At 42.0% G+C, this 72,089-nt stretch overlaps 1 protein-coding gene across 1 annotated transcript; it reads right to left on the reverse strand.

Moving 5' to 3' along the window:
- Positions 1 to 11,336: 11,336 nt before the first annotated feature.
- Positions 11,337 to 36,255, reverse strand: LOC115192094 (patched domain-containing protein 1-like). Its single transcript, XM_029750223.1, has 3 exons — positions 35,646 to 36,255; positions 32,723 to 33,203; positions 11,337 to 16,359 (listed from the first exon to the last, which is right to left on the reverse strand). Exons 1-3 carry the CDS (start codon positions 36,243 to 36,245, stop codon positions 14,678 to 14,680), a joined length of 2,763 nt encoding a protein of 920 aa, XP_029606083.1. The 5' UTR covers positions 36,246 to 36,255; the 3' UTR covers positions 11,337 to 14,677.
- Positions 36,256 to 72,089: the final 35,834 nt, after the last annotated feature.

The following is a 72,089-nucleotide window of genomic DNA, read 5'->3' on the forward strand; positions in this document are numbered from 1 at the left end:
GGACCAACGTGGACTTTGAAGACACACACACAGGCACACACACGCACTCTACACACATGTACAATGTAATGTTGTAATATTGTGGTATTATAAATGTTGTATTGTAGTAATGTAGTGGTAGAGTGGTGTAATAATGTGTGATGCAATTGCCTTAATCTTGTTTGAACCTCAGGAACTAATAGGGATCCTTAATAAACACAAATCGATACAAATACAAATCACATGACATCACATTCCCAGGATGGACAGACAAACGTAATGGTTTGGACCACATATTGAAGAAACAAGGACACAGAGACTCTGGGGTTTTGTTTGAGTGTGTGTGTGTGCATGCCTGCTTGTGTATGTATGTGCCTGCATGTGTGTGTGTGCATGAATACGTGCGTGCTTAGGTGCATGCGTGAGTTGTTCAGAAGAGCAGAGTTATTTTCTGATACAGCTCCAGTCTGAAACAGACACCGATCTCCTAGTAAAGTGGAAATGTGTTCAGCTGAAATAGTTAAAAAAAATGTTTTGGGTGGCCTGTAATGTTATAAAAAGGCAAACGGGTGAGTCAAATTGTAATTGTGCTGAGAATCAGGGTCAATTTGTCACGTCCTGACCATAGTAAGAGGTTATTTTATATGGTAGAGTAGGTCAGGTCGTGACAGGGGGTGTTTTGTGGTTTTCTATGTTTAGTATTTCTATGTTTAAGTTCTAGTTTTTCTATTTCTATGTTGTTGTTTTTTGGGTTGATCTCCAATTGGAGGCAGCTGGTCCTCGTTGTCTGTAATTGGAGATCATATTTAAGTAGGGGTTTTTCTTCCTGGGTTTTGTGGGTGATTATATATTTTGAGTAGTGTTAGTTTCTCGCTACGTCATGTTTTGTTGTTTTGTTAATTCAGTTATTTATGTATTTGCAAAGTTTCACGGATGAAATAAAATGTGGAATTACAACCACGCTGCACTTTGGTCTGCTCCTTTCGACAGCTGTGACACAATTACTTAATCCCTGTTTATACCTGGTACTAACATGGGTCCTTTGTCCTGATCTTTTCTACATTCTGATTGTACCCATATTTCCCAAAACGTGTCTATGCATTGTATTAAAATGTGTCTGTTATCCATCTACTGTGTCTGCATTGTGACCAGATTTCCTGGTCCCTTCCTTTATGCAAATTATTTCACAGATTCATTCAAAATATGATTTATTTATTTAACGTAAGACACATATGGATGTAATTAGTCAGCGGTGCCACCTGTCAATGATTTTAGAGTGCAGAAAATTATCATTTAAATGGTTTCTCTGTCCAGATCTGTCTACACCTGTAAGATATACAGACGCAATGCATGTCTGACTACCTCCGGAGGTGGGCGGGTTGATCTGATCACAATCAGACCACATTGTGTCTTTTGATTGTCTACACCTGTCTAAAAATGTGGGCACAATCAGAATGTGGACAAGATCAGGACAAAGGACACAAGTTAGAACCAGTTATAAATAGGGCTTAATGAGAGCAAGCGGGACCTTGTTGCCTGCTGTATAATATATGAAAACATTGCTGGCTAATACTAAATGAAGATTCATCAAATAATAAATGAAGATGAAACATTTTCACTTTAGATAGGTTGAGAGTAAAGAATCACAGTCAGTTAAATAGACAAAGGTTTTAATGAAAATGTTTTGGTCATATAAAAATGTCACATATGCATACTATTTATAGCTTCAACATAGCAGGCAGTAGAAAATAGTTTACAATGAAAATATGAATAGCATTCAAAAGCATACTTCTAATAAATTCACACTGAAACATTCCTTTACATAATCAGTTCACTATGGTTTTATTTTTGGCTGGTCAGGTTGTTATACGTTACAATTCAAATGTAAAGATGTTCCTGGAGATGGATGACTTCAATTCAGCTAGACACCTGCATAGCTAAACTTTTGTCTAGAGTACGTCAGCTGAGATGTACGATACTGTCCTAGAGACCATCTATTACGGCGATTTCTGCATTTATGGAAGACTGTAGTTCATTTGGTGCTATGACCATTTGTAGTATTTGCTTAAGTAGATATATCATTGAAGATACAACCATACCGAATGTGGTCTTCGAGAGCAGGTGAATGAGCACGCTTGCAACAAAAGTTCAAAATCAACTCACTCTAAACATTGTCATCATCCAGCCATAGTACCAGTACCAGTGAAACATAAATCAGAATATTGTCTGACCACAACAAGGCTCACTCATACTAAACAGTCAATTCTCTGCCCAAAAACACAGTGTTCAGCTGGGTTGACATCCCCCGAAGAAAGAAAGCAGCAGAAGTAAGGGGGAAGAAATAACTGTAACTTGGTTGAAGAATTTGACCACCACTAGCGTGTGATGGGAACAGTTAATTGAATTAGCCACCAGCGGGCAGCAGTAGCCACACCGGGCCGAAGCAGCCCAACAGACAGGCCGGTGTCGAGGGAAGGAGAGCCAGAGACGCAGCACACATAAGCCTCAGCAGAATCTAAAACAGGAGCCAAGAATATCCCTCTCAGCATACAGAACAGTAAAGACACAAACCAAATACATGACACAAACCACCCTTCATTCTGCCAACTTTTCCTCTCAGGTAGTCTATGGAGATTTAAAAAATGAGTGTGGAAACTCTGGGTGTTTGGATCCAACTCTCCAACATGAGGAGTAAACGTTGCGGGTTGAGAGTCCTTCTGCTGTTGCAGCAATCAGACAGCTTGCAGTCATCTTCTGTAATGACTATCACAGTTTCCTTCCTGCGCTAGCTGCTAAAATCGTTTGAGATTAAAATGAGGGCTTACCTCTCCAGTTCTCTGAATCTTTTAAATATTCTCCTGCTGCCACAAGATAAGGAAAATGAGAGAGAGAGAGGATTGCTGTCAGCCCTGCCAGCTTGCTACCACAGCACTGAAGCCTAGAAAAGCCTATTCAGTCAGCCACTGAGGAGCTGGGTAGAGCATCAGAAATGATAGTTCTACATTTCAACACTAATGGCCTGGTCTGAGGGCTCCCTTGTCTATGCTACTGAGTGTGAAAGAACATTGCGGTAGTCACAGGGTCACTGGCCAGTGTTCCTGTGCTATTGTTCACTTCACACCCCTTTGCCTCCCTCCTCCCTCCATCATTCTCTCTACGCCGGGCCGAGTGTCTCTGAGCCATGGGAAGACCTAATGGGTGACTGACCACATTTGCATTTACATTACAGTACATGGATTACATTTGGGGTGATAACACATGGAGAAACGTTGTCCCTATATACAATGGTTTAGACAAAATATGCTAAGTGATTTAGCTTAAACATGTGCACCAGTGGCGGTCAGTGGCGTTTAAAATGAGGGAGGACAATCTTTTTTAATGAGGATGGCCTTATTTCTATTACAGCATATTGGATGACTGTCATTCATATTCCATTCACCCAGCTCAATGTAACATCAATAGGTTTAGGCTACTACATGATACTCAAATTTTCCATATACCCATCATGAGGTTGCTACTGTACAACCTAGCCTACATATTAAAGTTTACAACGTAGGTGCACAGGTTGAGAGAAATATTTGAGTAATCAAGGTGACAGACAGTGACACATTCAATGCTGCCTTGCACACACTTGCTTGCATCTAGCTGATCTAGGGTGTAATCATTAGTCCAACAGTTGCAAACAAGAGTTTCTATTGGACAAATTCAGGTATGTTTATCCCCGTTTCCATCTGTGTGCTTCCATTTAAGAAACGTTTTTCAACAGAATCGGTGGAATGAATACACCCCTGATAACCTCAAACAGTTCACTTTCATAGCAGCCACATACAAACACCATGACAATTTGCTCTTTGTACAATTCCTTCTCGCATCTACGTGCTCTCCTCATCTCACTTTTTCCCTTGGCTTGTGGAATGCTAGCAGCTACACACAGCATACATCGTTGCCGCCATTTTAGCTAATGTCATAGTCAACATAGCTAGCTACTATAACTAACGAGTTAATAAACCCACTACAATAATGCAATACAATGTACTGCAAGCAGTTTAGCAGTTACACCGGCAGGCCCCAGTGGCAATAAATGTGTAAAACCAAAATCTTACCTTGATAATATATTCAATTTTATTTGGAACAGCAAGCCACACAAAATTAAAATGGCCTATTTATATAATGCATATGAATTAAGAGGACAGAAATTATGAAATATTAAAGCATTAGAACTTTTACTAAAGGCTTCAGTCATAGAAAAGTTATACTTAAATCCAAACTGGTTCTCTAGCAGATGAGTAAGAATGTCTCGCCCCATGTTCAAGAATGGCCTTTTTCCTTTTATTCAGATTACAATTTCCAAAATATCGCTATTTTTAAAGTTGGTTGCAATAAAAAGTTGGTTGCAATTTCAAATAATACAACAAATATTATGGTTAAACTCAAATATACTAATTGATATATATTTTTTAATAAAGTAGAATCTTTGTAAATGATATCATAGGACCGGTGCAGTTATGTCACACATGCAGCTAACAAAAATATATGGAAATGTCTGCTCTACCCAAAATTACAACCAACTAATTGCAGCATTACCGCAAAAATGGAAGAGGGAAGTGGATAAAGTAAGGAACTTGTCTGTCGGCCCTGCATTAAAGACCAAAATTGGTTAAAGAAAATTGTGATACATAAAAAAGTATACCAGTTTAATTTAAGAAGCAAAACTGACAGTTGTGCCATATAGTTGGGAAGAGATTTGCGATGTACCAATTCCACGGTACATGGTTTATGAACTGATATGCAAAACACCGGATTCCAAACTTAGAATTTTTCTATTTAAATTATACAAAATTCTTGCAACCAATAGAATGTTATATACTGTATATGGGGGATACAACCATCCCAGCTCTGCAGATTTTGCTGTGAAGAGACAGAATCATTATATAATTTGTTTCGGTACTGCCCATATGTAACTTGTTTTTGGTGGCAGGTCCAGGAATGGCTAAAGATTTGCAACATTTACCTGGAGCTAACTCTGTAAATAGTACTGCTGGGTGATTTGAAAAGTCATAGTCAATCGATCAATAATATAATAATAATTTTAGCAAAAAAATGTATCTTTAATTTACAATCTGTAGAAACTATGAGAATAGAAAGGTTCAGAACTTTTGTGAAACATCACAGCACAGTTGAAAAATATATGGCAAATCAAAAATGGATTTGTAAAATATACTGTGCCTGTAAAATGTAAATAGGTTCAGAACTTTTGTGAAACAGCAATTAAAAAATATGTCAAATAGGGTTGAGGGAATCTGAAGGATGGGATTCAAAACAAAACAAACATAACTATTGTAAAATACATCGTGTCCGTAAAATGGAAATAGTATGTATAAGTTGGAAGTAGAAGCCTAAGTGGTGATGTTCCTTAGTTTACTCCAATTAGGCTAGGGTTGGAAGGGTTAGGGGAAAATAATAAAAGAAAAAATATATATACAGTACCAGTCATATGTTTGGACACTCATTCAAGGGTTTTTATTTGTACTATTTTCTACATTGTACAAGAATAGTGAAGACATCAAAACGATGAAATAACACATATGGAATCATGTAATAACCAGAAAAGTGTTAAACAAATCAAAATATATTTTAGATTTGAGATTCCTCAAAGTAGCCACCATTTGCCTTGATGACAGATTTGCACACTCTTGGCATTCTCTCAAACAGCTTCCCCTGGAATGCTTTTCCAAAAGTCTTGAAGGAGTTCACACATATACTGAGAACTTGTTGGCTGCTTTTCCATCCCTCTGTGGTCCAACTCATCCCAAACCATCTCAATTGGGTTGAGATCAGGTGATTGTGGAGGCCAGGTCATCTGATGCAGCACTCCATCACTCTTCTTCTTGGTCAAATAGCCCTTACACAGCCTGGAGATGTGTTGGGTCATTGTCCTGTTGAAAAACAAATGATAATCCTACTAAGCGCAACCCAGATGGGAAGGCGTATCACTGCAGAATGCTGTGATAGCCATGCTGGTTAAGTGTGCCTTGAAATCTAAATAAATCACTGACAGTGTCACGAGCAAAGCACCCCCACACGATCACACCTCCTCCATGCTTCACAGTGGGAACCACACATGCGGAGATCATCAGTTCACCTACTCTGCGTCTCACAAAGACATGGCGGTTGGAACAAAAAATCTCAAATGTGTACTCATCAGACCAAAGGACAGATTTCCACCGGTCTAATGTCCGTTGCTCGAGATTCTTAGCCCAAGCAAGTCTCTTCTTCTTATTGCTGTCCTTTAGTAGTGGTTTCTTTGCAGCAATTCGACCATGAAGGCCTGATTCACCCAGTCTCCTCCGAACAGTTGATGTTGAGATGTGTCTGTGACTTGAACTCTGTGAATGTAACGGCTCGGGCGTCGTAGGGAGGAATCAAACGCAGGAAGCAGCGAGCACAGGGTAGTGGCTTTTAATAGTTGCAACAGGCGAGCACACACAAGCCACCCCAAACAGCGAAATAATGCGCACACAAAATAATGAGTCCCAAACACAGGGGAAATAACATGCGGCGCAAAAACAAACGCACAAGCGTAACCCCAAGCACAACAGGAAAATAATCCCGCACAATGAACAAGCGGACCAGCTAACACTAATAGCCCCGCTAATCACCCCCACTAAGAACATGTGCACACAATCAGACACAGGGGGGGAAACAAAAAAGGGAAACAGTGGCAGCTAATAGGCCGGTGACGACGACAGCCGAGCGCCACCCGAGCAGGAGGGGGCGCCACCGTCGGTGGGAATCGTGACAGTGAAGCATTTATTTGGGCTTCAATTTCTGAGGCTGGAAACTCTAATGAACTTATCCTCCATGGCAGAGGTAACTTTGGGTCTTCATTTCCTGTCGCGGTCCCCATGAGAGACAGTTTCATCATAGCGCTTGATGGTTTTTTGCGACTGCACTTGAAGAAACTTTCAAAGTTCTAGAGATTTTCCGTATTGACTGACCTTCATGTCAGTCAATGATGGACTGTAATGATGGACTGTCATCTCTCATTGCTTATTTAAGCTGTTCTTGCCATAATATGGACTCGGTCTTTTACCAAATGAAATGCATTCCAGGTGACTACCTCATGAAGCTGGTTGAAGGAATGCCAAGAGCGTGCAAAGCTGTCATCAAGGCAAATGGTGGCTATTTTGAAGAATCTCAAATCTCAAATATATTTTGACTTGTTACTACATGATTCCATATGTGTTACATTGATGTAAGCTACATTTTATCTGAAATATTAAAGCTGATCTACCTTCCATTACTCTTGACTTGGAAGAGTTCCAGTGTTGGATAGCCATATCCAACTCTGTTTGAGTAGGCTAAACTAGCTAGCTGCATTCGCTAGCTAGGTAATTCAAAGTGAAAGAAAAATACTATGAAATGTAGCTACAGTGAGGGAAAAAAGTATTTGATCCCCTGCTGATTTTGTACGTTTGCCTACTGACAAAGAAATGATCCGTCTATAATTTTAATGGTAGGTTTATTTGAACAGTGAGAGACAGAATAACAACAAAAAAATCCTGAAAAACACATGTCAAAAACGTTATAAAATGATTTGCATTTTAATGAGGGAAATAAGTATTTGACCCCTCTGCAAAACATGACTTAGTACAAGGGCAAAACCCTTGTTGGCAATCACAGAGGTCAGACGTTTCTTGTCACCAGGTTTGCACACATCTCAGGAGGGATTTTGTCCCACTCCTCATTGCAGATCTTCTCCAAGTCATTAAGGTGTCGAGGCTGACGTTTGGAAACTCGAACCTTCAGCTCCCTCCACAGATTTTCTATGGGATAAAGGTCTGGAAACTGGCTAGGTCACTCCAGGACCTTAATGTGCTTCTTCTTGAGCCACTCTTTTGTTGACTTGGCCGTGTGTTTTGGGTCATTGTCATGCTGGAACACCCATCCACGACCCATTTTCAATGCCCTGGCTGAGGGGAGGAGGTTCTCAGCCAAGATTTGATGGTACATGGCCCCGTCCATTATCCCTTTGATGCGGTGAAGTTGTCCTGTCCCCTTAGCAGAAAACACCCCCAAAGCATAATGTTTCCACCTCCATGTTTGATGGTGGGGATGGTGTTCTTGGGGTCATAGGCAGCATTCCTCTCTCCTCGTTAACACGGCGAGTTGAGTTGATGCCAAAGAGCTCCATTTTGGTCTCATCTGACCACAACACTTTCACCCAGTTGTCCTCTGAATCATTCAGATGTTCATTGGCAAACTTCAGATGGGCATGTATATGTGCTTTCTTGAGCAGGGGGACCTTGCGGGCGCTGCAGGATTTCAGTCCTTCACGGCGTAGTGTGTTACCAATTGTTTCCTTGGTGACTATGGTCCCAGCTGCCTTGAGATCATTGACAAGATCCTCCCGTGTAGTTCTGGGCTGATTCCTCACCATTCTCATGATCATTGCAACTCCACGAGGTGAGATCTTGCATGGAGCCCCAGGCTGAGGGAGATTGACAGTTATTTTGTGTTTCTTCCATTTGCGAATAATCGCACCAACTGTTGTCACCTTCTCACCAAGCTGCTTGGCGATGGTCTTGTAGCCCATTCCAGCCTTGTGTAGGTCTACAATCTTGTCCCTGACATCCTTAGAGAGCTCTTTGGTCTTGGCCATGGTGAAGAGTTTGGAATCTGATTGATTGATTGCTTCTGTGGACAGGTGTCTTTTATACAGGTAACAAACTGAGATTAGGAGCACTCCCTTTAAGAGTGTGCTCCTAATCTCAGCTCGTTACCTGTATAAAAGACACCTGGGAGCCAGAAATCTTTCTGATTGAGAGGGGGTCAAATACTTATTTCCCTCATTAAAATGCAAATCAATTTATAACATTTTTGACATGCGTTTTTCAGGATTTTTTTGTTGTTATTCTGTCTCTCACTGTTCAAATAAACCTACCATTAAAATTATAGACTGATCATTTCTTTGTCAGTGGGCAAACGTACAAAATCAGCAGGGGATCAAATACTTTTTTCCCTCACTGTAGCTAGCCATCTCTCTCTCTCGCTTCTCCTTTATTTTTTAAGAAATTAATTTGTTCAAAACTGTTCAACTATGGTCTTTCTCTCTCTTTGAGCCAAACACACCACATTGTATGCACTGCAGTGCTAGCTAGCTGTAGATTATGCTTTCACAAACATATTAATTCTCCGATCCTTTGATTGGGTCGACAACATGTCAGTTATTACTGCAAGATCTCCGATAGGTTGGAGGACATCCTCTGGAAGTTGTCATAATTAGTGTACGTCTATGGAAGGGGATGAGAACCATTAACCTCCTAAGTTTTGTATTAAAGTCATTGTATTCAGAGGAGTAAGGAAGCTAGCTGTCCTCCAGCTACACCATGGTGCTACCCTACAGAGTGCTGTTGAGGCTACTGTAGACCTCCACTGCAAAACAGTTTGTTTTAATCAATTATTTGGTGACGTGATATACTAAATAATAGTTTTATCTAAAAAGTATTACTTTTTTAATGTTTCGCAATTTATATTTTCATGAAATTCACTGAGGATGGTCCTCCCCTTCCTCCTCTGAGGAGCCTACACTGATGTACACTTAAACAAAGCTGTGATTACTCCTCATGCAATGTCATCTGTTTTCACCATAAGCCTCATAGCAGCATAGTGGTTACAGTTGGTGTATGCAAAGTAAATAAAGTGTAATTTTAGGGATTAGGTGGTGTGTTAACTACAGTACACAAACACGCATTGTTGTCATAACCACATCCTTACACTAGCTGCTTGATTCAGGGCCTACATTCTATGTATCCGATCTATGTACAGCATATCCAACATAACACTCAACCTTGGTCACAATCAAACTCCAAATACTATGTATTGATTGATATACAGTCAGCTCAACCCACCACCAGTTTTCAACTGTCTGGCAGGATCACAACAGCACCGACAAACCATTCACCAGAATCCAACTGTTCTTTTGCATAAAAGACACATAAAGCATTGAAAAATAAAGCAATGCAACCAAACCATTCTGACAAATCAAAAGTCATTCCATTGTAGATGAATGGTGTGCATCTATCCTGGACCCCACAGCCTTATGTAGAGCTTTTGACGTGCACATAGACATTAGCATTTTCAAGCCTAATCCAGACTCCAAATAAATCATCAAGTCATTCACCCAAGACTTTCTATCTTTAACACTGAGTACTTTGTATTGTCTGAAAGATGGCTGGCATGGATGTTCACTATGTTAGTAGCATTGTATTTAAACTGGCCTAGCACACACAAGTTGTTATGAGACAGTTCCCTTTTCAGTCTGTTGCTTATTCTAAGGGGGGAAATCCTACTGCAGAACTCAATTGTTGACATTAACATGTGGTGTAGAAATTCTATATGAAATTGCAAATGTAAAAAAGGGGATGACTACAGTATTGATGAATGAGCAGAAAATACATTGGCTGGGTTCACAGGAGGTTGGTGGCACCTTAATTGGGGAGGAGGGGCTCGTGGTAATGGCTGGAGCGGAATCAGTGGAATGGTATCAAATACATCAAACACATAGTTTGTTGCCATTCCATTTGCTCCATTCCAGCCATTATTATAATCAGTCCTCCCCTCAGCAGCCTCCACTGTCAGGGTTACAACCAATGAGGAAATGGATACCTAACAATACAGAATAAATGTGTTCTTGCTGTTATAACAGTAATGCAGCGTAGTCAACCACAGTTTATAATTGTATAATCTTATTGCACTGTGTTGTTGTATACCTGAACATGCAAACTTAACTATGCTTGTGTATGATTGAGGGGCAGACATTAGCTAACCTGCTGCTTGGGTTATTCTGACTTTCCTATGCATCTTTCAATATTCTAATTCAGTCATCATGCTCAATGGTTGTTTCACACATCTTATTGCAGTGTTTTCCTGGCAAGTAGTATAAGCTAGTATCATGAGCCCAACTGCAGCAGGTTTGATGCCTATACTTAGTATAACAAAGTGTGGTGAAATGTTAAAGTAGCCTGCTATCATCTGCTACTCAATAACAGTGTTTGGGTTTTTATATTCACACACAGAGCATCAGACACCACAGTGATCAATACCAAACCTCTGATAATGACGTCTTCACGGATGTCCTCAATCAGTGACCACGTTCTGTCCAAACTCCAAACTCAAAATTACACCCTGCCACACATACTTTAAGCACCAACAAATGACTGCATCAGACAGCCTGATTTAAGGGATAAATAAAACCATAAGCAAGGGAGTTTGGAGATCGAGAGGATCTGGACACTGGACAGCCACGTAGTGTATTTTGGATATTGAATACTTAATGATGACAAATTAAACATTGGTGGAGGTACTGACTTCTCAGCGGAGCACAGTGAAGTTGTTAAACAAGTGATGATTGGCCGCACGTTTGAACACACAGTAGACTCAGACAGACAGCATTAAACATAGCTTCATCAGAGATGACTTGTACACAGTAACCACAGCAAGCAGAGTATTTGAAAATATGAATCGACTATCCTGTATCATGAGAGTCTTGCAAAAAAGCAATGAAAGTTATTGGAGGGTTAAGCATGTTCATGGATCATGTATAATCATAATGTAATCTGGATATTCAACAGAAGTTATGTACATATGGGTCATAACAGCACGGCAAGCCTTTAAGCTCAGTCTTAGACATTTTCAGCGTATAAAATGTAAATACTTTGTCGTTAATGTTTGTTATTTTGCAAACTATTCTGGTAGACTAACCAAGCCAGATAAAATTGTGGTGTAGTGAAAAGAGGCTGTAATATTTCCCTGTAATATAATGGCCAGGTAGTGAGCAATAGACAAACAAACAAATAAACAAACAAAGAAGTCTCCCCATAGAAAACATGTTACATTTGTTGAAGCACAACAAACATGTAGGTCCACTGCAGTGTGCGATGGGTCGACCTATTCTGTATACTGTTGGCATTCCACAGTTTATTACTGGCCTACTGTGTTCAACCTTTTTTTTCTTTATTGCTTTTTTATAATAAAATTTCAGCTTAAAAAAATCTTATATTATAGAGTTCTTTCCTATTTTTCTTATAAAATCTTACAAAAAAATCATATACAATTATATTACATGTCATAATGTGATTCTCTGGCTTTTGTCTTGTTGAACATAAAGGACATTTTCTTCTTTTTTTGCACAAGATGTTATAGAATATGCATTGAAATAGGTTACTACAGAGTAGCAAAATGAGGATACAAAGACTAAATGTACAAAAATTAAATACATGCGTACATACATTACAGTGCCATGCGTACAGTCATTTTGGGAAGTCAATGATTTCAATTGACATTTTGTTCCCATTATATTAAATGTTCATGCTTTCTTGCTATACATACATGACATGGCTTTTACAAAATGCAGAGAAACCAACAGCTGCAGGTGTTGTAGCTAGCCTATACCCCTCACTAAACTATGTCTGGTTAAAAGGTACCAGATTCTCTCTTGCTATTTACGTTTAAATGCTTATTATTAATCATCACCACAGACAAGAGATTTGAGAATGAAATTAGGGATTTACCTTGTCGACATTCTTAACATGAGAGATTCATTCTTTGCTAACACTGAGACAAAGTATTTTGTAAGGAGGGTGATTATTTCATGATGGAGGACCCCTTTAATTGCATTTATTTCACTAACGGAGGAATGGGAAAGCCCATGAGCAGTTAAAGGCATTATCTTGATAACTAGCGAACTATCATACTGAAGTATAAACCACTCTTCTTTTCTTTACATTAATATGTACGCCTACAACGTGATGCTTTCATGATGGTTATGTCTACTAACCATTTTTCTCACGTAAGCTTCTCTAACTTTTGGTCCAAACACACACAAAGCTGCCTCAGCTGCCCTGCTAGCTTTATCTGTCCTTTTTGAGGAGAACCTCAACCCTTTCAAGCAAGGTATAAAGACAGCAATGCTTTCTCAAAAGTCGTAACTTTCAAATAAGAATAACCTCAGGACAGCCACATCCTTTGACATGAGAGGCGCTCTGTCACATGCCACAAGCCACTAAGATAATGTGCCAGAGGTTCGTGATGACTATCCCCTGCAGTCTGACCTTGAGAGTGTTCTTCTCAGCCCTTACAGAGATCCTATCCAGACGTAGCTAGTTAATGCGCTTGGTTTTCCCCAGGGGAGAGGGACTACATTTTGGCCACTCTGGATCGTAGAGAGGCTACTGGAGGAGAACGTTGATATTCTCTGGAAAGTTCTAAAGTACATCAAGCATGGGACCATAAAAGACATTGGAATATGAATACCAATGGTTGCTTAAACTAGAATAATTGTGACGTACGACATTGCTTTGAGGTTAGAACCAATAAGACGTCTTTTACATCATGGTTTCATTTGACAGAATGTCCACATTTACAAAACAAATCAAGAAGTTTTTTATCTGCACCCAAAAGTTGTTTTTCTCTCTAATTATTTGGCACCATAGAATTTCACACAAACAAAAAGAGCTAATATACAGTATCTCTGATTAAATGAAGACCTAACATGTAGCCTGTCGTGTCTAACCCACCCAATCATTTATTTTGTTCATGACCCATAATCATGGGCCATCAAAACGTGTGACCCTGAAATGTGTTAGACACTAACCATGCCTCGTCAACCATGATGTTCAGATGACCCCATATCCGAGCCCAGTTAGTATGGCAATACAATCTTCAACCTCTGCAGTACTCCATCCTTTTGGTTTTACTGCTCTAAAGAGGCCCTTTCACACCTAGTTCATTCTGCTAGGATTTCTAGAACATGCATGACTCTATTAAATGACGTACCTTGCTGCAGTTCCACTGTAATTGTTGGCTAAGAACAGATGTGAAAACAGAAACAAAGCAGATATACTTGTCTTCCTGTAAAATTTACCTTGACAATTGTACTGTGCAAGATAATTCTTCATAATGGACACAGTGTATGCCATCTGCCCAGTTCAGCTGTTCGCTTGAGTGTTCACCGAAAAGACAGAATGGAATGTACTGTTGGTATTCATTATCTCTGTGTACTCTCAAACAAATTCAAAGGTATAGATCCTTCTGCCTGTCTTTCATCAAACTAATCATACTATAAGGGTGGTCATATATGCCAGTGAATGGCCAGATTTACTATGACAAATGGTAGAAAACAATTTAGATAACTTTGACAACCATCCTGGAGGTAGACGTGTCTCTCATTGTCATGCTAGCATGCTTTGCTCAAGGTACTGTAGATTTACAATTGTTAAAATAAGATGTACTATTCACATACACATAACACTGTAAGTGAATGTAGGCGTTTGTAGTTGCATCCTGGCTGTGTGCATGTGTCTGTATGAACAGCAGAGGGAACCATGAGCAGACTGTGCAGATAATATACACTGTCCCGTCCAGTCTGAAGGCGTAGCTGATCTATGGGTCTGATCTGGTCTGGTTTCTACTCTGGACAGCATGGCTGCTGGCTGTCTGGCTGGGTCATGGCTGCTAGCCTATCTCTCCCTCCTCCCTCTGAGGACCGGTCAGCTCTAACCCCTTGGGCCCTGTGAGGTGCTACACCACATGGCCACCTTCACTTTAGGAAAGGCTTCCAACGCCTCGCACACCAATCACTGAAGACCGTCCCGCTGACGCTCAACGTTCGCCGCTCACCGCTCAGACACACGGCCTCTCAGACGTTAGTCACATGATCAGGGTTCTCCCTGACTTCAATGCACTCTATCTCCTCCCTTTCCCTCACTCTCTCCCTCTCCATCATCTCCCGCTCCCTCTCTCTCTCTTTCCGTTTGGCCCGTTTCTTCTTCTTGTGCCTTTTTTTGGACGGGGGGAAAAACGTTAGAAACACAGGCAGGATAACAAAACAGTGCAGCACTGTGCAGCCTGCGGTGAGGAGGGAGCACTTGAACAGTGTGTAGGTCAGGTTGGAAGGCACAAACACCAAGGGCAACATCCCGATAATGAAACAGCAGGCATTTTGCAAAATGGCCGCCCCGTGCTCCTCCAGCGAGATCTTAATGCACTGGGTCCTGGTGTGCTCCGTGGCCAGTACAAAGGTATACAGGTGGGGTGCACAGTGATCCATGGCAAAGTTTAGAGTATAAATAAGGCACAGGATAGAGATGCTGTCCATGTGTACATTCCAGAGGGTCATGAGGCCCAGGACCCCCAGCTCTACAGAGGTGACGGTCAGGATCAACCAGAAGTTCCCCAGAGGGTTGATGACTAGGAAGAAGGTGAGGATGAGGATGGTGAGCACACTGAAAGCCGAGGTGAGGATGGGCGACACTACGGAGGAGCTGTAACGGTCCATGAAGACGAAGGTGGGGTTGAAGACGATGAACTTGATGTTGTTGATGAGCGAGAGTGGGCGGAGCCTCTCCAGCAGCTCCACCACTTCCTCCCTTGTCTTCTCCGTGGTCCGCGCCACCAGGTACATCCTGGACGCGATGATCTCCATTTCATCCCCATCTGTCTTGGACAGAATGATGTCCTCCATGAAGTGCTGATACTCCGGGCTGCGCAGGAAGGAGCCCTGCAGGATGGTGATGAAATCACTTTTGGTCGAGGCGCTCACATTCACCACCTTCAGATACTGAAAGTAGTTATCCATCCAGGAGATCTTGTTGAAGCCGTGGCTCAGCGTTGTGAGGTGCTCCTGCACTGTGGAGTTCCAGTACTCGATGGGCTCATAGATGTAGAAGCCGATCACGGGGCTGTAGTTACTGAAGTACTTCTGCTGGGTCGTGGCGTAGGACACACTGGGCGTGTTGCTGGCTAGGAGGTTGACGATGTTGGATCCATCACTGATTTGTAAACATCCCATGAAGGAGAAGGAGGCGTAGATCAGGTAGAGGATGACCACGAAGGGCTTGACGTAGGTGTTGGTGATCCACTCCGTGTAGTGCTCCCTCAGGAAGTGCTGGATGAAGTGGTTGTGGTAGGGCAAGACCTCGTGGTGCGTGACGTGGTCATGGCCGTCACTCATCATGGTCTTGAACCAGGTGGGCTGACGGTCCAGGTACTCCACTGAGGGGATCTTACAGCAGAACACACTGTGGTAGCGGTTCTGCTCCAGTTGGCCAGCGAACACCAAGCAGGAACCGTAGAAGGAGAACACGTAGAAGTAGTTGACCAGGACGGCCACGCACATGCTCTGGCAGAAGATCTTCACCGACTCGATGTTGGTGAAGGGGCTGGCACCCATGCCAAAGGTGATGATGTAGAGGGAACTGGTCATGGTATAGCACACCATCACGTCGGCGAAGGCGTCTGCAACGCGCTCCTTGAAGGGAAGGCTCTCTCGAGTTCTTCTCCAGCCCGCCAGGAGCTCAAACACTCCTTTGGTTCCATGACCTGAAATGACAGGAACACATACTTTGTTAATGCCAATGCCAGTATTCATGATCTGTGTATAAGTATGGTAACATTTTAAAATTAATATAATACAGCACATGCATTATAAAAATGCATGTGAGTTAAATCTGTGGGATTGCTCATGAGCTATAAAAATAGACTTGAATAGACGCACTCAGGGGCATATTCTCCATATTCACCCACACAGGCACACACACCCATATTACACACACACACACACACACACACACACACACACACACACACACACACACACACACACACACACACACACACACACACACACACACACACACACACACACACACACACATTTTTTGACATATTTCTGGCTTGGAGTTGCCTGCCATGAATGTGTTGGCTTTGAAACATTTGAATAAATTTAACGCTCCTCCATCTCCTAAATATTTCAGTGGGAGTTGTGGATTTGGTTCGTCTGCATGCTGTGTCCACACTGTTTTAAAGATTTCCTGAAAAATCTGCCAGGTTGGTTCCTTGCTCTCGACGGCGTCATAAATTTAGACTCATTTGACACAATGAAAAAAAGTTAATTAACTATAAAGGATTAGGCCAATATAATGAGTCAGGTGGATTTACTTGGCTTGCTTTTAGTTTTATTAAGCTGCGGTACAAGTCAATTAGTTAGTGTCAGTTCATTTAGATGGTGTGTGGGAATTCCGCACTACAGTATATGCAGCACTTTACTAACATTATTCAGTAAGGATGGTACCCATTTTCTACATATCTGGCATTTCTGTGTATGATTGGAAAAGCCCTGGGTTACATTAATGTGATTTATGAGTCACAGGTGGGGAATGGATAATAACGTTGGGCCCATCTGGTAAAATATCCCCAGATAATATCTCCACTCCATTACCAAAGCCTTGGTCTGATGTCACCATGTTGATGTAAAACATAAAAACTTCATAAGGCAGACTGGGACAGGGTTTCCACTCACTTTGTGCAGACTAAGATGTGTGTAAGAAAAAGGGGAATGAATTAGCCTCCACACACAGCCAATAACAAAGCTCTTCTCATGCCACTCCACCGAACCCCTGACAGGGCCATTATCATGAAACTCCACACTCTTAGAAAAAAAGGTGCTATCTAGAACCTAAAAAGGTTCTTTGGCTGTCCCCATAGGGGAACCCTTTGAAGAACCTTTTTTGGTTCCAGGTAGAACCCTTTTGGGTTCCATGTAGGACCCTTTCCACAGAGATAAATACAGTATGTTATCACTCCCTTCAGATGCTGCTATAACGCTGCATTTGCTAGCTAATGTAAGATGTGAAGCTGGCCATAAGCAGGGAGAAGATCTGGATAAAGAGGACTAGACGCCATGCGACGCGAGGTGGCACTCTCGGCGTGATACAGATGTGTCCCACGTGGCTGTATGAATCCCTGTTGCATATTCTAATCATGGCTGAGTGCCGGGCTGGCCAAGGTCAGGAGCACTGCTGGCTTCTTGATTCATACAAGTCTGCTGCTCTGCCTCCCTCTGACACTCTGCCTGCCTGCTCACTGTGGCTGCTGTGTGTGAAGGGAGCTAGTGGGAATACACTGTGCATGCCTGTGATGCAGCAACACATGGGGGGAAGCACCAGGGAGAGAGGAGGGGGAGGGAAGGAGATCCACCCCCCCCCCCCCCCCAGTAATGAAGATGTTTGATCTCTCTAAGGTATGGTGTTATCTGTCTTTACTGTTTGAGACAGAGAATGCAGGGCCATGGAAGCTGGTAACTCGCCAGGAATTTGGGTCGAAAGATAAAATTATATAATTGAGCACATGGGCATAGCTCTTTCTTTGATCTAATCATTCTGTATAGGTAGAGTTATGAAACAAGTGAAGAACAAGACTGTAGTTTGGGGAATATGTTCAATCAATTTTTGCCTCTGGGCAAAAACTTGATCGTATTGATATAATACTGTTTAATGAATACACACTTGGAAGATTACAGTTTCACCTTGATTACTTTGAGGTTTACTTTTAAGAATTCTGCTTCTTTAACAAGAAACCACTATGTAAAACAGGGAATGGAACAGAATTCAAATTAAGGGGTGAGAGCACTTTCAGAAACAACATATTCACGAGTGTGATACTCATTCAGGCAGAGCAACCTCAAACAGTTGAGGAGACAGTCTCACATCCACTATGCACACAATGTCTGAAATGCAATGTCTGAAAGAATCCAAACTCCTCAGTCAAACATGAGGTCTGAAAACAGGACTGTTCAAAGCTTTCCTCTAGACAGAGAATGTTATGCTCAGAATGTTCAATTTGCAGTCCACTGGCCTTCCCAGCCATAAACCCTCATGCGCTGTAGAGCTATACTGTTAGCAGCACATACAGAATGGGCTGAGGTTAAGGCCTAGCATGGCTTCAACTCAGATCAATTTGCCAATAAAACAAAACCAGTGCCTCTTGATCCTTCACAATCTCATCTTAACGATTGTCCTATCGCCACGCGGACGAACAACCCTTAGCCAAACAGTCAAGACACATTGTAACCGACAGGACAGCCACACATCTCAGGACGTTTAGAGCCATGAGCAATAGGCTAGGGGGGCACACCTGCCCAACTCTCTCAGGAGGAGGGAAACATTTTATGAGGGTGTAAATTGTGTTTCAGACGGACGGAGGACAACACCCGGGGAATGATCTCAGACGCGGCGTGCCATGAGGCATTGGCCAACGGTGTCTCAAGAGGAGGCAGGCGGTTAGATGAAAGGTTGTACTTCATGTCCACCGCAGCTCCCAGGTACAACCTTCCATTGAGCTTAAGAGGGCAGTTTGTCAAAGGCCTCTGGTGGACCATTTCAGGCACGACACTGTGGAACCGAAACCCTTATTGGAAGTAGGGAGACCGCAACCCCGAGCCTGAGTCATTAAACCAAATTACAGCTCTAAAACGTCAGTGGCACACAGGCAGAAAACACATCAATCTCAGATGAGGAAAGGGATTTAGAAACCACATACATTTGTCACAGGTAATGTGACAGAGCAAATATTGGATTTTTTTTGTTTTGTATGTATCAAACTCGATAAAAAGACAGATGAGTAGAATGTAATAGAGAATGCGTCTTTGCAGATTATAGCTTACCAATATTGAAGTAAACTAATGCCAAATGTAATATCTTGACAAAATTTCGAATAAAACTAGGTGTTTAGATAATAACCTACTTTATAATATTTTGTATCATTCTATCTCCCTCAGAACAACAAACTAGCTCTTGCTAGACCTTTGAGGCATATCTTTCGTTAGGCTTTCATTAGGCTACAGATTTCCCAGTGCTGTCTACCCCAAAATATGCCTTTTTTCCAAACCCTGGCCTAGTTAGCAGCATTTGTTCTCTCTGTAGGTGAGCTAATCCCTCTGCAGTGGATTACAGATGCAAGGAGTGAAGCCTACAGTACTGTATGAGTGATAGAGGGAAGCCATGAATACAGACCTACAAACACAGCGGCAGCCTAGCTAGCCTACACATGGGCATCACACGTGTTGCCAGCAGCACAGTACAGCACATCCACATCCACCCACTTCCTGCCCTGAAGCATGGAGAGGGAATGCCCAGCCATCTGGAGAAACTCACCACTAACGGTCAGAAGTTGAGGGATGTGAGACACACAAACACACACACACAGAGGTACTATCAGGCTACTCCATAAACCTGCAGCATGTTGGAAAACATATGAAAGATATAAAAACCGAAAGGTTGCAAGATCAAATCCCCGAGCTGACAAGGTAACAATCTGTCGTTCTTCCCCTGAACAAGGCAGTTAACCCACTGTTCCTAGGCCATCATTGAAAATAAGAATTTGTTCTTAACTGACTTGTCTAGTAAAATAAAAAAATCTGCTGACTAACAGAGCCACCTTGGGTAAATAAAGATTTCACTGCATTTGGAACATCAATCATCTTCAAATTCCTTTGACAAATGTATGATATACTGTACAAACACAATCAGAGACTAGTTCGTTTTGTGGCTCTTTTATTTTGTTTCTGATTGTTTGTTGAGTGCACATCTAAAAACCCAAAAGTGGCAGAGTTTGCTCTACTGTAAACTTTCAGTTTCACCCGTGAATCTTGATATTTCTAAAAGGAGTGTGATGTGTCTTTAGGAGTGTGTCCCTGTGTGGATGGGAAAAATAGAACTGAATGTTTGATACTTCAGGAATTCATGGGAAATCATGAATTACTGTTACAGAGTTAAAATGGGGGACAAGTAAAAGGAATGAATTGGAAGGAAGGGAATCAATACTGTCCCCTGTACTGTATGCGTGTCTATAGTTTTGTTTAATGTTGTGTTAGTGCATGTAAGTTGTTTTGTCTGAAACTTTGTTCCCCCTGCTGCTATTGGACCAGGTCTCTTTTGAAAAAGAAATGTTATCTCAATGAGAAAAACCCGTATAAATAAAGGTTAAATAAAAAAATACATTGCCAGTAGGCTGTGCGGGTTGTCTAGTCAACATGATGAGATAATCTTTTTATTTTTTTATTTTACCTTTATTTAACCAGGAAATGCCCATTGAGACCCAGAGTCTCTTTTTCAAGGGAGACCTGGCCAAGAAGGCAGCAACAATCCATACATTACAGAATTAAAACATACAACAATACAATACAACAACATGATCCAGCCTAAAAAAAGCATTTACAGTCCTCTGTAACAGTCTCCCATCAATATTTTAAATTCAATCAGTTGCACTAACATATCTAGATGAAGCATGGATTGTAGACTATTCCATGCGTCTGGTGCACAAGAAGAGAAGGCAGTCTTGCCTAATACTGTGAATGTCCTGGGGACTTTAAGTAGCAACCACCTAGCAGACCGGGTATGGTAACTGCTGGTGGTGAAGGAGACCAGACTATAGAGGTAAAGAGTAGATGAACACATACAATTGTATCTTTCTGCGCATATAAAGTGAGGTCCAACCTACCATTTGGTACATTGTACAATGGTGGGTGAGTGAGTGACTTGGCATTTGTAATAAAGCGCAAGGATGCATGATAAACAGAGTCCAGTCTCTGTAAGACGGATGAGGTTGCATGCATATACAACAAGTCACCATAATCAATTACAGAGAGAAAAGTGGCCTGAACAAGCTTCTTTCTAGCCATAAATGGGAAGCGAGCCTTATTACGAAAATAAAAACCCATTTTCAATTTAAGCTTTGTCACAAGATCATCCACATGAACTTTAAAGGACAACTTGTCATCCAACCAAATACCTAGGTATTTGTAGGATGACCCTTTTTCAGTGGATAAGCCACCAGATGTGACAATGCTAACGTTCTCTGGCAGAGTTCTAGCTCTGGTAAAGGTCATGAATTTAGTTTTTTGTATATTCAAGAAAAGTTTGAGACCATAAAGGGAGGCCTGCAGTGATGAAAAGCAGTCTGGAGATCTTCAACAGCCTGAACCAGAGAAGGAGCACATGAATATATAACTGTATCATCTGCATATAGATATAACTTTGCTGGTTGCATCCCATTTCCCAAATCATTAATAAAAATTGAGAACAACACAGGAGCTAAAATGGAACCCTGGGGCACACCTCTATTAACCTCAACAAAGCTAGACTTGTGATTGTCAGTATATACACATTGTGTTCTGTCAGAAAGATAGTTCCTAAACCAATTTACTGCCCTTCACTGAGACCAATGTTTCTGAGTCTAGCTAGCAACAATTCATGGTCAACTGACTCAAAGGCCTTTGATAAATGATAAATCCACAAACAGAGCAGCACAATGTTGCTTTATATCAAGTGCATTAATGATGTCGTTTGCCACTGCTATAGCTGCAGTTGTGGTGCTGTGCCCTGATCTAAAGCCAGACTGAACCCTTCTCAGTATGTTCTTTTCAATTAAGATGTTTTTTTTACTGTGAGTTCACTATAGGACGATAGTTATTAGCATCTGCGGGATCTCCACCCTTTAGCAGTGGGAGGACATAAGCTGATTTCCAAATGTTGGGTATGGAATTGGTCAAGAGACTCAAGTTGAAAATGTGAGCCACAGGTTCAGTAATAATACCAGCTGCTATCTTTAAGAGGTAGGGGTCCAGGTTGTCTGGACCTGCAGACTTTTTGTGTTTATTGCCTTTAGTGCGTTATAGACTTCAGTATAAGAAACAGGCTCAAAGTTAAAATGGCTCACATGAGGGCCTATATCATAGTTGACTGTAACAGAGCTTACATTAGAGGCCTGGGCCCCACCATTATCAAAAACTGAACCAGCCAATATGAAGTGCTTGTTAAAAACCCCTACAATATGGGCTTTATCCTTCACTTCATTAGAATCCATCATTAAATGGTCAGGAAGGCCAGAGGATGCACTAGAACCTGACACTGATTTGATTAGCTTCCAGAACTTGGTAGGGGTTGTTTAGGTTCTCTGTGACTGCATTTAAATAGTCATCTGATTTGGACTTCCTGATCAATCCTGTGCATTTGTTTCTTAGCACTCTGAAGGAGGCCCAGTCAACAGGAGCATTTGTATGTCTAGCTTGAGCCCAAGAGATATTTCTCTTTCTAATGAATTCTGCCAAGTTATCTGAAAACCAGGGATTGTCCTCTTCCACTGATTCTACATTTCTTCACAGGGGCATGCTTATCACAAATCGACCCAAATTTCATATAAAAATAGTCCCAGGCAGTGCCAACATCGGGAATCAGACTTACTCTGCCATTATTATGGTACAGATAATGTAAGAACACTTGCTCATTATACTGTCTAAAATGTCTTTTAAAAATATAACGGTGTTTGGCTTTGGTCATTTTTGTATTTCTAACACAAGCAATTGCACAGTGATCACTGACATCATTACAGAATATCCCATTCGATGTGTATTTGTGAGGGGTATTCGTTAGAATAATGTCCAATAGCGTTGATTTGTTAGGTGCTCTGGACAAGAGCGAGAATATTTTCATTTGTCAAACAGCAGTCAAGCATCGATCACCATGTCACCAGAATAAGACCCTCAATATTTATTGGAAAACAGCATCACGTTCATCACCTTGCACTTTCACTACCCTGTGAAGTTCATCATAAATTATTCCATCTGTAGCCTAATAAACTGCATGGCTTCCCGAGTCGTAGTGGGAGGACCACACACCATATCATCGCGTGACTCCAAATGTACTTCGAGATAATGGTTATTATATCAATATTTGCTTAAAGGCGTTTCCACAGACATTTCCCTAATAATTCATTTTACCGACACAAATAGATCACACCATGTCAAACGAACAAATTATCTGTTGACATTTATAAAATTACACCGAAACTTCCTGTTTCCATTACAGCTGTCGAGATTTTTTTTTTATACAATATGACTTTACTCGCATAAAAACTATGGATGGAAAAGAGGTTAGTGTAATCAGTTAATTAGTTCTATGTTCATCGGAAGCAGGCTCAGTAAGATCAATAGAACTGCTTTATAACATGAAATACTGTATGGGACAGAATGGTTGGTTCTGTGTCTATGCATATCTACATGTATCTGCCAAACATAGGTACATTATATATTCATTATTTCTCTGGATGGATCAAACCCATTTCATAGTTCTGTGACCCATATCCATATCATTCTAAATCAATTACTCTGACTTGTGTCTGAGTTTCATTAAGGGTGATAAATTATTATTACAAATGTGAGCTCACACAATAGCCGGCTTGCTCTGGTAAAGCCAGTTACAGTTGAAGTCAGAAGTTTACATACACCTTAGCCAAATACATTTAATCTCAGTTTTTCACAATTCCTGACATTTAATCCTAGTAAAAATTCCCTGTCTTAGGTCAGTTAGGATCACCACTTTATTTGAAGAATGTGAAATGTCAGAATAATAGTAGAGAGAATGATTTATTTCAGCTTTTATTTCTTTCATCACATTCCCAGTGGGTCAGAAGTTTACATTCACTCAATTAGTATTTAGTAGCATTGCCTCTAAATTGTTTAACTTGGGTCAAACATTTCGGGTAGCCTTCCACAAGCTTCCCACAATAAGTTTGGTGAATTTTGGCCCATTCCTCCTGACAGAGCTGGTGTAACTGAGTCAGGTTTGTAGGCCTCCTTGCTCGCACACAATTTTTCAGTTCTGCCCACAATTTTCTATAGGATTGAGGTCAGGAATTTGTGATGGCCAGTACAATACCTTGACTTTGTTGTCCTTAAGCCATTTTGCCACAACTTTGGATGTATGCTTTGGGTCATTGTCCATTTGGAAGACCCATTTGCGACCAAGCTTTAACTTCCTGACTGATGTCTTGAGATGTTGCTTCAATATATCCATATAATTGTCCTTCCTCATGATGAAATCTACCCCCACAACATGATGCTGCCACCCCTGTGCTTCACGGTTGGGATGGTGTTCTTCGGCTTGCAAGCATTCCCCTTTTTCCTCCAAACGTAACGATGATCATTATGGCCAAACAGTTCTATTTTTGTTTCATCAAACCAGAGGACATTTCTCCAAAAAGTACGATCTTCGTCCCCATGTGCAGTTGCAAACCGTAGTCTGGCTTTTTTTTCACAAGGTCCTTTGCTCTTGTTCTGGGATTGATTTGCACGTTTTGCACCAAAGTACATTCATCTCTAGGACACAGACTGCGTCTTCATCCTGAGCGGTATGACGGCTGCGTGGTCCCATGGTGTTTATACTTGCGTACTATTGTTTGTACAGAAGAACGTGGTACCTTCAGGCATTTGGAAATTGTCCCAAGGATGAACCAGACTTGTGGAAGTCTACAATTTTTTTTCTGAGGTCTTGGTACACCTCCAATTGACTCAAATGTTGTAAATTATTCTATAGGAAGCTTCTAAAGACATGACATTATTTTCTGGAATTTTCCAAGCTGTTTAAAGGCACAGTCAACTTAGTGTATGTAAACTTCTGACTAACTGGAATTGTGATACAGTGAATTATAAGTGAAATAATCTGTCTGTAAACAATTGTTGAAAAAATTACGTGTGTCATGCACAAAGTAGATGTCCTAACCAACTTGCCAAACTATAGTTTGTTAACAAGATTTGTGGAGTGGTTGAAAAACGAGTTTTAATAACTCCAACCTAAGTGTATGTAAACTTCCGACTTCAACTGTATGTTACTCCGGTAAAACTGTCAGGAGTCCCGTTTGGCAGAAACAGATCCGGAAACATTCCTGCGGTTATGGAACAGCAAATGCTTTAATTTGCATTTTGAAGGTTTATCTTCCTGGAAGAAAACTAATTAGCATGAATTGTTAAAACCTTGTGTTCATGGTGGCTGCACTAGAAATTCAAGAAAGAAACCCTCTTTACTCTGTAGGTCTGTATGTTTGTGTGCAGTTAGAACATATCTCAGTATTGTGCAGGATTTCGACATTCCTGAGGGAAAACAAGGTATATTGGTTTCTATTGGATTTGATTTCTGTAATTTGATTCCAGTCATACACCAATCCAGAAAGACAGTTGATTTGTAAGAGTGAGTGAGTGTGAGTGAGAGAGTGTGTGCTTGTGCGTGCATGTGTGGCTTCCATCTGATCATTTCACAATAAAACAAAGAAGCACCTTCAACATCCAACTATAGCCTATCAGCCCATAAAATGGCATTACATTTACCATGTCAATAGCCGTGACAATATCAGCCAAGCATCAATCCTGATTTAAAACTCTGAGTAAAAATGTTGGTACATTTACCAATATTACACCAAAAGGATAATGCTCCAAAACACTCAAAACAGTTTCTCCAGTTATGGGCACTTTAGTTTACTCTGTACTGCAAAACAGTGTTTGGGTCACATAAATTCAAGAACAACTTATTGGATGCAGTTTTGCTGTAAAGTTTTATTGACACTTGCTCTCTCAGACGTTATACATGACTGCAGTGGGGGGAGAGTCTTTATGATTCCACTTCAGAAATGGAACCAAATAAAGGAGCTATTCAGACATATCTGCAAGATATGTTTTACCACAAAAAGAAAAATAACCCTGTGGGATTCAAGATGACTTGTTGGAAACATTCTCACAGTTATATCATTTTTGCTGTTGCTGATTAAATAGACTACAAACCTTACAGTATTTGTCTAGAAAATAATAGCATAAATTGACGTCTAGACATAAATACATGGTGGCTGTTCTAGCTCTTATCATGAACTGGAGCGACCTGGCTTGGGAGGCCAATAGAAGGAAATACAGCCCTGGCAGGAGCACATCTGTCAAGTCAAAGTACATTTCCTGCTGATTGTTCAATTAAAGATGGATTACCCTAAAATACCACCGCATTGATTCTCATCTATAGTGGCTTCCTCCCCAGTCGATACTCGTCTGCTTATTTACCACAAGGCAGATCACTTAAAACAGCATCAAGCTAATTCTTACTGCTGTAAACTGGAGTAAATGGTAAGAAAATAAAGAAAAGAGATGTTTGACAAAATTATCCTCTCTCTGAGTTCATTATGTCTTTATACAGGCATAAAACCAAAGACAAGATAGATGACGTGAATGAATCTGGGCAAAACATAGGCCTAAGTATGGGCAAAAGTTCAGATAGAGGAAAGTAGGCGTCATCTACCCGTCATCTACCTGTATTGAACTATTGGTTAAGGGCTTGTAAGTGTGTATTTCACGGTATGGTCTACACATGTATTCGGCGCATGTGACAAATACAGTTTGATTTGATTTGATTTGCACGATGAGTTGTTCCTCTCTCTGCCTGGATGAACATGGAAATGCCATACTAGCTGCTGCATTGCCAAGAAATCTCCCTGCGTCCTGCCCAACACGGCAATGGAATATTAAATAGCTGCTAGTTTAAAAACTATTTTTCTCAATTTCCGCCTGACTGACGTGCCCAAAGTAAACTGCCTGTAGCTCAGGCCCTGAAGCCAGGATATGCATATAATTGGTACCATTGGAAAGAAAACACTCTGAAGTTTGTAGAAATGTTAAAATAATGTAGGAGATTATAACACAATAGATATGGTAGGAGAAAATCAAAAAAATATATATTTTTGAGCCTATGCTCTTCCAATGGACCGTATAGGGAAATCATTAAATCTAGCTCCCAGTATGCAATTCCTATGGCTTCCACTGGATGTCAGTAGTCTTTGTTCAAGGTTTCAGGCATGTTTCTTCGAAAATGAGGAAGAAATAGGAGTTTTACTACAGGGATACAGACTTGGAAATTCGTGTATGCGTGTGACGAAGAGTACATGCACCGGCTAATATCGCCTTCCTATTGAACATACTTCTATATATTATAGTTTAATTACATTTTAGGGTATCTGAGGATTAAATAGAAACATATTTTGACTTGATGAAACAAAGTTTAGGGGTACATTTTTGGATTCCTATCTTGGCATGTTGAACGAGTGGATTACTCAAATCTATGGCGCCAACTGAACAGACTTTTTGGGATATAAAGAAGGATTTTATCTAACAAAATTACACTACATGTTATAGCTGGGACCCTTTGGATGACAAATCAGAGGAAGATTTTCAAAAAGCAAGTGAATATTTAATTGCTATTTGTGAATTTATGAAACCTGTGCCGGTGGAAAAATATTTTGATGTGGGCAGCCGTCCTCAAACAATCGCATGGCATGCTTTCGCTGTAAAGCCTACTGTAAATTGGACAGTGCAGTTAGATTAAGAAGAATTTAAACTTTTAACCGATATAAGACACTCGTATGTACCTAAATGTTTAAAATCCATCATTTTTATGATTATTTATTTGAATTGCGCGCCCTCCAGTTTCACCGGAAGTTGTCCCGCTAGCGGGACCCCTAGCATTAAGAAGTTTTTAATGACATGTTATATGTCATGCTTGAGGACATTAGCGATAAGTAGCTCTATCAGAATGGCTTTAATGTCTCCCTGAATATTTTTCTCTCTCCTTGGAGCAGGAGCAGACCAATACATTTTGTTCAACACATACACTTTCCGATTCAATAAATTGACATCTTTCAGTCTGCTCCGCGAGGTACATTGATTTGTGTGAATGTCTCTCTCTCTCTCTCTCTCTCTCTCTCTCTCTCTCTCTCTCTCTCTCTCTCTCTCTCTCTCTGTGTGTGTGTGTGTGTGTGGTTGTGTTTGTGAGAGAGCATGTCTGTGTGTGGTCTCGCTCACTGATTGGGGGGGTGGGACACTGTCATATTCCTTCCCGGAGCAACTTGAGCATGTTTGCCATTACCACACAGCCCCTGTCCTGTTTACAATTCTAAACAGGACAGGGGCTGCCTGCTAGTGTGCTGGTGCATGTGCGAATGAGTGAGTAGTGCATGTGTGAGCATGTGTGCATGTGTGACCACACACAGAAATGCTCTCTCACTGTTACTCTCGCCGAAAGATGTCAATTTATTGGATCGGAAAGTATATGTTTTGAACAAAATGTATTGGACCACAATGGAAGTAAGCTTTTAAGCTTCATTGTGTTATCATTGATGATTTTCTTAAATCATATGTGGAGGCGTCACCGGCTGGAGCACCCTTATGTATGTATTTAAACAAAATTGCAATGTATGTGTCCTGGAGGCAATGGGTCTACGTGCATCCACGTGTGTGTGCATATAGCACACATTCCTCCCCAGTCTAAGGCCAATAACAGTAATGAGTTGGATCAATGAGCTGACGTACTGAGGAGGAGCTATCTGGACTGTCTCTGGTAGCGTGCCACACCCACCAAGTGTCTGTCTGTATCACACATACCCTATCTGAGGCCATTGACTCAAGGTTGGTGGCAGCAGCAGCAGAGCACTGAATACGAATGACTTGTCTGTGACGCAACAATGGTGACAAATTGGCCCAAGAAGTGCATCAGCTGCCTGTGAACCTACATTATTGTATTGCTTTGACTGCTCTTAGGAATCAATGTGTTATGTGGAATGAGTAAATGTGGTGGTTTCTTCTTCGGTGGTGTATCGACATTATCCATTCATTCCATGGACTTTTTGATCATGAATGATAATAACCAACACACTACTAATGAAAATCAATCCTCAACCAGCTATACTACTGTGTTTACTTATTCCCTCTTCTCTGTAAATCCCACTTCCACTCATGCTTATTATTCAGTGTGCTCATTAGGTACCAAACACATCAGTTGTAGCATTTCCCACCGCTTCCTTCTCCATTCTCATTGGTCCTGGTGGACAGGCTTTTGCTAACAAAATATATACACGTATCTTCAGTGTCGCCACTCGAAAATTAAAATGGTTCTAACTCGACCATACTGTATACTGTACATGGAACAACTGTCTGCATTGACATACACTAAAATAAAATCCTCCCCTCATCCTGACATTGATTCACTGTGGAGTTCTCTCAGAAGGTTTCTCATATCTGTTTCAATCACTCTCTGATAGGACTGTTCCTGGACACTAATCTGAGTACAATTCATAGGTTCTTGCTAATCAAGCCCTAAAGAATATTGTATTCCCTATGTGTCACGCCCTGATCTGTTTCACCTGTTCCTGTGATTGTCTCCACCCCCTCCAGGTGTCGCTTATTTTCCCCAGTGTATTTATCCCTGTGTTTCCTGTCTGTGCCAGTTCGTCTTGTATGTTAGTCAAGTCAACCAGCGTGTTTTTCCCGTACTTCTTCTGCTATTCTCTTTTTGATAATCTTCCCGGTTTTGACCCCTGCCTTGACTCTGGACTACATTCCCGCCTGCCTGATCATCCTGCTGCCTGCCCTGACCTTGATTCTGCCTGCCCTTCGGTACATTTTAGACTCTGAACTGGTTTTGACCCTTTTGCCTGTCCACGACCAATCTCTTGCCTTATTGGATTAAAAAATATTGTAAGACTCCAACCATCTGCCTCCTGTGTCTGCATCTGGGTCTCGCCTTGTGTCATGATACTATGGCCATAATCATAATGGCTGAGACATTGTCACATCCATAATCATCATCATCCTACGCTCATGACAATAATATTAATGAACGTGTCATCAGTGTTCCAGTCAATCAGCGGCCAGCTGGGTCTCAGAGGACCAGTGTTCACCACATTGTGTGAAGCCTGTAACCAGCCGTGTCCAGTGTCACTATTCGTCTTAGCCTGTGGGATAAAATCAATTCCTCCAGAATGATGTTTTCCAGAAAGGAAAATGCAAACTCTGTAAATCAGAAAGGACTTCCTGTAGAGCATTCACTGTGATTGATCTGACTGGGGACTAGATTTAGGAGGCATGGTTTAGATACAAGTACTAGGTGTAGGCTTTTACCAGTTCTTCAAGGGTAGTGTTCAGTAGTCACGAAACAGGAGAAATTACTTTGAAATGGAGTAAAACTCCCACAAAGGCCACCGTGCCTGCCTGCAGAACCATTCTGCTAACCATACACACAGCGTCAACACTTTTTAATTTGGTCCTATAAAACAATTTGTTGACAATGATCTATGTTTTAGTAGTGCGAGTGAAATCTTTCTAGGACAAAGAATAACACATTTTGTAAAACAGAGGATTCAGAAGAACTGCAGAAAGTAAGTACTTATTTACAGCAAAGTGAATAGTGTGTGAGTTACAGTACAGTAGGTAAGGTGAATGTCCACAGCTCATTTGGTGCAGAGAGAACAGGCAGTGCCCTGCCAGTGGTGTCATGTACGTTTCATGAGTCCTGGCACAAAGCCCTCTCTCTCCCTCTTTTCCTCCAGTTAACAACTATCTGCCCAGGGAGACAAAAACTGACAAGCTCAGCGATACAGTAATTGGCTTCACTAAGATGACATCCCAGGTAGACATAGTTGGTAAAAGACATGAAAAGGTGCACTGTGTTAAGACTGTCCGTCTGTCTCATCTTACAGTTGTCCACTGACATGTGGTGAGAGTCGACTACCCTCATGGGGGTTGGCCCAGTCCAAAAAGATTATCGTTGATTGGTTAAGTACAATTTGTCAGATGATTTAACATTACAGAACTCAAATATCATTTGGACTTTGAGTCTGCCGATAATCATGTTGCATTCATTTCGAGGATAACTACAAAACACATGTTGGACAAGGATGGAGTCAAGTACAGTCTTTGTTTACTTTGTGAGAAACTACAGTGTCATCCCTGGTGGTGGGTGGTGGAAATCTTTAGTCTCAGAGGACCTGTCACATGTATTTAGTGATTTAAAGCAGCAATTAGCAGTTGAAACAATAACAAAGCGCTCTCTGTTTCGGTAAAAGCTGAGGGATGGGGCTGGAGAAATGTAACTACTCTCAAATTCATAGACTGAGCTATGGATGCAAGGACTGACCATCCACGATATCAAAATGAGTTTTAACCATGTTTTAAAGCTGCATAGTGTTTGTTTAAATGTACATTGTTAACTAACATTGGAGTAAAACAAGCTTATATTTTGAGTTCTGATGGGGTACAACAGTTGAACTAAGCTCATGAGACATTAATAAGTTATTTTCTTCATTAATAAATGGGTACATATCATTAATTTATACGTTTAAAAAATTGTTGTAGCAACTGCAGATCGCCCCTTTAACTAAGTTCCTCCCTGCCTATGTCTCTCCTCCCGCCGTTCCTCCCTGACTCTGTCTCTCCTCCTCCCTTTCCCTGGTGAGACACAACCTGCAGGTCACCAAGATGCCTCTGCCTCCTGTTCCTGCTTCATACTTAAACTTTATTTACGTCAGAGTAGTTTAGTCAGCCTCCAGGGATTGACTGACTTCTGAACCTATCAGACTGGGAAAATAGGTTACTGTGGTGGCAGAAAACCACATATACACAGGAGATGTCCTTGTGATACTGTGGCTTAGAATGGTTTGAGTAAAAACTCTGCCGGGAAACTTGTATTACCCTCCACAGACAATGGGACAATTAAGATGGAGATGTTTGTAGATGCTGGCACTTTCATAAAGAGTTTATCTATTTAGAAAATATCAATGTTATAAGTAGCCTGCAATTTGTGATTGTTAAGATTACCATAACTCAGTTCAACGTTTTAATACAAACAATAACTAGTCAGGCTTTTTTATTGCAGCCATTCGATGATGTACAGTAGTGCTTTGTAACGTACGTAATACAATTAATTTTAATTGTGATTTAATAGTTGATTAAAACATATCTGATGATTATTTGGGAAATATCAAGCATTGTTGTACTGATGTTAGATACACTCACATATATGCAGGGCAGGCGCACACACGCACATGCACACACACATATACACACACACACACACTTATACACATACACACACATACACACACACACAAACACAATTCAACACACTCCCACCAAAACAAACTGAAAACAATCAGTGGAGGAAGGGGTGGCCCTCTTTGAGGAAGCCCACAGCAGCCAATTACCCTAATCCTCTCCCCAATCAGCAACATGGCTGCCCCTGATAAGACCAAGCAGCTCCAGACTCACCCATGGAAAAGAAGGGGATCCCCAGCAGCGTGGAGTTAAACTTCCCGTCAGAGATGAAGAAGATGCCAGCTGCAGTCACGTTGGCGATGGCTATGGTGAGCACACCCAGTAGACCCAGGAAGGGCTTCCCCCTCAGGCAGTCCCTCATGGAGCTGGAGATGGTGGCTGCCAGCAGGAGGAGCACCATGCTGACCAGCACCTCCCCTTTAGCCAGCACGCCCGTCTGGTGGAAATCCCTCCACAGGCTGAAGGAGGTGAGAGACTGGATGTGCAGGTCCTCGCTGAGCGTGGACAGGCGCGTGATGAGGGCGCAGAAGGCGTTCTCCCATTTCTCTGCGATGACGTCCTGAACCACAGGGCCATGATTGCGGAGGTAGTAGGTGATCTGGACGGCCCGGGCAAACTTCACCTGCTGGTCTCGGCTGTTGGGCGAGAAGGCCACTCCACCCAGCTGGTGGCCGATGAAAGACACACGACCGTCCTGGGAGATGGAGCACAGCAGACAGGATTCTATCAGACACACTGACAGAGGAATCTCAAGTCCCTACAGAGCATAGCTGGAGATACGCTGTTTGGTTTCTGTTACCTGAAATAACAACAGTCGGTTATGTTTTTGGATTATGATTATCTTGTGAATGATTTGAACACTGTGACCCATCAATCAACCATTACGTACATAATGCATGAATTCCCTGCAGGAGAGATAATAACACATTTCATACATTTTATGGTAAGATAAATAATGTTATAATATCATATTTACTAAGCAATAGTAAAATTGCATGATAAACTATTCCCATCATTTATACTATAGTAAATTGTGTATCTGGGAATCATGCCTGAAAATGTCTGATTACTACAGCTACTACAGAATCAGAGCACATGCACCGTACGATTCCTAAAACACTGTTGAATAAGACATACGTTAAACCAATCACTGGCTGCCTTGTTGTTTTTAGAAAGGCATGTTTTGTCCTATCAGATCGGTGCGCCACTTGTATAGGGATGCAGTGATATTCATTCCCCCAGAAGGTGACTGATATGTGGAGATGAGATATAGGACACCACTTAACTGTCCTCCAGAGAAGATGGATCTCCTAGACAAGTGGGGGAACAGTTTACTTGTCAGCCAATTGTGAAATTATGCAAATGTCATAGAGCATTGTTTGTTCATTTTGGACAAGGGCCCTAGCTGGTCTGATTTGATCACTATTTGTAATCTGCAGCCTACTGTACTGTACAGACAATCCTGGATCTCTTCAAAACAATACTTGATGTTCATTGTACAACTCTAACGTCAGAAAATGAATGATTCCATGGGGTATTGTAATTAAAACCCACTTGCACTGTCAGCAGAACAGGGAATTGCCTCGTAGTATTGCCATTCATTCCCTATCATTATCATGTAGATGGGGTAATCAGTAAGAAATTCTCAAAATAGTGGGCCTGAACATTTATAGCCAACCGCACACCACAAAGACTCCTCTAACAAGCAGACGACATGAAAGTCTGACATACCAACCAGAGATGTAAACATTCGTAGTACTGTGCCGTGGCTTGGTTTAGCATCAGACTAGTAAGCACATGAATAAAGCCACCAGCTGACATCACAGCACTGAATGAAGAGCAACAAATGTGTCAAGACATTCAGCTCAGACAGACGGGGAATATCAATGATGCAGACGACACCACACAACGCATGGCGCCATGAAAGTATCTGCCAAGAGGGGTGGAAAAGAAGGTCAGTATATGGTCAGTATATTCCAACCTTAAAACGGAAGCCTTTTACCCTGATGAGGTGAAAGGGGTTGGTGGCAAAGGGTGCACAAGGGCCAGAGACATATAGGGAATCAGGCAACTAGCTGCACTACTAATGCGTGGAGACCGTGGCCTTGGATGCAGAGGAATGAACGGTAGTAGCATGTGCTGTCTAGAAGTGATTTAGGGACAGCCCAGTATGAATGAACAGAGCAGGCCCAAGTGCATTACACAGCTAGGCCTGGTGCAGGAGGATTAGCTAGCTCACACTAGAAATGCTCATATTGGAGGAGACACAGTAGCTAGACATGTGCCTTGCAATTTAAGATGCTCTGTGTAGCAAAGGCATTATTTAGTACAGTACAGTTTTCCACTCAGTGACTAGGCTACTCAGGTTACCCAGCATAATGAGTCTCACTCAATGTAGATTATTACCTAAGGCTCTATCTACACTCATTAATTTAATGGGCTCAATGTGCCATGTTACTAGCAACAGATCTGGTCACCTGTTGTAAAATTAGGCTACCTGTTGTAACTGTGTAACAGCTGATTAAGATATAAACCTCATTTATAACCTACTGTAAAATGACATGGGCAGAGGTAGCCTAGCAGCCTAGCGATACATCTGCAGAGGGCTGCAAACACAGCATACACTTAGGAGGCATAACAATATTTTACAGGGGAAGACGGGATGCAGGCCCATACTAGTCTATCAGCTATGTCATTATATGTGTGTGCAGGAGAGGGAGAAAGACACTGCATCAGAATAGGAAGGGGGACATTCCCTGTATACTGGAGCAGTGCAGGGCTGTGCCGCCAATTCACAACCTGCAGCTAACTAGCCTACACACCGGCAATTCAATCAATCTATTCTGAGTGTTTCCTTGCCTTCACTGCCTGAAATGAAGACATCAGCAACCTACATAATAGGCTTAGTGAATACAACTATTGCGTTCATTGAGAAATTATTGCAGGTTTCAGACAGTGGGTTATGGTCTCATTACAAAAACATTGTCCCACTGCTAATCTAAGTAATTCGTTTTTTTTTTAAATAACACAGCGTGTCAAGTCACGTTCTCTGACACTCAAATCGGTAATTGATGCTTGCGGCCAACATTGTAGCCTATCATTTTACTATAATAAAACAGAATTCTCGCCTTCTTACCTTTAAGGTTGTATTTGGATAGCTCACGGGCACCTTCGAGAAAGTATAATTCGACAGAATAGCTAAACGGATATCTTCGAATATCGTAATTATATCATCCAAGATGCATCGCTTATCCTGATGGCTCAGGACACAGAGATGAGCGAAAGTGTAATTGAATCCCTTGTAATTAACACTCAAATCCAACACCTGCTTGTGAACCTGCAGGACCTGGTCGGCTAGCTCCAATATATTTCCCCCAGACTTGGCCAGTAGAATCAGTCTGCCATATCTGCCGGGGGTGTGCAGGTCGGAATACAGCTTGTTTTTTGACTGGTCGATGGGGAAAAGGCTGTTCGCAAGACTCCGCTCTACTTTAGCAAAGCTGTGGGTCGGGGCAACCAGTATCTCGAGGTCCGTTTCGGGCTTGAATCTGCTCAACACTGTAGATCCGAAAATGATGGTTAAGACTGCGGGAACGGTGAGGAAAAAAACCGGATGCCTACTAACAAATAAGCCCAGCCAGTAGAAAGAAGCTTTGAGCCCTCTGTGTATCATTTGCCGCAGCATCCTCCTCCAGATCCAGCTTGCAGATGCCCCGTTTCTTCCTATGAAGCACATGTGACATGAGACTCCGTTGCCCAGTTTAGTCAATCTGTATGATAATACACTACACCTGGAAAAAGAGCACTGCAGCAATTTCCAACAAGACTGTCAGATATTGCTCATCTCTCGTTGCTTTTTTTGTTTAATCTCAAGTCATTCCTCCCACTTATTAACCTCAGATCCGTGACTAGTCCTATTGCTCCTGCTGCAATAGCAGCAACCTGCGGCTGTCTGATGTGCTTGCATACCTAGTTCTAACTACACTATTGGTGCCGCCTACTTGACTGTAACCATGTGCTGGTTGAAGGGGGAAGACGGAGAAATGCTGATGGTGGGTTATTTTAGGAACACGCGCAATAGCCACAAGAGTCGTGAAATATTCACTGGTGGCACAATGGCCAAATGCACTTTCTGAAATCACTCCCAATACCCCATGAATGAGAACCATACTGTTGCGCTTAACGCTACATAGCCAGTAGCCTAGGCTATGCTAGGTGTATTTTATACATGGTGTATTTGATAAATCACATAGTCTTGCTCAGATTTAACACTAGCTAATGAATTATTCTCGTGAGAGGGGGAGACAGCATGTCCTTCAAAGCCTTTCAAAGTCATGGGGAGTTTGCTGATGAAGTACTTTTTTCACCCCAGGAAGTTTATATTTACATTTTAGTCATTTAGCAGACGCTCTTATCCAGAGCGATTTACAGGAGCAAAGTAAAGTAAAGACAACGCTGGATTGCCTCTCAATACAACACTTGTTTACACCTGTCACACAATCTGGGACAATACTGTCAATGATACCATCGGGTTACAGCAGGCTACCTATAGATCCCTTTTATCTGTTGGGATTCATTGGCAGTAAATAAACAAACAAGCAATTCAGCACTATTGAGGCGATTCAGCGACATAATCGGAATTCGTATTTTCAGCACCAGGACAGCGTGGACAGCGACAGTCACTTGACACTGGAGAGTCCCCGTCCAGGATACATGGAAAGAGGCCTATACAGGGAGGGAGACGCCTATAATAACCTGGAAGGCACCCCTATGAACTCTGCATCCTTGCATGACGCTAGCTGCAACTACCTCCACTTGGCTACATACATTCAAAAGACACATTGACAAAATTGTTGCCTAATATAGTCATGTTTGTTCCCTTGTGCACTGTGAAGTGTGCCCTCTCCTTGGAGAACGGATTCACTATTGCTCTCCTCAGTGATTGACCAGACCACTTGCCTTTAAATATGTGCCAAGTGTTTTCTTTAAAAATACACCAGTTCTGTGGGATGGTCACATGCACACTGCTGTTATTGTGAGTGAAAGGAAAACATCTCAAGATAAGTGGACGAAGTGGAAGCTTAATGCTGAGACCCCCCTGGTTGCTGCAATATGATCAAATATGCAATGTAATACCTGTAGGCTAATGTTAAGTAACTCTCCCTTCACTCAGTGCCAGTCACACCACGTCAAAAAACGAATGAATTGCGTTTGTGACGCGTTCTGATGAATGGTGTCGTGAAAGAGTGTAACACAATCCTCCAGCCTGCGTTGCTTCACACTAATGACTTTTCATTCAGCTCACTTATAAGAGAAATTATCTAATTATGGTGATGCATTCTCCAAAGTGCACATAAAAACAAGCACGGCATTGAAAGTGCAGCAAGACATCCATCATGGCAATAAAGTCATATACGGCATACCTCAAATAAATAATCATAACGTCAGGGAGGAAATTAAGTCACCAACAGTTCTCCAATTACTCTAGAAAGAAAGAAACCATATCGTAGTACAGTAGGTTTTGCTGCATGCTGATCTGCATTGGATGAAGAGCTTGGTTTGAGAGCTTCAAGTTCCTCGGTGTCCACTAAGGATCTATCATGGTCCACACACAACAATACAGTCATGACAATGCCTCTTCCCTCTCAGGAGGCTGAAAAGATTTCTCATGGGCGCTCAGAACCTCAGATCCTCAAAAAGTTCTACATCTGCACCATTGAGAGCATATTGACTGGCTGCATCACCGCTTGGTATGGACCCTGCTTGACATCCGACCACAAGGTGCTACAGGGGGTAGTGCGTAGAGTCCAGTACATTACCGTGGCCGAGCTCCCTGCCATCCAGGACCTCAATACCAGGCGGTGTCAGAAAAAAATTGTTAAAGACTCCAGCCACCCAAGTCATAGACTTTTCTCTCTTCACAGCAAGCGGTACTGGTGCACCAAGTCTGGAACCAAAAGAATACCGAACAGCTTCTACCCCCAAGCCCTAAGACTGCTAAATAGTTAACCAAATAGCTACCCAAACTATCTGCATTGACCCTTTTTGCTGCTTCTACTGTTTATTATCTGTCACTTTATTCCTAGTTATATGTACATACACTCCATGACCAAAAGTATGTGGACACCTGCTCATCGAACATCTCATTCCAAAATCATGGGCATTGATATGGAGTTGGTCCCCCCTTAACTGCTATAACAGCCTCCATTCTTCTGGGAAGGCTTTCCGCTAGATGTTGAAACATTGCTGAGGGGACTTGCATCCATCCAATCAGCCACAAGAGCATTAGTGAGGTAAGGCACTGATGTTGGGTGATTAGGCCTGGCTCGCAGTTGGCGTTCCAATTCATCCCAAAGGTGTTCGATGGGGTTGAGGTCAGGGCTCTGTGCAGGCCAGTCAAGTTCTACCACACCGATCTCGACAAACCCTTTCTGTATGGACCTCGCTTTGTGCATGGGGCATTGTCATGCTAAATCAAGAAAGGCCTTCCCTGTGGCTCAGTTGGTAGAGCATGGTGTTTGCAACGCCAGCATGGTGTGTGCAACGCCAGGGTTGTGGGATTGATTTCCACGGGGGGCCAGTACATTTTTTTTTTTTTTAAATGTATGAAATGTATGCATTCACTACTGTAAGTCGCTCTGGATAAGAGCATCTGCTAAATGACTAAAATGTAATGTAAATGTAAAGGGCCTTCCCCAAACTGTTGCCACAAAGTTGGAAGCACAGAATTGTTTAGAATGTCATTGTATGCTGTAGCGTTAAGATTTCCTTTCACTGGAACTATGGGGCCTAGCCCGAACCATGAAAAACAGCCCCAGACCATTATTCCTCCTCCACCAAACTCTACATGTGTGGCAGGTAGTGTTCTCTTGGCATCCGCCAAACCTAGATTAGTCCGTTGGACTGCCAGATGGTGAAGTGTAATTCATCACTCCAGAGAACGAGTTTCCGCTGCTCCAGAGTCCAATGGTGGCGAGCTTTACACCAGTCCAGCCGAAGCTTGGCATTGCTCATGGTGATCTTAGGCTTGTGTGTGGCTGCTCGGTCATGGAAACCCATTTCATAAAGCTCCCGACAAACAGTTATTATGTTGACATTGCATCCAGAGGCAGTTTGGAAGTCGGTAGTGAGTGTTACAACCGAGGACAGATAATTTTGAAGTGCTACGTGCTTCAGCACTCTGCGGTCCCGTTCTGTGAGCTTGTGTGGCCAACCACTTCGCGGCTGAGCCATTGTTGCTCCTAGATGTTTCCACTTCACAATAACAGCACTTACAGTTGCCCAGGGCAGCTCTAGCAGGGCAGAAATTTTATGAACTGATTTGTTGAAAAGGTGGCATCCTATGACGGTGCCACATTGAAAGTCACTGAGCTCTTCAGTAAGGCCATTCTACTGCCAATGTTTGTCTATGGAGATTGCATGGCTGTTTGCTCAATTTTATACACCTGTCAGCAACGGTTGCGGAATAAATAGCTTAATCCACTAATTTGAAGGGGTGTCCACATACATTTGTATATATTGTGTATCTTCCTCAATTACCTTGTACCCCTACACATCGAATAGGCACAGGTACTCTGTGTCATGACTGTTCTGTGAGGATCAGAATGGGTCAGATCACCTTGGCAATGGCTGACAGTAACCAGACCTTCTCTCACCCACAGGAGAGGGGAGGATGGAACTGGTGTAGGGGTTTTAACACCTCCACACCCTGTTGTAAATTAAGGTAGAAGAAGACTCTCTCCCTCCCTCTTCAAATGCGCATAGCAATGTGCCTTTGTTTCACAGACAGTTTTCCTGACCGAAACTCTAACGCGGTCAAACGTGAATACTGGAAACAATCATTTAAACATAAGAATGTGGGGAATGGTCAGTGGAGAGCTATAGAAAACAAATGTCATATTGGTTTTTATTTTGTGATGCCATTAAAAATGGTATGGACAAAATACTGTAACTTGGAAAGTATGTCCACTTTCTCTGTCAAGTTTCCATCCAATACAATGTGCAAGTAATATGAAAAATTAAGAAAGTATTATTGTTAAGATAAGTACATGATTTTAGGAGCCATAAGAGAAAATAGTTTTACTTAACTTTGTGCATAGTAAGTAGCCATGCCCCGAGTGAGGTCAGAAGAGTGTTTCAGCCTGATGGAACCATCCTTTTCGACCAGAGTGCTTGAAAGGACTGGCTGAGAGTTAACATTTCAGACCAGGAAAGACGAGGAGTTGCAGCCCACATCTAAAGTGGTTTAAACACTGAATCTCAGAGACCAGGAAACGTGAGGCAGGAGCTACACGTTTGAAGTGGTTTGAACTTTGAACCTCAACATGAGGTGAAGAAATAAACTCTTCTTCCTTTAGACCAGAAAGACGACGAGCTGTAGCTCATGTCCATCGTGGTCCAAATCCTGAATACCAACACAAAGGGGAAAACAAACTCCCCTCTCAGACAATCACTGAGACAGCTGATTAGCTGTCTTGAGTTAAATATCTAGAAAAGCTAATCTAAGTGAGACTATCCTACTACGCTCATCACATAACCGTCGAACCGTCGACATGGCTGGCTAGCTATCTTCCAGAGTGAGCAACAGTAGAAGACGGAAAAGGGGTGACCCCTTTCGGACAATCAGAGCCATACAATCTTGCCGCTGAAAGGCCAACAACCTTCCTAAGGAGGGCTGGTTCCCGACAGAGATAAACAGAAAACAAAGGCATTCACACGTAAATACATTCATGATTTCTTATTCCAAATGGGCGGCAGTTCGTGTGCAAACTATTTGACTACTGTGAGGATAGTTCTGAAATATATACACGATAAGTCTCTCTCTCTCTCTCTCTCTCTCTCTCTCTCTCTCTCTCTCTCTCTCTCTCTCCATGTCGTTGTGTAAAAACTCACCATCTTGTAAAAGTCCGCTCGGGACCTTTGTGTCATGTATAAAATGTGCATGCTATCCTGTTATTATTTAGTTAGCTAGTAAATAAATAATTAAACCAATTTGTGGAGTACTGAATCATGAGTAAGGCTGGGTTTTTTGCAGATCCAAGAAGGTTACGACTGTTCAGAATGATGATATGATAAGAGGTAATGATTAATAAGATGACTGTTTATCGATGTAATAGATATATACCTAAAAGAGTTTAATTCAGGAGATATTAACTCTTTAAACAACCTCTACTGTGGTGCCCCAAATTCCTAATGAGTTAATTGTTACATGATTCATTTAATCGGGTAACAATTAAAATAAGAATTTGTTCATAACTGACTTGCCTAGTTAAATAAAGGTTAAATAAAAAAATAAAAATAAAAAAAACATAGTTATTGGATTAAATAAATAACAGTCATCAGATTAATGAAGGTAAAGTCACAACATCTGTGTATATTGCCAAGTCATCGATACTCGTGCATTTATTATTACTTTTTTAAACTTTTCTATTATTTCTCTATTTTCTTTCTCTCTGCATTGTTGGGAAGGGTCCCTAAGTAAGAAATGAACTGTTCGTCGACATCTGCTGTTTACAAAGCATGTGACAAATAACAATTGATTTGAATGATCGCAAGCCTTGCATAAGTTATGCGTTTCTTAAATACATAGCATACAGATGACAGTCAAGCCAACCAATGTTGTTGTAAACATGCAGTTATTATAGTATATATTTTTTACTTCTTTAACAGTGCTCAGTTTTTCTTCCATAAACTTTCTATGGACAGTGTTATTTCCTTTCAGCTGTGGAGTTTTGAATGATGTCACACTGACATACTGATATCACCAGTGACTGCTGGTTTTAATTTGAAACGTGGCAATGATTTTTTCACGTTTTATATTTCTTGTTCGGAACCAGCATTGGGGTTTAATTTATTCCTCGCTGTCCATGTTTAAATTGTTTATACGTAACCCGCTACAGCACCCTGGGCCTATCAGGTCTTGTTTGTATGTGGTGTGTATTATTTAAATGTAGACTCTTTATGAAAGTTATTTTCTGCCTCAGTGATCGTCTTCCACCCTTGTGATGGCTTGTAATCCTGCAAACTGCTATTAAGGCTCTCACATTGCCTCTCACAACTAATCACCACTATTCATCAACACCCCCAGACACAGAGAGAGAGAAAGAAAGAGAGAGAGAGAGTGTATACACGTTTACCCATTGAATTACGGATTGCTCTCCTTTGTTGTGGAGTTCTATGAAAGATGACAGTCACTGTCAAGAGGGTGGTTGGCCTTGCCAAGCATACTGTACAGTACGTCACAACGGTTTGTGTTGATATATGCGTGTGCACTTGTTCAAACACAAATCTCCATGTGGTCTGCAGCATGACAAACAGAGGTAATGCTTTGACATTTAAAACCTCTAATACCTTAAGCTGTGACTGCAGCACATCCTGTTTGAACAGTGACAAGGTCAAGCTATGTTTCAAATGCATCATCATACCCTTAATACTTATAATAATGCTTTATTTTCGGCACATAAATGCAATACACACCCGTCAAAATGTTCCCTTGAATTATGCTATAATATTCTAATGTTACAAAACAAACATTTCTTCAGGCCATATGATTTCATATATTATATTGCAAGGAGCTTAGCCACAAGAATATAATACAAGGAATTACGGATCTGTTATTCATCTTTTGAAATAGATTCAAGGGGATCAGTAAACTGTCAGTGAATTCCAGGAGGACTTGAGCAAATGAGCCTTTTATTATGCTCAAATGAGCTATTTCTGTCTCAACCTGACTACTAAAGGCCGACTGTCTACCTAAGTATAATAAGTATTGAAGGATGTAGCTTTGTCATTTGATTCATGTTCTAATTTCACCATCTCTGTTCTAATCATTATTTATAAAAATGTTTTTCCCAAAAAATCTAAATTTAGCCGGCAGCTAGTTTTTTCTGTAGTAGTACATTCACAGATCATCTTAAGAGCAATTCTTTCCTCTCTCCATGTAAAGGTGACTTAGCAGAAATGTACACTCCTTGTCCCTAATGAGGTTACAATGGAGAATGTCACTGATTAATTCAGCTTGTCCTTGCCTATTCCCCACAGTCGAACCAAATGAGTACTGTATTCTACATTTCTTAGTTAGCTAATTTAACCTAAATTGGGAGTCATTATGTTTCAATCAGCTCAAAGTTTTCCTCAGTAAACCCCCCCCAGTAAGGCAACAATTACGCTACCATATGGAGGATTCCTGGTTTCAAACTCACGACTGCAGATATTGCCTGAGATATGTGTGTTGTGTTACTCCAGTTAAACTTTGTTGCTGTGTTGTTGTTTTATTCATGACTGTCCATGGAAATACACTGTACATCCATTCATTAATACTTAATAATGGAAACATATGTGCATACATATGTTGGATGTACAGTACATGCTGCTTTTCTTTAAAAGGTAGTGCAAAATATTATTTTGTGTATCTCGGGAAGCACAAGACATCATCAATTCCCCAAAGAATAATAGTACATGCACAGCACCTAGAGAAAGAGATGGGCTGAGTCTTGGTAGAGAGAGATGGAGAGACCATGGTGAGAAAGACTTCATGCATTTAGAGGTTGTGATAAGGTTGAGAGAGACAGAGAAACAGAGTGGAGGAGTAGGCAGGAGGAGGATGTGGTTCAGGACAGGGTGCTCCATGAGTTAGGGATCCCTTCTCTGTTTATTTTTTATTTTTTATTTCATCTTTATTTAACTAGGCAAGTCAGTTAAGAACAAGTTCTTATTTACAGTGACGGCCTACTTCTGTGCAGGGATGCAGGGATGTTGGGTGGATCACCGAATGTAGCACTGCTGCCAGGTGCTGCACTCTGGAGGTGCTCTGCCTCAGAAACACGGCCCAGAACAACTTGTACATTCATAAATCACACAGCCACGGACAGAATCCACAATCACTACTGTCAGACCATCAATCCGCTTTATAACACTCCAATCTGCCCATGTCCATGGCAACAAATTGGCAGTAGGCCTGAGCTACTGTAGTAGGGTAAAAACCTGGGCAATAACAGTATATTGGATTTTCAATAGTACTGAACGTCAGTATAGGGTTATTAAAGACTATCATATGCAACATCCATAAGCTGTGTATATGATATAAACATCTATACATATCGACTGGTATCTCAAATCAAATCAAAGTGCGCTGAATACAACGGGTGTAGACCTTACAGTGAAATGCTTACTTACAGGTTCTAACCAATAGTGCAAACAAAAGTATGTGCGTGTGTGTGTGTGTGTGTGTGTGTGTGTGTGTGTGTGTGTGTGTGTGTGTGTGTGTGTGTGTAGGTAAGTAAAGAAATAAAACAACAGTAAAAATAAATTTGAAAATAACAGTAGCGAGGCTATATACAGACACCGGTTAGTCAGGCTTATTGAGGTAGTATGTACATGTAGGTATGGTTAAAGTGACTATATGATGAACAGAGAGTAGCAGTAGCATAAAAAAGAGGGGTTGGCGGGTGGTGGGACACAATGCAGATAGCCCGGTTAGCCAATGTGCGGGAGCACTGGTTGGTCGGACCAATTGAGGTAGTATGTATATGAATGTATAGTTAAAGTGACTATGCATATATGATAAACAGAGAGTAGCAGCAGCGTAAAAGAGGGGTTGGGGGGCACACAATGCAAATAGTCCGGGTAACCATTTGGTTACCTGTTCAGGAGTCTTATGGCTTCGGGGTAAAAACTGTTGAGAAGCCTTTTTGTCCTAGACTTGGCATTCCGGTACCGCTTGCCATGCGGTAGTAGAGAGAACAGTCTATGACTGGGGTGGCTGGGGTCTTTGACAATTTTTAGGGCCTTCCTCTGACACCGCCTGGTGTAGAGGTCCTGGATGGCAGGCAGCTTTGCCCCAGTGATGTACTGGGCCGTACGCACTACCCTCTGAAGTGCCTTGCGGTCGGAGGCTGAGCAATTGCCGTACCAGGCAGTGATGCAACCGGTCAGGATGCTCTCGATGTTGCAGCTGTAGAACCTTTTGAGGATTTCAGGACCCATGCCAAATCTTTTTAGTTTCCTGAGGGTGAATAGGCTTTGTCGTGCCCTCTTCACGACTGTCTTGGTGTGTTTGGACCATTCTAGTTTGTTGTTGATGTGGACACCAAGGAACTTGAAGCTCTCAACCTGCTCCACTACAGCCCCGTCGATGAGAATGGGGGTATGCTCGGTGCTCCTTTTCCTGTAGTCCACAATCATCACCTTAGACTTGGTTACGATGAGGGATAGGTTGTTATTCTGTCACCACCCTGCCAGGTCTCTGACCTCCTCCCTATAGGCTTTCTTGTCGTTGTTGGTGATCAGGCCTACCACTGTTGTGTCGTCTGCAAACGTAATGATGGTGTTGGAGTTGTGCCTGGCCATGCAGTCGTGGGTGAACAGGGAGTACAGGAGGGGACTGAGCACGCACCCCTGGGGAGCTCCAGTGTTGAGGATCAGCGTGACAGATGTGTTGCTACCTACCCTCACCACCTGGGGTCGGCCCGTCAGGAAGTCCAGGATCCAGTTGCAGAGGGAGGTGTTTAGTCCCAGGTTCCTTAGCTTAGTGATGAGCTTTGAGGGTACTATGGTGTTGAACGCTGAGCTGTAGTCAATGAATAGCATTCTCACATATGTGTACCTTTTGTCCAGGTGGGAAAGGGCAGTGTGGAGTGCAATAGAGATAGCATCATCTGTGGATCTGTTTGGGCGGTGTGCAAATTGGAGTGGGTCTAGGGATTCTGGGATAATGGTGTTGATGTGAGCCATTACCAGCATTTCAAAGCACTTCATGGCTACGGACGTGAGTGCTACGCGTCTGTAGTCATTTAGGCAGGTTGCCTTTGTGTTCTTGGGCACAGGGACTATGGTGGTCTGCTTGAAACATGTTGGTATTACAGACTCAATCAGGGACATGTTGAAAATGTCAGTGAAGACACCTGCCAGTTGGTCAGCACATGCCTGGAGCACACGTCCTGGTAATCCGTCTGGCCCTGCAGCCTTGTGTACATTGACCTGTTTAAAGGTCTTACTCACGTCGGCTACGGAGAGCGTGATCACACAGTCATCCGGAACAGCTGCTGCTCTCATGCATGCCTCAGTGTTGCTTGCCTCGAAGCGAGCATAGAAGTGATTTAGCTCGTCTGGTAGGCTCGTGTCACTGGGCAGCTCGCGGCTGTGCTTCCCTTTTCTTTTAGTCTGTAGTAGTTTGCAAGCCCTGCCACAGTCTTGCTTGTTGTTGAAAAAATCTTTGTCTAATCCGAGGTGAGTGATCGCTGTCTTGAAATCCAGAAGCTCTTTTTTGCCATAAAATACGGAGAAAAAAAACACATAATAGCACAATTGATTGGGCGCCTGTAAAACTGCTGCCATTTCTTCCGGCGCCATCTTACTTATCTCACTATGTTACCTATAATTGACATCAGCTGAGAATTTGCATTTGTGATTGTTATTCTTTATGTGGGTGGTAGAATGCTTTTAATTGTTATGTATATATTAATATTCTCTGTACTGTAGCAAAATGATACTTCATTTTAATTTCATAGTATAGAATTGTAAATCTATTTACATTATTAATGCAATAATACAATATCAAACAGATGCCATATTGCTATGCTTGTTTCTACGTATGAATACAGAAGTATTGACATGTGTTCTGGTTAGGAGCACACCACCCACATGAGCTGACACTAATGTGTATAGATCACCACCGGGCCAGCCATAACATCCCAGCTAAAATGAATGAGCCTCTTTGATTAAGACTGGCTTTAAAACAAAGCTTCTTCTTGAAGGGACCCACATAGACTGCTGCTGTCAATACACACATATCATATAAATACGAAACCTCATGCATTATTTAATATCTACTTGCGTAATGCAGTTTTAAAGACGTCCCATGTGGGATGGGATCATATCTACGAGCTGGAGATATTGAAAAAGTGTACTCAAAGTGCACACTATAGGCAATTTCTTTTTTTTATTTGAATCTTGACTGTCGATGATCAACAACCCTCATTGAAAGCAAGTCAACATTGCAGAGCCATATATATTCAGCAATCACTTGTATAATGGCCTAATGTACTGTAGTTTGAGTTGCGGCAACTTACGAACGAGGCCTACGGCGTGTGTATGGCGATTTGAAATGATGGGTGTTTTGCTCCAACGTGACACGCTTTTATACACATAGGGTAATTCATAACACCACTTGGGTGGCCAAGTGTTACACTGCACTTATAGCTTCTGGTAAACATCATACTAACTCACAACAGTAGGGAGAGAGGGAGGGGGAGAGAGAAGAAGATGAAGAAGAAGAAAGAGAGGGAGGTACGGGTCTCTCATTATTGTTCCTATCTTTTGATCAATTAATCACAAACAACGCAACAGCCGTTCAATGGAACATCGGCCAGAGAAGGACAGTCTGTTGCCGTTGTTTCTAGCCAGTGTTATCAATGGGCTTTTATACATACTGTATGCACCTTGTCTTGTGCTGACTCCCACCTCTGATTCCCAGTCAGAGCAACCTTGAGTCATGGATGGACTTGGCACCCGGTCAGAGGAACAGGAAGCACCACCTGGTCTGGAAATCTGACCGTGTTTTCCTTGTGTACGTCTTCATCGAGCACACGATTGTGAACCCTCCTGTAAGAAGGGGAGACAGGCCAAGCCTCGGTCCACACTGGCTCTGCTATACTGTAGTACTATTCTGCTATAGGTAGTACTATGCTGCTGTGATTGTAATGCAATATCTCTTAACCACTTCAAATTAATAACAAGGAGCAGGGTGGGGGGTTGTGGGGGTAAAAAAAAAACGTATTAATAATTTCACTTGTCACAATGGATTCTACCGCCACCAAGCTGACATAGCTTTTCTGGATTACACCCTCCTTCCCTCTCAGTACTCACCCACATGTAGAAAGTTGAGTGGTCACAATTAATTGGCTGTGGGTTTCTCCCTTGCTTTCTCCTCTGGTGACTATTGCAGTCGCGTGACTGGTGTAATGGGCCATCCGTCATCTCCTGGCCCCTCCCTACCCCAAGCCCAGGTCTCCATCCTTAATGGCATTCGATTGCCTTCATAGTGCATTACTTTGGACCAGAGCCGAATACAGGGGATAGGGTGCCATTTGGGTTAAATCTCAGTTCTAGGTGACTCATCTGGCTGGCTAAGGTAGATGATGCAGCTGAAACAATCAGTGTAGATGAAGGTCAAATGAGTCCTTTAGGTGTAAGAGCTATGGAGAGGTATTGAGTGATTTGATGGCAAATAACCAGCACTCCATCGAGCCAAGACGAACCAGCTGGCTCACACTAAAATATTATACAAATGTTGTAAAGGAGACTGGCCATTTTTATCTCCTCTGACCCAAGAAGGTATATGGTGCTTTTTCTTTCAACGGTTCATTATGAAAATGACTTCATTATTTTGGATGGCGCTGTGAGGCTCTCTGATATCTCTCTGCAGGAGGTGGTGGGGGGTATTCCCATTCATAATGCTGTCACAGAACTAGAGATGGAGGGGTGGAGGGGCTGGTGATGACAGCAAAGGACTAAATCATAAAAATATCAACAGAAGAGATGTTCACCGCGGCTCCAGTCCCCCAATGAGAAGAATACTGCTCATAATAACAGTATTAGCATTGAGTGCTGTACACACGCACACAGAAAGATACATGTACCCCTGACTGCAGTGTGCATATCAGGGCCGGGCTCAATGTGGGCTGAGGTTTGACAGTCACGCACTGAATACAAACACACATGTTTGTGCAAGGCACACGTTGAATACGAACGTATTTCGTTTTTGAAGATCATAAGAAATATTATATAAAGTGGTACCAGCACAGTAACACTTTTGCCTCATGCTATATTTGAGACAAGCTACTGATATTGCTGCTTGTTATGTATGTCATGTACTGTTAAAATTGTGTTGATAAATGTTATAACTTTGTAATTATATTATTTAACTGAGCATATATATACAGTTACTACCTATCCTGATTTATAATGCAATTTACTTTCCTCATGAGAATGGAGGCAGACTATACAATATAGACATACTGACAAGCTGAATGTGCTTTGTACATTAACTTAAACCAGCTCCAGTAAAGAGATCAGAGACTGCTGACTTCAACATTAGCTTTACTAAACAACATAACACATAACACTGTGTGGACTGTTTAAGGGCCTCTGGGTGCTCTTGAGGGGCCACTGGCCACTGTTTAAGGGCCTCTGGGTGCTCTTGAGGGACCACTGGATGCTGATGGTATGTCAGGTGTTCAGAAACTGTGCTCTGTTGATTATTGTTGCCGTGCAACAGCAACAATGAAAGTGTGTCGCAACTGAAGCCACACTATGATTGTGAACTCTGAAAGAGAGGAATAACAGTAAAGTTACAAGTTATAAAATTGAATTAAAAACACTGATGTAACTGAAAAAATAGGGCAAATCAAAAAACGTGAACATCAAATATATAAAAAAACGAAGAAAGAAATAAACTCAGCACAAAAAGATACGTCCTCTCACTGTCAACTGCGTTTATTTTCAGCAAACTTAACATATGTAAATATGTGTATGAACATCAAAAGATTCAACAACTGCGACATAAACTGAACAAGTTCCAGACACGTGACTAACAGAAATGGAATAATGTGTCCCTGAACATAGGGGGGTCAAAATCAAAAGTAGCAGTCAGTATCTGGTGTGGCCACCAGCTTCATTAAGTACTGTAGCGCATCTCCTCCTCATGGAATGCACCAAATTTGCTGTGAGATGTTACCCACCTCTTCCACCAAGGCACCAAGGCAAGTTCCCGGACATTTCTGAGGGGAATGGCCCTAGCCTTCACCCACCGATCCAACAGGTCCCAGACGTGCTCAATGGGATTGAGATCCGGGCTCTTCTATGGCCATGGCAGAACACTGACATTCCTGTCTTGCAGGGAATCCCGCACAGAACGAGCAGTATGGCATGTGGCATTATCATGCTGGAGGGTCATGTCAGGATGAGCCTGCAGGAAGAGTACCACATGAGGGAGGAGGATGTCTTCCCTGTAACGAACAGCTTTGAGATTGCCTGCAAAGACAACAAGCTTAGTCCGATGATGCTGTGACACACCACCCCAGACCATGACGGACCCTCCACCTCCAAATCGATCTCGCTCCAGAGTACAGACCTCGGTGTAATGCTCATTCTTCTACAATAAATGCAAATCTGATGGTGACCCCTGGTGAGACAAAACCGCGACTCGTCAGTGAAGAGTGCTTTTTGCCAGTCCTGTCTGGTCCAGCGACGGTGGGTTTGTGCCCATAGGCGACGTTGTTGCCGGTGATGTCTGGTGAGGACCTGCCTTACAACAGGCCTACAAGCCCTCAGTCCAGTCTCTCTCAGCCTATTGCGGACAGTCTGAGCACTGATGGAGGGATTGTGTATTCCTGGTGTAACTCGGGCAGTTGTTGTTGCCATCCTGTACCTGTCCCGCAGGTGTGATGTTCGGATGTACCGATCCTGTGCAGGTGTTGTTACATGTGGTTTGCCACTGCGAGGACGATCAGCTGTCCATCCTGTCTCCCTGTAGCACTGTCTTAGGTGTCTTACAGTACGGACATTGCAATTTATTGCCCTGGCTACATCTGCAGTCCTCATGCCTCCTTGCAGCATGCCTAAGGCTCGTTCACGCAGATGAACAGGGACGCTGGGCATCTTTCTTTGGTGTTTTTCAGAGTCAGTAGAAAGGACTCTTAGTGTCCTAAGTTTTCATAACTGTGACCTTAATTGCCTACCGTCTGTAAGCTGTTAGTGTCTTAACGACCATTCCACAGGAGCATGTTCATTAATTGTTTATGGTTCATTGAACAAGCATGGGAAACAGTGTTTAAACCCTTTTCAATGAAGATCTATGAAGTTATTTGGATTTTTACGAATTATCTTTGAAAGACAGGGTCATGTGCCTCACTGAAGCATGACCTTTGTGGTTGTTGTCCATATATTGTTCAGCTTTCTATGTACAGAAGGGGCAGTGAGGAAGTTGACTGCTGGTGCATTTTTTTATTTGGGGTCTCTCGTCCTCCAATAACACACTAATGTGTCTCTATACATCAAAGAAAATAAGCATAGACATAAAAGGCATGATAATTAGAAAGGCATAAAATAAGCAATAGGCATTTCAGTTCATTATATACTATGTGTAGGCTGTGCAGACTCGCTATGTGTAACTTAGGGAATGGCCGTCGGTATCAACGATACACATTTAGAGGGGGCAAGGAGGCAAGGAGATGCATATTCTATTCGGAGGCAAGATGCTCCATGTGTGTACAATGCTGATACCGTCCTGTGAATACCTTATGTTCGTTGCACTGCAGAGGGATCTCTATATAATCAAACTATTTTCATGTCCATTCCATGTTGTGGCCTTTACTTCAGTTGCAGACATGCATCTTATAACGTGGTATCCACTTAGTGATCCGCACTGGGCTACTTCACGCAGTAGCTGAATTAGAAGGCCAAGATCTGGCCTGTGTGGGAATTTTGAGAGACACTAAAATTGCTTTCTTCTGTTATCATTGGTCAATGTATCTGGAAGGCCTAGTTTTTTATTACACACGAGAGTTGCTTTTGAGATTAAATGAATATAATCCATAGATAACATTTGAGTTGTTTCATGTAGTATATAGATTAGGACCATAATGACCATGCGTATGTGAGGAAGGTTTGTGCTAGTCTGACATCATCATCATATCTCTCTTACACACACACATGCACGCACGCACACACACGCACGCACACACACACACACACACACACACACACACACACACACACACACACACACACACACACACACACACACACACACACACACTAGAGGTCTTCACTGATCCACCTGTACCCGAATACCCGAGACCTGATCCAGGACCCGAGTGTGTCCGGATCCAGAATTCTAAATAATGTCACAGGTCTGGGTCGGATTTGATATGATTGTCACGGGTTTCGGGTATGTGTAATTTTAACTGACTGAACTGATCTGAACGTGACTGCTACAGTAGAGAAAGAGAGAAATGCTGCTGTTTGTGCTGCTGCACTTGCTTTTCACGAGAGTGGAGCGTGGCCCCGTGTAGCTTGTTGTTGGCCAATCATGAGTCATCAAAACTGCAATGCACTGCAGCCTTAGTTAGCCTAGCTAGCTAACATTAGCTAGATTAACGCCACCTAGTTATGGTAAGTCGGCTTGGTTGATTGGTGTCTTTCGTCTCTCGCTCCCTCCCCCCTGTGTCACTCGCTCACAGTACGGCCCCTCCCTGCCTGCTAAAGTGGCACCTCTTTCCCTCCTCTCGCGCTTTATCAACTGGTTTATAAAGTAGCTTCATTTGTTTTTCTTCTGCTGCTTCCCTCACTGGGATTGGATTGGAGCTGGTCTGGATCCAACCAGGTCTATACGGAATGGGTCTGTCCCTCGGATCCGTACAGCACGGGTCTCTATATTTAATAAAAAATATTTCTGTGTATTGGGTCCGGGTGGGAAAGACTCATGTCCATTTCGGAACGGGTCCAAAAAACACGCACACACACGCACACACATGACAACAACCACATTGTAGAAGCGACAAAGGGGAAAACAAGGGGAAAATCTAATTAGTGGAAACTTTCTAATGAACGGAACTACATTTTGATCAAATTAGAAACATGTGAGTTTAATAATGGGAGTGGATGGGGAATTAATTATCTTTGATCTCCCAAAGGAAGTTCTTTCTCTGTGCAGTGTTAAATAGGGCATACACAGTCTCTCCCCAAGAACACATGAATATCAACGGAACACTAAAAGATACATTTCTAAACTTTACTGTACATAACGGTCGACTTATGGACATAAGATCACTCAAAAACACAGTAAAAAAGTTTTTGAAACACTCCCTCATATATTATTTGAATACTGTTTCTATGCTTTCATAGAGGTTAAAGAAACAAAAATAGTAATCAAATAAAATATCTTTACATTTACTTTTGGACTGAATAGTTTAATCTAATATAGAAAACCTTTTTCTATTACATTTCTTCCCCCTCACTGCGATCACTACACAAAGTTTACTGACCTTCCGGTAGAATATATTTCCATTGATTTGTCATTCACAAGGCTCAAACAGAGGTCCACTTGAGCCTGTAACCTAGTAATCTGCTGCGAGGTATGCACTAGAAAGTCTGTATAATGTGACAGAGGTACACAACAACCAGAGAACCATGAATATACTGCACGTCTTCTCAATGTGGATTCATTCATTACGTAAGGCAGCTAGGCAAAGCAAAACAAAGAAACTAACTGGTATAAGGAAGTGAATATAATCCAACACTAGCAGGAGTCTGAACTGTAAATAAAGCATCAAAAGGTAGAAAGAACAGGGAGAATATATGCTGTATGTCTTAACTATTAAGCGGATAGAATCTAGTCGAATCAGATTCAATGCATGGACTCTGGTCAGATACAGACCCACCTAAAATAGGTTTCTGCAGCAATTCAAGCATCAGCCACTTATATTAGCACCTTGCCAAGATGGTGATGGGCTCTATCAACTAGGACCAGGCAGCATCTCCCTTTGGAGATGAGTGGAGTGTTTTCCAAGGCAGCACCTTGATCAGTGTCATTATGGCCGTGATTGTGTGTCAGCAATTCCATTATGTGTGTGATCATTTGGAGTGCAGAGAGTTTCTGGTTCTGTGCAGATAGCTAGAATGCACAGGAAGAATGATATGGGATTCCAGATGCTATGGTGGTCCCCTGAGAGAGCATTCTATGCAGCCCTTTTCTAAAGTAGCATCTGTGCAGGAGGAGAGAGAGATTAGAGGTTGTCACGTCTCCCGCCGAAGTCGACCCCTCTCCTTGTTCGGGCGGCGTTCGGCGGTCGACGTCACCGGCTTACTAGTTGCCACCGATCGATGTTTCACTGTTCGTTTGGTTTTGTCTTTATTGTGTACACCTGTTTTGAGTTTCCCTAATTATGTTCATTATTTAAACCTCTGCATTTCCTGTTTGTCTTGTCGGTGATTGTTTGTCTGTTTTGTGTAGTTGGAGGTGTTTCTCCTAACTATGTATTTTTATGAGAAGATGGATTGATACATTTTAGTAAACACGTTTTGTTTACCTTCATCCCTGTGTCCTGCGCCTGACTCCTCCACTTCTCTAAGAAAATCCATTACAGAGGTAGAGAGAGAGAAAGAGAGAGAGCATGCCATGAGTGTGTGTACACATGTACATGTGTGAGTGAGAAACAGTGAGAGACAGAGGGAAAATAAGGTATGTGTGAGTGTATGCACAAAGAGAGCAATGCCACCACATAAAGCATTACACGCCTGAAAATGTAAGAGGAGAACTGTAGAAGAAAGCATACAGCAACAGCTTTTTTCCCTATTTTTTTTGAGAAGCATAGCCTTGCTTTGAGGGCGGATTCTCCTGCGATTTAGCAGGGGATTATCCAAATGAGCAGCGCCAATGAGCCAAATGTAAAGCAACCTACTTTTCCCCCTTTCTTTTTCCTCTTTCCTCTTTTAGAGTTGTTCTGGCATTTAGCAATTCCCCCAAACTGTTCTTGGGCCAACAGTTTCTCAGAGTTTCTCCCTGCTACGAATCTCTCTGGTGTATATGGTGAGGCCTTTGCATGCTATGGTGTAGTCTACAGGGTTGTTACAATAGTGGCATCTGGTCACCATAGAGACTGGTTCTGACAGCATGGAATTCTATTGCCTCCCAGCTGTCATTACCTCATTCACATGCACAGGACTGACACAGAATAGCCTTCAGCATTGTTCACAATGAGACTAATGCATGCAAGAACACACATTCTCACATGCACACACGTAGGCAGCAATGTTCCATCTAAGCTGTATGCGGGCGCGCAGCTCCCCCGGGACTGCCACACAGAAGAAATATCAGTCTGCACAGAGAAGCATGGGTACTATTTAATGAAGCTGCCAGTTGAGGACTTGTGAGGCGTCTGTTTCTCAAACTAGACACTAATGTACTTGTCCTCTTGCTCAGTTGTGCAGCAGGGCCTCCCACTCCTCTTTCTATTCTGGTTAGGGCCAGTTTGTGCTGTTCTGTGAAGGGAGTAGTACTCAGCGTTGTACGAGATCTTCAGTTTCTTGGCAATTTCTCACATTGAATAGCCTTCATTTCTCAGAACAAGAATAGACTGACGAGTTTCAGAAGGTCTTAAACTGGCCATTTTGAGCCTGTTATCAAACCCTCAAATGCTCATGCTCCAGATACTCAACTAGTCTAAAGAAGGCCAGTTTTATTGCTTCTTTAATCAGAACAACAGTTTTCAGCTGTGCTAACATAATTGCAAAAGGGGTTTCTAATGATAAATTAGCCTTTTAAAATAATAAACTTGGATTAGCTAACACAACATGCCATTGGAACACAGGAGTGATGATTGCTGATAATGAGCCTCTGTACGCCTATGTAGATATTCCATTAAAAAATCAGCCGTTTCCAGCTACAATAGTCATTTACAACATTAACAATGTCTGCACTTCATTTCTGATCAATTTGATGTTATTTTAATAGACAAAAAAGTTTGCATTTCAAGCCATCTTTGAAAAGTAAGTCAGGTAAAGAGCTTTTTTTCTGTAAGGGGCAGTGTTGTATTTTGGGGCAGTGTTGTATTTTGAGATAGTCTTGAATAAGTTAAGTAGCCAATAGGTAGAGGGTAGAATAATTTGTCTGATTCTCTGTAATAATGCTATGGGAATAATAACACATTTTATTTTGTAAAGAGTTTCTTTTATCAAACAACACAACATGTTTAGTCACCTCCTTATCGGAAGAACAAGACGATAAACAGGTTTATGTCAATCTCTACATGTTATTTTTCAAAAGTCTCATGGAATGTAGGCCTACGTTGAACACCACACATTGGCTGCTACTGTAGACTAAACGATAGAATAGCTATTTCCATGTTAAAATGTTATGGTATGTATTTTCTCCATTGTTTTTTATGGTAGGCCACTCTGATAGGCCTACAATATGATCAAATAGCCACAGTAGCCATTGGATACTGTTATAAATGTAACTTAAAGCGGGTACAGTGTCACGGTTGTCGTCGGTGAAGGAGGACCAATACGCAGCAGGTATGTGTATGCTCATCTTGATGATTATTTATTTTCCAAAAATGAACGCACAAAATAACAAAACAAAAAGAACGAACGAACAACTACAAACAGTCTGGCCAAGCAAAGCTCAACACAGAACAATCACCCACAAATACCAAACACAAACACACCCTACTATATGGGACTCTCAATCAAAGGCAGATAGACAACACCTACCTTCAACTGAGAGTCCCAACCCCAATTAACCAAACATAGACATATACTCACTAGACTCCACATAGAAATACCTAAACATAAACCAAAACCCGGAATTACTAAATCAAACACCCTTAACAAAACACACCACCCTGAACAACATAAAACAAATACCCTCTGCCACGTCCTGACCAAACTACAAAACAATTAACCTTATACTGGCCAGGACGTGACATACAGCCTCAGTATTCACAGTAAATGCACGCCAAAAGTTGCACTGAATTTTCACAATGTTCATGTCCCAGTGCTTTGTAATCCCTTTATGCATTGTGAAGAGTAGCCCCTTGGCCTCAAATGACATGTCTGCTGCCGAACGACACATTAGCTTACTGTCCTCCATTTGAGCTCCACGTCACATGACTGACTTCATTTGCTTTTGTAGGGTAAAACACTTTGTTATTGCTACTGCAGAAAGTGTTTCCTCTCGTCTTTATGATGTAGCCTCGGGTGCTACTGTACTCTTTCTTTTCCCTGCCAACCAGGAGCAGCCTGATGGCTCCCCACAGACTCTACTGGTAGGCTGATTCTTCTGCTGCATGGAGCTACTATACATCCCAACACCGCACAGGTTTTCCAGGAGTTCCTAGGACTTCACAGATGGTTAGCATCACAAATACCATCAGACACATACACACACACGCACGCACGCACCGATGCACGCACGCACACACCTACAATTGTAGACCCGTTCTTTATTTTGGCCTTCATGAGCATCCATCCTAGTGAATTGCCCAGCTCCATCAATAAAGCACAGAGAAGTCTCGTTTATACCTGGTTCTAACCAATGATTTATATATACACTGGATGACTGATAGAGGGCGCTGTGTTAAAACCACCGTGCCTCTATATTTGGCACTCCCCAACCATTGTAAAAAACGATGTTGGATGCTATAGAAATGCATTTATTAATGTCTACATTCGTTTTTGCTACATTTATTCTATTACAGACACCTCAATGCATACTTTGAAATTATATTGTGTAAACATAAAAAAAAAAATGAAAATATATATATTTTTTTATCCTTCAAACATTTAATTTATATACTTCAGCATTTCATCCATTCCTATGGAGGACTGCTCCTACTGGGGAGTACCAATATGGCCGAGCAGTGTCTTCAAAGCCTCTCAATGGCCAATGGATAACATCACCAATCCAGGGTATATATACATCATTGGTTCTAACATGCGTCCTTTTTCCTGATCTTGTCCACATTCTGATTGTGCCCACATTTTTAGACCGGTGTTGACAATCAAAATACATGTAATCTATGTAATCTATGTAATGTAATCTGATTGTGATCAGTTCATCCTGCCCACCTCTGGAGGTAGTCAGACATGCATTGTGTCTCGATATCTTACAAGTATAGACAGATCTGGACAGATAAACCATGTAAATCATAATTATTCCACCCTCTAAAATCATTGACAGGTGGCACCATTGACTTAGGGCATCAACTGTTGTCAAAATAAATATTATTTTGAAATAATATCTGTCAAATAACTTGCATACAGGGAGGGACCAGGAAATCTTGTAAAAATGTGGACACAGTGGACCGATAAGAGACACATTTTATGTGTAGATACATGTCTGAAAATGTAGGCACAATCAGAATGTAGACTAGATCAGGACACAGGACACATACTAGAACCAGGTATAAACTAAGCTAGAGATATAGAATACAATGACATGATTGTCTGAGTGTGGATTAAAAAAAGTAATTTGCTCAGTCATGGGCTGGAGATGTACAGTACCTCTATTGCTCCCCCCCCCCCCACACACACACACACACACACACACACCATTTGTACACAAACCACAGACGCATGGTACGAGCCTATCGATGTGATGAATTCACATTGTGGGAGTTAATCGTTCGGGGCACATGACAAATCATCTCCAACACCACTTCAATCTATCTGTACTGCATCATCAGTCCACTACTCATGTAAATTATCTCCATTAACTTCACTCAGCAAATAATGCCTTTCTTTGCTAGAGTGGCTAAAAGTGGCTCTTTGAACCTCCTCACCTGATCACTGGAGAGGACATCACAATCGGTGTTGACAGCCTTTCCAAGAGAGTGTTCTGCAATTGCAACCAATGATGTTAATCATTAAACTCCAAAACAACACTACTGTTCCCCTAGCCGAGATCTAACAGTAATGAATGGATGGTAAAAGAGCAGATTGAGGAGGAGTGGAGAATATGGTCGCTCCTGCTCCTATTCATCTAATTGGAAAAGAGGAGACAAGAAGTGTGTCTGCTGTAGTTCTGGTCAACAGAGCAGAACGTTGGTAAGGATGAAAACCATTATAGCTAAGTCACTGATAATGATCACAACCTCCAAGCTAATGTTGGGTCACTTGAAAATGCACCTGAACATTCCCCCGACACAGCAAGCAAGGGAAATACTCCTCAGAGGCTGCCAGCTGCTAATATTACCAGCATCATACACTTTGTTGTTAGACTTCACAAGGTGTTCTATCTTCATACTCTACAGCGACTTGATCCAGGAAGGGTGTGTATTTTGAGCTGATGTTTAAACAGAGTGAAATCAACATGTACATCACACGCATTGTTAAACCAGTAGTTCTCTTTGCTGTACATAGTCCGTATGTCACGCCTGCTCCCGCTCTCCCTCCCTGGTGCGTGAAGGCGACAGGCTCCCCAGCATTACGTACTCCTGCCACCATCAGTACGCACACCTGCCTTTACCCGTCACGCACATCAGCGTTTATCAGACTCACCTGGACTCAAATCACCTCTGTCATTACCTCCCCTATATCTGTCTGTTCCCCGCTCTATTCCCTGCTGCGGCATTAATTGTCACATGTCCTAGTTTACCCATGTGCCGACGCTGCGCCTGTCTCGTTACCTGTTTGTCCCTGATTAAATGTTGACACCCGGTACCTGCTTCTCATCTCCGGCGTCGGCCCTTACACCATAGTAACTTGATCATCCTACTTTTTCAGCTGATGTTTATAATATGCTACCTCAGCATATACAGTGTGGTCCGGATGGCTGTCCTGTGCAGATGAAGGTCCGTTCTGTCGGTGGCCAGGCCAGGTGCTGTGGATCGGACCTCTATCATTACAGTACGGTACGGTAGAGGGTCCTGGCCTCACACGCCCGATGACACTGTTACAGTAATGTCATTTGTAGTTGAACCCTGGCCACTGAGAGATGCCAACTGCAAAGCCCCAATTGAAATGTGGATTTATTACGTTGTTAAAGCCATGCAAAAACTCACCCGAAAGTTTTATTTTGGAGTTTATAATGACCATGCAGACAAAACTACAAGGTTAATTTCTGATGACAGTGACAGCAATGTGACAAACGTGTCATCACTGCTGATCAATAAACACAGTGAGCCACTGTCAACATGTCAGTTGTGATTTGAGCTGTGGAGACAAGCATGTACCTTCAATGTAATTGATGATGACATTGTCGCTTCAAAGTTGATGTTTTTACATAACTTGGATCTAAGGTGAGGACCACATGCTTCAGGTAGAGCTTGCCCTTAGGCACAGATCTAGGATCAGCTTACCATACCCAAATCCTATTTTAGGCGGTAGTTGGGTTAGGACGAAACTAGCCTTAAAGAGTGACTGAACTCATCGATTTTTCCAAGCGTTTTTCTGTTGCTCATTAAGAAAAACAAGATTTCAGTCTTGGGGGTGTGGTTCGATGTGTGTTATTGTACCCTGGCAGGTACTGTTGTTTGTCACTCTTGAGACAGCGTAGCAACAACATAACCACTAGCCTACCACTTCCTCAAAATAGTCAGAATTCATCTAAGATAAATCAATAAATCTATAATTAATTTGGACATTTTTTTCTGAGGAGGTTTTAGTCGCTCAATTTTACATCTAGCTAAGGTGTTTGGTGCAGTATTTCTCAAGTTCAAAAATGTGCATGAAAACAAGCAGTGCACTGCATACAGTCACATTATCGAGTCTGCCGCTGTTCAGGACTGTCAACAAGCTGTCAAACTATCGTAAGTAAAGCACAAGCTACACACTTAATCAGAGCCCAAATTCATCAGTGATGTAAGTAGTTTTTTGGGGTGTCTGTACTTCGCTTTATATTTTTGACAACTTTTACTTTAACTTCACCACATTCCTAAAGAAAAGAATGTACTTTTTACTCCATACATTTTCCCAGACACTCAAAAGTACTCGTTACATTTTGAATGCTTAGCAAGACAGGAAAATGGTCCAATTCATGCACTTATGAAGAGAACATCCCTTGTCATCCCTACTGCCTCTGATCTGGAGGACTCGCTAAACACAAAATGCTTTTTTGTAAATTATGTCTGCGTGTTGTAGTGTGCCCCTGGCTATCTGTACATTTTTTAAAAAAAGACATGAAAATTGTGCCGTCTGGTTTGCTTAATATAAGTCATTTGAAATGATTTATACTTTCACTTTTGATACTTAAGTATATTTTTGCAATTACATTTACTCAAGTAGTATTTTACTGGGTGACTTTCACTTTTACTTGAGTCATTCTCAAGTAAAAGTAATTCACTTTTACTTGAGTCAAGCTATCTTTACTTTTCCTCAAGTATGACAACTGGATACTTTTTCCACCACTGAAAATCACTAGCTAGCTAGCTAAGTTCCATTTGTGTTTGTCAATTAAGCTAGCTAGCAGTAGCTAGTAGGCACATTGTATAACAAGTGTCGTGTGTGGAGGACCAAGACACAACAGGGAAGTGTATACGTATCTTCTTTTTAATACTGAAGAAGGTGAAACAAAATGAAACACGTATACAATTACAAAAACGACACTTAACAGTTCTGTCAGGTGAAGAACACAAAACAGAATACAACTATCCACAATACAAACACACCCCTAATTATAGGACCTTCAATCAGAGGCAACGATAGACAGCTGCCTCCAACTGAAGGCCCCAACACCAATTAACTAAACATAGAAATACAAATGACTAGACAGAACATAGAAATAAACTAACATAGAACAATAACCAAAACCCTGGACTAATAAATCAAATACCCCTCTCTACATGGACACATACACACAACCACCCTGAACCACATAAAACAAATACCCCCTGCCACGTCCTGACCAAACTAAACCCTAACAAATAACACCTTTACAGGTCAGAACGTGACACATTGAGCAGGCGAGCCACGATAGCTAAATTAGCTTATCAAGTCACTGGCGGGTGCGACGGTGCCATTTTGTTTTTTACAACTTTTTCACTATCTATTATCAGGGTGTGTCTGTCTGGCAGTGTTTCATAGGGAATCATGTTACAAAACACTGCAGGACACAAGATGATCATGAATATGTTTTAGAATTTTTTTAATACTGACAAATGGCAGTTGGGATACAAATAAGTACGCATCGTCTCAATTCTCATTTCGCCTGACAATTCCTCTTAGGCGTTACAATCCCGTGTTAGTGAGCAAGTTGGCACAATTTAAATCAAAATCCAAGCCCACGTAAATCAGGACAAACTCAGTAACGCAAATCTCACAAAACAAAATGTTGGAATATACTGACTTTATGACCAAAATTATCCTACTTACACTTTTTTGTCATTTTTGGCTCTGGAGTAAACGTTTCGGAACAATATCGATGCCACATAGGCTGTTTTCAACAGCCGTTGTTGGTTCTTGCGTTCAATTGCCCTTTAAATCAGTGCATAGGGCACAATTTCCTCTTACTCAGTCTCTTCAGGCTACAATACTCAGATAACGTTCCCATATGGTATCCCTCTCTGCACCAAGCCAATCCTGCCAGTGGAGATGGACGTTTGCAAGGATATCAATGTTGGGGATAAATCAGAACAAATCCAGAATCCTAATGGTCTTCTCGACTCAATCATGGGCAGATAAAACTGCAATAAAAAAGCCATCATTGGCCCATTTATCCCATTCCCAGGCAGAAAGCGGCTCTGGCTCCCCATAGCGCTGGCTCCAACCCATCTCTGGCCCCTTTCACGGATCACAGCAAGAGATGCTGTGTATGGATCATAGAAATATATGGAGGACTTTCTATCAAGGACTGGGGCTATATGGGCTATATGGGCTATATGCTATCCTCCTAATATATTGGAGGGAGGGTTTAATGTTATTTTGCATCATTAATAAATCTTTTATTAGAGATTAACCTGTGCTTTTGAACTACAGATGAACATTGGGCCCTAAACAATTACGTATTGTAGGGCAGGCTACAAATCACTGTACCTAAGCTCAGTGATAAGAGTGAGAGTTACTGTATGATGAGAGCACAGCCCTATCAAAAAATATGGAGGTTATAGAAAACAAAACCAAAAGCAATTTCAAACAAATGCAGAATGGTATTATTCATCACAGCAGTTTTGCCATCCAAAGCAATTTACTATAATTCAATTGTGAAGACAATTGAATTATGAACCAATAAAGGTCATCATTCCCAGACTAAATGTGAGAGTACTATTTCAGTGATGAGTAAGGCAATGTCTATCCAGCCTCTTCGTAGGTAGGGTGGGAACACGCCAGCTTGTCCTGAGTACATGAACTACCTTCCCCAGTGCACATGAAGCACAAACACGCACAGGCACACGCACTAACACACAACATCTGGCCCCATCTAGAATACATTAACCCTCCTTATACCCATCAGGCAATGGAGTGTATATGTGCCCATCAGGGGCCTGGTCCATTTTCCAACTGAGAATTTTCTACGCTTCTGTGCAGAAGGGAGGCATTTCAGAAGTCATTTGTGGGTTATCTGAGAAAGCTAATAGTGAGGTCCCTACGGTCCAACGTGATCAGCAAGTGGTCATTTCATGCCGGGTATCAATCAGTCAACAGAGGCCCCGTTGATGTCCCACTCATTTCAGCCATGTGGCAGACATCTGGCATTATTGACTCTCACAGGATAACTCACTGCTGTGACTGTACACTGTAAGTAAAGTGGACAAGACAAGGTAATCAATCACTGGTGTAGTTCTCCCTCCAAGTGCCTCTGTTCTCTTTGTGGGAGGCTGGGGGAAAAGTGAGGAGCTTTTTTTGGGCAACACTTTCCAATGCATAAGCATTATTTCAGGGATAATGCAAAGGAGAAGCATTGATTGAGAGTTTATTTGACATAGCCATCTTTCTAGTAATTTGTAGACAAATTATTATGACAGGTTAATTACCTAAGTAAACCACATCGTGAAGTGATATCGCTCTGTAAGTTAGATCTGGCCAGGCTTTCCCAGCGGGGAGGGGGGGCTGGAGCGAGAGTGAGAAAGAGAGAGAGTGTGTGCCCTCGTATCATCAGGGAGCACACACAGTAACGAGAGCACTGTTTCCATTCATCTCCCGCCTGCACACTCACACGACCTTGACGTCACCAGAGGATTTAGCCTTCATCAGCATAAACACACTGCCAAAAATGATGTCATGCATACTGATGAGGATGAGTCAACAGCTTTAGCGTTGCACTTGGGCCCTCATTAGGATACCCTGCAGTGATTGGTCCTCACGGTGACCTCTCTCAGCTGTGTCATCCCAGCCCCTCCCACCCCGTGGTTTAGTGTGGCAGAGAATCAAATGCAGCAGTACCTAGTCCCTGTCAATAGGGATCAGGCTTATTGCTAGGCAGGGTGAGGTGCTGCTGGGTACTAGCCAATACAGACGATTACTCAGTGTTCTGCTTTATCTAAAATTACAATTGATCAAATGCTTCGAATGGATGACATTTCGGAGATAATCCACGGAAAATGACTATCAATGATGTACAATTAATTATTGTCAACAAATCTCCTGCTCTGAGAAAAAAGTCTAATTTAATGGAAAAGCCCCTCTCCTTGAATCAATATATTTTCCCCTCCGCCATCCTAGTTTTTTTCACACACTCCTCCGGAGTATTCTCCTATTATTTTCCTAAATCTCAAAGCTTTTCCATGGATGGAATAGCATGCAGAGACAGCCATGATAAATTATAATACATTCACAGAACATAGCCACAGCCCATTTGCCTGCTGGCCAGTTTATCCTGAAATTGAATTGATCAATTCAACAATTTCATAGGAGTGAATAGAAAGCCATATATTTAGTGAATTCATATTTAGATAAGAAACTACTGTGATAAATTGAAAAATCACATTCTCTCTTGCCCTCGAGATAACAAATGTATTTAAATAGTCGGGATATTGTGGGACTGAGTGGTTTCAGAGGAAGTGGATATCAAGGGCAATCCAAGGTAATGACAGATTTCTCTCTGACGCTTACCAGACATTAAGCAGCTTTAGCGCCTCCCTTTTAAAAACTTGTAGAATTTTGTATCCCTTACACCAGCCAATGCAAAATCCCCCCCCCCCCCCCCCACATTGATCAACTCTTACTTGCTGCTTATCAAATTCACCCTACGAAGATTATCAATGGCCTTTAATTAATACCCTGGACTGAAATGTTATAGATAGGTGGAGGGTATGAACTGGGTAAAAGTTTGGTGCTCTGCTAGCTAGCTAGGAGATAGTGTTCACTTTGAAGTTATACACTAGATCTCGGGGCACAGTAGAAGTAGGGAACTAACCTATTTCCCTGCCTGCCCTACTGGAAATGAAACTCTTTTCTTTCAATTTAGCGTGGTTCACAAAAAACTTGAACATTGAAAATTAATCTGGTCTTATCAGTCTATCATGACTTTGGTTCAAAATGTCAATAAATAAGTCCCATCACATCAATGTGGGTGAAGATATGGAGCCTTAGTTAGGTTTTAATAAGAAAGTAAGAGAGAGAGAGAGAGAGAGAGAGAGAGAGAGAGACGGGACATCATATTTTATTCATGTTGGGGCAGGTGGTGCAGTATACAGAATTAGAAAGGCCCCTGGCAACAGGGAGGGAGGGAAAGAGCCTCCTCATGCTTCCCCCAACCCACAACTTTTACCTTTTACATTTAGAACACACTTTTAGTGAAAAGGGAGACTTTCAGGATGAGAGAAAAGGGGAGGCAGACATCTCTATCTTACTTCAAAACTTTAACATCAACTACCTTATGGTAAGGACGATCTCAAGGAAGTGGAACACTGTAAGTGTGTGGGACATAATCACTAGTGTATGAATTCTTGTTAGTTGTTATAGACAAGTACAGTATATGAAAAAGGGAAAGAAATTTACTCCCAACAGGATCCAATGAGGAATCCATGAGGAGTGTGGTGGATGAATCAGAATTAGTTGGGTAACGTACACTGCTCAAAAAAATTAAGGGAACACTAAAATAACATATCCTAGATCTGAATGAAATAATCTTATTAATACTTTTTTCTTTACATAGTTGAATGTGCTGACAACAAAATCACACAAAAATAATCAATGGAAATCCAATTTATCAACCCATGGAGGTCTGGATTTGGAGTCACACTCAAAATTAAAGTGGAAAACCACACTACAGGCTGATCCAACTTTGATGTAATGTCCTTAAAACAAGTCAAAATGAGGCTCAGTAGTGTGTGTGGCCTCCACGTGCCTGTATGGCCTCCACGTGCCTGTATGGCCTCCCTACAACGCCTGGGCATGCTCCTGATGAGGTGGCGGATGGTCTCCTGAGGGATCTCCTCCCAGACCTGGACTAAAGCATCTGCCAACTCCTGGACAGTCTGTGGTGCAACGTGGCGTTGGTGGATGGAGCGAGACATGATGTCCCAGATGTGCTCAATTTGATTCAGGTCTGGGGAACGGGCGGGCCAGTCCATAGCATCAATGCCTTCCTCTTGCAGGAACTGCTGACACACTCCAGCCACATGAGGTCTAGCATTGTCTTGCATTAGGAGGAACCCAGGGCCAACCGCACCAGCATATGGTCTCACAAGGGGTCTGAGGATCTCATCTCAGTACCTAATGGCAGTCAGGCTACCTCTGGCGAGCACATGGAGGGCTGTGCGGCCCCCCAAAGAAATGCCACCCCACACCATGACTGACCCACCGCCAAACCGGTCATGCTGGGGGATGTTGCAGGCAGCAGAACGTTCTCCACGGCGTCTCCAGACTCTGTCACGTCTGTCACATGTGCTCAGTGTGAACCTGCTTTCATCTGTGAAGAGCACAGGGCGCCAGTGGCGAATTTGCCAATCTTGGTGTTCTCTGGCAAATGCTAAACGTCCTGCACGGTTTTGGGCTGTAAGCACAACCCCCACCTGTGGACGTCGGGCCCTCATACCACCCTCATGGAGTCTGTTTCTAACCGTTTGAGCAGACACATGCACATTTGTGGCCTGCTGGAGGTCATTTTGCAGGGCTCTGGCAGTGCTCCTCCTGCTCCTCCTTGCACAAAGGCGGAGGTAGCGGTCCTGCTGCTGGGTTGTTGCCCTCCTACGGCCTCCTCCACGTCTCCTGATGTACTGGCCTGTCTCCTGGTAGCGCCTCCATGCTCTGGACACTACGCTGACAGACACAGCAAACCTTCTTGCCACAGCTCGCATTGATGTGCCATCCTGGATGAGCTGCACTACCTGAGCCACTTGTGTGGGTTGTAGACTCCGTCTCATGCTACCACTAGAGTGAAAGCACCGCCAGCATTCAAAAGTGACCAAAACATCAGCCAGGAAGCATAGGAACTGAGAAGTGGTCTGTGGTCCCCACCTGCAGAACCACTCCTTTATTGGGGGTGTCTTGCTAATTGCCTATAATTTCCACCTGTTGTCTATTCCATTTACACAACAGCATGTGAAATTTATTGTCAATCAGTGTTGCTTCCTAAGTGGACAGTTTGATTTCACAGAAGTGTGATTGACTTGGAGTTACATTGTGTTGTTTACGTGTTACATTTATTTTTTTGAGCAGTGTAGATAATTAAGATGTTTTATTAGTATAATATGCTTATGTGAGATACTTGTCATTAGAAAGTGTCCTTTGGACTCTGGTGTCTTTCAGTTGTACTTTTCCCTTATCTAGGGCTCAGTCACTTGGGGCCCAGAGAGGGGAAAAGTCAGAATGAAACATTGTCTTCATATGTGAATGTGTCTTTACCTATTCTTAAACCATGTGAAGGGATGGAGTGATTAATGGGGAACCAATGACTTGTCTCCACAATGTCTGTGAGCAAGTCACTCCCTCCTTTTCTTTATTGTGGGGAGGTTTATGGCAGTGTCTGGGACCATTGTATGTCCTCTCTTAGATCTTGCACTTATCCTGTGATAGTATATGGCCTAGAGGCTCACTCCCCCCAGTGAGCTTGTCCAGGAGTGGGGTCAAGAGGGGGTTTGCTTGAGATGGGAGTATCTAGAGTTGACAATTGATATATGCCATTGGATGAAATGGTGTATTTTGATAAGAACGCCTAAAAAGCATTCCAGAGGACATGAGCTAATAGTTCTGTTCTATACCGTACCAGGGAGGGAAGGTTCTAGGGAGACCAAATACCGGTCTATATAATGAACACTGTTGAGATAGCAGTTGCTGTCTGCTGTGTTTTATAGATATCTTTTCATACAAAACTTAACCTTTGTGAACTGTTCCTAAGATTTGTGGTTCGTCAATGTACGTTGAAGGGGTGGATTCTTTGGTATAAAAAGCTGTATTGTTGTGTAGAGACCTTCCTGGTTCATTCGAGAGAGTGCATTATTGAAGGTCAAAGTACTTTTGCAAAAGTATCTTAATTATTTAAGATGTAGTTAACTCGGACTGGTGTGTTTGTAACTCTTCTCATTTGGTAATGCAGAAATTAGCCACCACAGGAGACACAAAATAATATTGCTAGTACTGAGGATACTAGTGAATACTGTGTAATTTGTTTTTGATATCTTCCCACTCCTTGCATAGAACCTGTACAACATTGATGTTAGCCCTTTAGAAAGGCCGGAGAGTCTGGGAGTGAGGTAGTCAAAGGCCATCTTTGCTATTCTCCACGCTCCCATCAATAAATGTTCATGTCCCACAGCTACATAAAACAGAGCTGATTAACTATCCATGAGGCTTTATTCAGACAGTAAACACAGCCTACAATGTCGTTTACTTACAATGTTGTTTACCCCTGAGATTGCTGTGGTGTTTCTCTGTCTCGTATGGAATGCCTGGGTGTTCTCTTTATCTTTGTAAACAGAAGGGATCTGTGGGATGCTGCTGAAAGGGAGATTTTAGGACTACCCCTCAGAATACTATCACAGCTTTGAGGCACTAGCATCTGCTAGCACCCGATGGTGCATGGATGCCTGGATAAGCATAAACACTGCAGAACAATGTGTCTGTTGATGCATGAAGAGAGGTCATCATATTCAAAGTTGAAAAACTGTTGACTAAAGCGCCACAGGAACTATAATTGATCAGTACAATGGCAGCATAACAACATATGATAAGAGATAAAATACAAAAATACTTTCTTTACATACAACTGTATAGACCATTACATAAAACTGTATACACCAAATACCATCCTAGATTGTAATACCTATGAAATGATCTGATTTCCTACATTTTCCTGCTGATAAATCTGGTCTTTGCTTGTGTTCTTATTTAGGTCTGATGAGATAAGAGACCTATCTGTCTACAACCACCATTGAAGTGTGACTGGGCAGGCATGCGTCTGTCTGGGCCAGATGATGCGTACAGGTGGCAGCAGGTTAAAATGACTAATGCACCTTGTAATAGGCCAAATATATAGATGGGGCTTCTGCCGCTCCAGCAATGCTGCACTGTCTGATGAGCTGTGCGAACGGTTCTTTTAGCCATCCTGCCCTGTTTGATCCATCTAAAAATAGACGGGCAGCTGGATAAGGAGGGGGGATGACTTTTGATTTATGCCAGGAACTCACTTGCTCAAGGATGAACATCCTGCCAGATTTCATGGTTTGGAAGCAAAAATAATTTCATGCTTTGTGAGCCGGGGAATGAATTAAACCTCATTCATGGGTTAGCGGAGAGCGGGGTGAGTCAAACTTGATTAATATCAGGACAGCAGGGAAAGGTCATTTGTAACCAATTCTGCTGACATAGAAGGTCGAACTCTGGACATTAGAAGAAACCGGACATTAGAAGAAGACCAAGCTCAATTAGATCCATTGGTGCAGTGGGTTGTAAACAGTGTTAATGACCCTCTAGCCAGACTGGAAAATTGAAATGTTTAGCTGGTTGAATTGGAATGATTCTAGGTTGAATTCAGGGGACATAGTTAGGGTCAGAGGTCAAGGAACTAGTGATCTCATCTTGACCTCCATCTAAAATCAAAGATAATTGGTTGTATACACAGATTTGCAGATGTTATCGATTTGCAGATGTTATCGAAATTAATAAATATCAGAACAAGCAATGTCAGTGTCCGGAATATATACACTGCTGAGTGTACAAAACATTAGGAACAATTTGTCGGGCATGGACTCAAGGTGTCGAAAGCGTTCCACAGGGATGCTGGCCCATCTTAACTCTTTGGGTGGTGGACCATTCTTGATACAGATGGGAAACAGTTGAGCGTGAAAAAAACTGCAGCGTTGCAGTTCTTGACACAAACCGGTGCACCTGGCATCTACTACCCTACCCCGTTCAAAGGCACTTAAATATTTTGTCTTGCCCATTCACCCTCTGAATGGCACAGACACTTCTTTAACCTGTCTCCTCTCCTAGAGATGAACGTACTTTGTTGCAAGAAAAGTGCAAATCAATCCCAGAACAACAGCAAAGGACCTTATGAAGATGCTGGAGGAAACAGGTACAAAAGTATCTATATCCACAGTAAAACGAGTCCTATATCGACATAACCTGAAAGGCTGCTCAGCAGGGAAGAAGCCACTGCTCCAAAACCGCCATAAAAAAGCCAGACTACAGTTTGCACCTGCACGTGGGGACAAAGATCGTACATTTTGGAGAAATGTCCTCTGGTCTGATGAAACAAAAATAGAACTGTTTGGCCATAATGACCATCGTTATGTTTGGAGGAAAAAGGGGGAGGCTTGCAATCCGAAGAACACCATCCCAACCGTGAAGCACGGGGATGGCAGCATCATGTTGTGGGGGTGCTTTTGTAACTGATGTGAAATGGCTAGTTAGTTACCGGTGGTGCGCGCTAATAGCGGTTCAATCGGTGACGTCACTCGCTCTGCGACCTTAAGTAGTTGTTCCCCTTGCATGGCGCGATGGGTAACGATGCTTCGTGGGGTGTCAGTTGTTGGTGTGCGCAGAGGGTCCCTGGTTCAAGCCCAGGTTGGGGCGAGGAGAGGGACGGAAGCTATACTGTTACACTTTGCTGCAGGAGGGACTAGTACACTTCTCAAAGTAGATGGCATCATGAAGAAGGACAATTATGTGGATATATTGAAGCAACATCTCAAGACATCAGTCCGAAAATTAAAGCTTGCTCGCAGATGGGTCTTCCAAATGGACAATGACCCCAAGCATACTTCCAAAGTTGTGGCAAAATGGCTTAAGGACAACAAAGTCAAGGTATTGGAGTGGCCATCACAAAGCCCTGACCTCAATCCTATAGAAATTTTGTGGGCAGAACTGAAAAAGCAACTTATTGTGGGAAGCTTGTGGAAGGCTACCCGAAACGTTTTGACCCAAGTTAAACAATATAAAGGCAATGTTACCAAATACTAATTGAGTGTATGTAAACTTCTGACCCACTGGGAATGTGACGAAATAAATTAAAGCTGAAATAAATCATTCTCTCTACTATTATTCTGACATTTCACATTCTTAAAATAAAGTGGTGATCCTAACTGACCTAAGACAGGGAATTTTTACTAGGATTAAATGTCAAGAATTGTGAAAAACTTAGTTTAAATGTATGTAAAGGTGTATGTAAACTTCCGACTTCAACTATATATATTTGTTTACTTTGAAGAATCTCAAATATAATATTTATTTTGATTTGTTTAACATTGTTTTGGCTACTACATGATTCCATATGTGTTTTTTCATAGTTTTGATGTCTTCATTATTGTTCTACAATGTATAAAATAGTAAAAATAAAGAAAAACCCTTGAATGAGTAGGTGTGTCCAGACTTTTGACTGGTATTGTGTATATATACAGTGTTAAACAAGTGTTAAACAAATCAAAATAAATATTATATTTGAGATTCTTCAAAGTAGCCACCCTTTGCATTGATGACAGCTTTGCACACTCTTGGCATTCTCTCAAACAGCTTCATGAGGTTATCACCTCTAATGCATTTCAATTCTCAGGTGTGCCTTGTTGAAAGTGAATTTGTGGAATGTATATCCTTCTTAATGTGTTTGAGCCAATCAATTGTGTTGTGACAAGGTAGAGGTGGTATACAGAAGATAGCCCTATTTGGTAAAAGACCAAGTCCATATTATGCCAAGAACAGCTCA

Source organism: Salmo trutta, chromosome 1 (assembly GCF_901001165.1).
Source record: "Salmo trutta chromosome 1, fSalTru1.1, whole genome shotgun sequence".
Classification (NCBI taxonomy): domain Eukaryota; kingdom Metazoa; phylum Chordata; class Actinopteri; order Salmoniformes; family Salmonidae; genus Salmo; species Salmo trutta.

Excerpts from the sequence above, each read along its gene's own strand:
- LOC115192094 (XM_029750223.1), bottom strand. The coding sequence starts at position 36,245 with ATGTGCTTCATAGGAAGAAACGGGGCATCTGCAAGCTGGATCTGGAGG. Across the intron at positions 33,204-35,645 it reads ATCCAAATACAACCTTAAAG|GACGGTCGTGTGTCTTTCAT; the intron begins GTAAGAAGGCGA and ends TCCATCTCCCAG. Across the intron at positions 16,360-32,722 it reads GATCCCCTTCTTTTCCATGG|GTCATGGAACCAAAGGAGTG; the intron begins GTGAGTCTGGAG and ends CTGTCATTTCAG.